The sequence below is a fragment of the Capsicum annuum genome, chromosome 6, assembly GCF_002878395.1.
Source record: "Capsicum annuum cultivar UCD-10X-F1 chromosome 6, UCD10Xv1.1, whole genome shotgun sequence".
NCBI lineage: Eukaryota > Viridiplantae > Streptophyta > Magnoliopsida > Solanales > Solanaceae > Capsicum > Capsicum annuum.
In genome coordinates this window covers 207,666,985-207,739,073 of record NC_061116.1, presented here as the reverse complement: position 1 = coordinate 207,739,073, position 72,089 = coordinate 207,666,985, and the positions used below count along the sequence as shown (strand labels likewise).

At 34.5% G+C, this 72,089-nt stretch overlaps 1 pseudogene; it reads right to left on the bottom strand.

The window, feature by feature from the left end:
• Window positions 1-50,883: 50,883 nt before the first annotated feature.
• On the bottom strand, window positions 50,884-51,783 carry LOC107855385 (annotated as a pseudogene).
• Window positions 51,784-72,089: the final 20,306 nt, after the last annotated feature.

Sequence of the window (72,089 nt, the reverse complement as noted above, 5' to 3'; positions counted from 1 at the left end):
ATAAAATTGATTTAAGAGCATAACCTTCAAATTGTGTAATCAAGACAATTCATGATGATGATTTTTTGACATTGAATGCCTCCGATAAATAGCTAAACCAATGCTAATAAGAAAAAAACTTCATGTGTTTTTCTGAAATATGATATTTTGCATATAATAGCACTTGTATGCATTACACCAATAGATTATGATTATTTCTTCCCTCTCAATGGTCATGAACCAAATATTTCATCCAAAAGTTTTTGATGTATAGTATACGATTAGTGAATATATATATCTTGATGCACAAAGATGGATTCCTCAAAGAAGTAGAGGATGTATGTTAGTTTTCCTAACATAAGGGGGAGATTATAAGTAGCTATGAAATATGTTAGAAATTATCATCAGATCTGCATTCAAAAGATAATTCAAGTCAAATGCCGGAAGCATCTGTTGACTCAAATTTAATCTCATATTTAAGCTGCAAGTGCTCCTATTTTGTGTCCCTGAAGGACAAAGTCTATGCATGCGTGAAGCGTGGTAGACCAATCGGTTTCAAATGATATAAACCTTAAAAAGAATGAAGAGCAAATAATCATAATAAGAAGACAATATACGCTTGAAGAGCCTATGGCATAATACTTCTTGAAAGCTTATAAGAGGTTCAGGTATCTGAAAATAATGAAGTGATGAGATCTCAAAATATTATGTCATATTGCAAATAGATACAAGATGAGAAATTGTCGACGATATCTTTGATATAATATTGATGCAATATTGAGAAAGATTATGAGGATTTGAATTCTACGTTTATTTAAGCATGATGACGTAGAAACATTTATCAAGTAACATGAAAGGATATATCTTGGTAAGCATGTGTAACACCTCAAAAATGGATCCCGAAGAGTCACACGGTGCTTAAGGCTGCAAGTATCCCCAAGCTAACCCTTTGAGCCATTTTCTACCATTCAACAATCATTTCAAAATCATTATAACCAAAACATCTGCGTAATATCATCATCAACCATGTCTCACAGTAATATAGGTAAACACGAGAAAATAACAAAATACGACAAGTCTATCAACTCCATCTCACTAGTCTATCAAAAACTTTTCTGACAAGCCTCTACTAATCGATAACCAGAGAGCCAATGGGACAGACCCCAACTGACTCGAACTCAAGAGTAAAATGTCAAAATCAAGATGAACTGAATGTCTGAAATAGCACGTCCTCGGATCATGAGGACTCACCACTGTAAAGGATGTAGATCAACGTGCTCGAAAATCACCGTTAAGTCTAGAATTGAGCACCTGAACCTACATTATAGGAAAATTTAGCCCACGTACGAATACGTGGGTCAGTATCTTTGAGTGGGTGTGTGTGCAAGTTTCAGAAATCAAATATCATAAGTATTCATAGAAAACATGCATGTTATAACAAGTGACTCACATAGCTCAAATAAAATCATCATAATCATAAGAGAGTACGATATATCAGGTAAAACATGTGAGTCATCATAATAAATCTCAATTCACTTTCATCTCGATTTCAAATCATCAAAGCAATCAAATCTCATAACAATTCTCTTTAAAATATGTTCTTTCAATCTTTCGAAAACCACAACTTTCTCAAAATCAGTTCTTCAAACGAATATATATTCATCTTAGATAGGATATTACACATGCACACATTGGGAGTCTCTCATAACCGACATAAAACATGTGAGCTACGTGGAGTCCAACGTTCTACCCACGTTGGGGAGAGTAGCACTATTCCTTGCCATCGGAGTAGGACCTTAAATCATCAATCCAACCAGTAGTGATCGCTGTATAAATCATCCTCAATTTTGGCTCCTACGGGGCACATAGTTCTAGGGAAGTACCAAATCCGTTGTACCTCCCACTCGGTGATAAAGACTACTCCCGAACTTAGCTCAGATCTTTTCAAAAGAAAATCTACCATAAAACAATTCAACAATTCACAATGGGAGTCATCATGCTACCCCTTTCATAATAAATCAATAAAAGTGGATTTCTTTTCTCATCTTGGGTTCAAAATCAACCCCTTTTTACGACCGAAAGGTCAAAGATTCTTTATCATTTCAAATCATTCAAATTCAAGGTGTTTATAACACATGATTTCTCAAAAACAACAATCTCAAATAGAGTTCAAAACCCATGTCTCAATATCACATCAAAACTTATCAAGATTCAAGCTTTACATCATAAACATATATGAATTCCTTCAAAATCTGGAAATTTTAGCTTTAAGCACAAAATATCATTTTTCTAATATAATTCCACATTCTAAAATATCAAAAATATCACCATCTCATTAGAATCAATATAGGATATAAACTCATGCTTCAAATTCATAATAAAACATATAAAATTCATAACTTCGTAAAAGAAAAACATTGTTGGGCACAAGAACGAAAGAGTGTTCTTATTGAAAAGCCCCACATACCAAAAACTTGAAGCTTTTGAATGACTTTCCGAATGATTTTATACTATTCATAAACTTTTGGGTGTCCCACGTAGCCTTCGTAATGGGGATTCCGAATGTGTAAAAATTATGGAATTCCCACGATTGAATCTCTAGTTATTGGGGTTTTTATGTTGAAACCCTTTGGGAGTTTCTTGAAGCTTTTTGATAAAAATAGGCTTATTTTGGTGTTATTGGGATGTAATCTCGTGTTAAAGAGGATGGGGGTATTAAATATTACCAAAAGCCATTAATTAAACGGATGAAATTGCTGAAATTTGGCAGGACGCGCTAGGCAGGGCAACGCCCTGCCTAGAGAGGAGGCAAGACCAGGGCAGCACCCTGCTTAGAGAGGGGGAAAGAGCTGGGCGGCGCCCTGCTTAGAGAGGGGGAAAGAACTGGGCGGCGCGGGCCTAGAGCCTTTAGCTACTGGAATTGCAACCCAAACACAGACTTAAGCTCGTCTAAAAATTCCGAAACTTACCCGAGATGTACTATGACCTTTCCCCATCGCAACGCAATAAAAATCTCAAGAAATGAATGTCGAGAAGGTCACAAAATAATTCAACAAAGATTAAGGTTCCAAAATAAAACTAAGTGTTGAATCATCTTATAGAAAATTCTAAGTTTTAAGCTTAACATGGCTCATTTCGGAGGCTTAAACGAGGATGAAACTTTACGAGGTATTACATTATCTCCCCCTTGAGAACATTCATCCTCGAATGTCGCTAGATGCATCTAATACAAAGGAAACGAAGGGCAAACAACTAAGGTGACTTACTACTCTTGTCTCTACCTCATTTTACCTTTTCGGATACAACAAAGAGTTCATAACTCATGATACAGTAGCTGAACAGTATAAAATGACAGCTGAATTATTGTAATTTTTAATATAAAAGGGATTATTTAGTAAAGAATGGTACCTTCGGCTTGATCGGAGCTTGCGGAAAACAAGTGCGGGTACTTGGATCGCATATCTGCCTCGGTTTCCAAAGTTACACCCTCAATAGATTGGTTTTGCCATAATACCTTGACCAAGGGATATTCTTTGTTCCTTAGTCTTCGAACTTGGAAATCAAGGATCTCAACAGGGGTCTCATCGAAGGAAAGACTACTTTGGACTTCAGCGCTCATAGAAGAATCCACTACCACAGAATCGCTAATATACTTTCTAAGCATGGAAACATGGAACACCAGATGAACAACAGACAATTCTGAAGGCAACTCAACCTCATAAGCTACCTTACCAACATGGCTAAAAACTCTGTAGGGGCCAACATAACGGGGACTAAGCTTTCCCTTCTTCCGGAATCTCTTCACCCCTTTCATGGGCAAAATCTTCAAACACACCAAGTCACCAACCTCGAACTCAAGGTCTTTTCTCCTTACATCCGCATATGACTTATGACGACTCTGAGCTATTTTCAACCTATCTCTAATCAACTTGACTTTTTCCATAGCCTCAAACATCGCATCAGGACCACTCACAATAGCTTCACCAACCTCAAACCAACCTATGAGTGATCTACATTTCCTCCCATACAAAGCTTCAAATGGAGCCATGCCAATGCTAGAGTGATAACTATTATTGTAAGCAAACTCAATCAACGGTAAATGCTCATCCCAACTCCTTTTAAAGTCAAGAGCATATGCTCTCAACATATCCTCTGAGGTCTGGATGGTCCTCTCAGCCTGACCATTTGTCTGCGGATGGAAAGCAGAACTCAAAATTACTTGGGTACCAAGACTCTTCTGAAAAGCTCTCCAGAACTGCAAAGTAATATGAGTACCCCTATCCAAAATGATAGACAAGGGAACTCCATGCAATCTGACCAACTCTCGGATGTATATTCTAGCATAATCCTTAGAAGCATAAGAAGTATGTACAGGCAAGAAGTGTGCAGACTTAGTCAATCTATTAACAACAACCCAAATGGAATCATGATGGCGTCGGGAAGGAGGTAAACCAGTCACGAAATCTATATTTATCTCTTTCTACTTCCAAACGGGAATACAAAACTCCTCCATCTTACCGTCAGGTCTTTGGTGTTCTACCTTAACCTGTTGGCATGTCGCACACTTAGCCACAAATGCTGCTATATCTTTCTTTATGCCACTCCACCAATAGATTTCCCACAAGTTATGGTACATCTTGGTGGCACCAGGATGAATAGAATATCGCGCTCCGTGCGCTTCAGCCATTATTCTTTGTCTCAGATCATCAATATTTGGAACACATAATCTACCTTGTAATCTCAACACACCATCTCCCCCTTGGGAGAAAACCTCCACCTTTTGGTCCTTGACTGATTTCTTCAGTCTGACCAAACTAGTATCTAAGTCTTGCTTCTCCTTCACTTCCGAAACTAAGGAGGATTCGGAACTACTCTGAACCCCAATACTGCCTTCAGCCGAGTCAAATAATCTAACCCCCAGCCTAGCCAAACAGTGCACATCACAAGCCAACTCTTTCTTACCCTCTTCAACATGCGAAACACTACCCATAGACACCCTGCTAAGGGCATCCGCCACTACATTGGCCTTGCCTGGATGGTACAACACACTTGTGTCATAATCTTTTAACAACTCTAACTACCTTCTCTGCCTAAGATTTAATTCCCTCTGGGTCAATACATACTGCAGACTCTTATAATCAGTAAATAAATCAACATGAACACCATACAAGTAGTGTCTCCTGATTTAAAGAAAATACAACAACAGCTAACTCTAAGTCATGGTTGGGTAATTCTTCCCATAGGGTTTCAACTTTCTAGAAGCGTAAGCTATCACCTTACTCTTCTACATCAATACACAATCCAAAACAATTCTAGAAGCATCATAATACACCACAAAACCATCAACATCATCAGGCAAAGTCAAAATAGGGGCTGAGGTGAGTCGAGTCTTCAACTCCTAAAAACTCTTCTCACAAGAATTTGACCACAAGAACTTCACTTTTTTTGGGTTAACCGAGTCATAGGAGATGCTATAGAGGAGAAATCTTCAACAAAGCGGCGGTAATAGCCAGCTAGACCCAAGAAACCCTGAATGTCAGATGGAGAGATAGGTCTAGGCTAGTTTCTAACAGCTTCTGTCTTTTGGGGATCGACCCTTATACCTTCGGAAGAAATAATATGACCTAGAAAAGCAACTGACCTTAAACAAAACTCACACTTTCTGAATTTGGCAAACAACTGATGGTTTCTAAGGGTTTGCAAAACAATTTGGAGATGGTTTGCATGGTCTGTTTCACTGCAGAAGTATACAAGAAAATCGTCTATAAATACAATGACAAACATATCAAGATATTGCCTGAACACTCGATTCATGAGGTCCATAAAAGCTGCTGGGGCATTAGTGAGCCCGAAGGCCATAACAAGAAACTCAAAATGACCATAGCGAGTTTGAAAGGCTATTTTGGGGATGTCACATTCCCTTACTTTGAGTTGGTGATAGCCGGATCTAAGGTCTATCTTGGAAAAATAACTTGCACCTTGTAACTGGTCAAACAAATCATCGATTCTCGGGAGGGGATACTTATTTTTGACAGTGACTTTATTTAGCTGGCGATAGTGAATACACATATGTAAAGAACTATCTTTCTTTCTCACAAATAAAACAGGAGCACCCCAAGGAGAAACACTGGGCCTTATGAAACCCTTATATAATATATCTTTGAGTTGATCCTTCAAATCCTTAAGTTCTGCATGTGCCATACTGTAAGGAGGAATAAAAATAGGTTGAGTATCGGGGAGAAGATCAATCTCGAATTCTATCTCTCTATCGGGAGGTACCCCTGGAAGAACTTCCAAAAAGACATCGGGAAACTCATTAACGACGCTAACTGACTAGATAGTTAGAGTCTCAAACTTAGAGTCCTTGACTCTAACTAAATGATAAATGCACCCTTTTGAAATAAGCTTTCTAGCTTTAAGATATGAAATAAAATGACTCTTGGGAGATACAGAACTCCTGGACCACTCAAAACAGATTCATCAGGAAACTGAAACTTGACTACTCGGGTACGGCAATCTGTAGAGGCATAATAAGAATGAAGCCAGTCCATACCTAGAATGACATCAAAGTCCACCATGTCTAACTTAATCAGATAAGCAAACATGACTCTATGAAGGACTGTAACAGGACACTTTCTTTACGCTCTCTGAGCAATAATCGACTCACCCACAGGGGTAGAAACTAAGATAGGCTCAGGAATATTTTTGGGACTCACTTCAAAATTCACAGCAACCAGAGGTGTAACATAAGAAAAACTAGACCCAGGGTCCAACAATGCATAAAAATCAAACTGAAATATACGGAGCATACCAGTAACCACATCGGGAGAGTCCTCCTGCTCCTGGCGAGATGGTAAAACATAAAACCAGTTTTGGTGCTGACCGCCAGTGGTGCTAGAAGAGGTGCCCTGAGCTGGGGTTGGACGAGGCACCTGAACTGGAGTACTAGCAGTCTAAGTCTGAGTCTGAGGGCGATTATCACGTCGCCCTTGCCTGGCATGTGGGCACTCCCTAAGCTTGTGAACCATGTCATTACACCTAAAACAACCTTTCTTCACTCCCCAAAACTCACTTGAATGGATCCTACCATACTGGGTACACAGAGGATAATTTGGCTTACTGCTAACACTGTGTTGAGTCCTGGACATATAAAAATTACCACTTTGCTCCTGTCTATCTCTAGAAACAGGAGCGCTAGCTGACGATTGTGCTGGTGCAGATGAACGGTTCTGAAACTGCGGGCGGTTTTCTCCCTGCGATCTAGTCTGGCCATATCCATACTGCTCGGACCTAGCTCTCTTATTCCCTCTCATTCTATCTCTCTTCTTGATCTTGTATTCTTAAATCTATTGGGCATTTGTCATCAGCCTGGAAAAATTCATCTCACTATTAAGCATAGCAGATCTACACTCCTTAACAACATAGCTCGATACTTCTATCACAAATTTACTCATACTGGCTCAGTTATCTGCTATTAAATCAGGAGCATATTTGGCCAACTGGTTGAACTTCAAGCAATATTCTTTAACAGTCATAGAGCCCTATCGTAAGTTCATAAACTCTTCCACCTTTCCCTCCCTCATCTCCAAAGGGAAGAACTTCTTCAGAAATATATCCTGGAACTCCTGCCAAGTCATAGGGGCGGCACCGTCACCTCTACCCTTCCTCCAAGCGACTACCCAATCATAAGAAAGGTATTTCAACCGGTACGATGCCAACTCCACACTATGCTCCTCAGAGACATGCATCACTTGTGTGATCTTTCTCACCTTTTCCAAGTATAACTGTGGGTCCTCATCTAGATTGGACCCATAAAACTCCGGCGGATTGATTCGCATAAAGTCATAAATCCTTCCAGCAGCTGAATCACCTCCCTGTTGCAGTGGAGCTATGGCCAAATTGTCCTGAATATTTGCAATAAAAGCTTAGGCCAGCACCTGAAAGGCTGCCCAAAATTTGGCTTGGGACACATTTTCATTCAGTGGTTCAGCAGGCTGAGGTTGCTGACCCACGTTATTTCTTCAAGCTCGATGAGGAGCCATATTTTGAAATATGAGAGCACGAATTAATAGTTAAGAGAGACACTATAAGCACGATGGACTTCTGAAAGAAAGAAATGATCTTTTTTCCTAAAACATCTTGTAGCCTCTTGCTCATAGATGTGGTGTGATACACATCGATGATCAAGACTCTAATTAACGCGGCTTGTTAGACTCCCTAGGACTCCTTAAACCTTAGGCTCTGATACCAAGTTTGTAACACCCCGAAAATGGGTCCCAAAGCATCACATGGTGCTTAAGGCTACAAGTAGCCCCAAGCTAACCCTTTAAGCCATTTTATACCATTCAACACTCATTTTAAAATCATTATAACAAAAATATTTGCTTAATATCATCATCAACCATGTCTCATAGTAATATGGGTAAACGCGAGAAAATAACAAAATACGAAAAGTCTATCAACTCCATCTCACTAGTCTATAAAAACCCTGTCTGACAAGCCTCTACTAATCAATAACCAGAGAGCCATTAGGACAAACCACAACTGACTCAAACTCAAGAGTAAAACAACAAAATCAAGATAAACTGAATATCTGAAATAACACATACTCGGATCATGAGGACTTACCACTGTAAGGTATGTAGATCAGCAAGCTCGAAAATCACTGTCAAGTTTAAAACTGAGCACCTGAACCTACATTATAGGAAAATGTAGCCCACGTACGAATACGTGGGTCAGTACCATGGAATATGGACCGAGTATATGCGTGTGTGTGCAAGTTTCTGAAATCAAATATCATAAGTATTCAAAGAAAACATGCATGATATAACAAGTGACTCACATAGCTCGAATAAAATCATCATAATTATAAGAGAGTACGATATATCAGGTAAAACATGCAAGTCATCATAATAAATCTCAATTCACTTTCATCTCGATTTCTAATCATCAAAGAAATCAAATCTCATAACAATTCTCTTTAAAATATGTTCTTTCAATCTTTCAAAAACCATAACTTTCTCAAAATCAGTTCTTTAAATGAATATATATTCATCTTAGATAGGAGATTACACACACACATTGGGAGTCTCTCATAACCGATATAAACCATGTGAGCTACATGGAGTCCACCGTTCTACCCACGTTGGGGAGAGTCGCACTATTCCTTGCCATCGGAGTAGAACCTTAAATCATCAATCCAACAACTAGTGATCACTATATAAATCATCCTCAATTTCGGATCCTATGGGGGCACGTAGTTCTAGGGAAGTACCAAACCCGCTATACCTCCCGCTCGATGCTAAAGACTACTGCCGGACTTAGCTTAAATATTTTCAAAAGAAAATCCACCATAAAATAATTCAACAATTCACAACGGGAACTATCATGCTACCCCTTTCATAATAAATCAATAAAAGTGGATTTCTTTTCTCATCTCGAGTTCAAAATCAACCCCTTTTTATGACCGAAAAGTCAAAGATTCTTTATCATTTCAAATCATTCAAATTCAAGGTGTTTATAACACATGATTTCTCAAAAACAACAATCTCAAATAGAGTTCAAAACCCATGTCTCAATATCACATCAAAACTTATCAAGATTCAAGCTTTACATCATAAACATATATGAATTTCTTCAAAATCTGGAAATTTCAGCTTTAAGCAGAAAATATCATTTTTCTAATATAATTTCACATTCTAAAATATCAAAAATATCACCATATCATTAGAATCAATATAGGATATAAACTCATGCTTCAAATTCTTAATAAAACATATAAAATCCATAACTTCATAAAAGAAAAACATTGTTGGGCACAAGAATGAAAGAGTGTTCTTGTTGAAAATCCCCACATACCAAAAACTTGAAGCTTTTGAATAACTTTATGAATGACGTAATGCTATTCATGACCTTTTGGGTATCCCACGTAGTCTTCGTAATGGGGATTCCGAATATGTAAAAATTATGGAATTCCCATAGTTGAATCTCTAGTTATTGGAGGTTTTATGTTGAAACCCTTGGGGAGTTTTTTGGAGATTTTTGATGAAAATAGGCTTAGTTTGGTGTTATTGGGATGTAATCCCGTGTTAAAGAAGATGAGGGTATTAAATATTACCAAAAAACCATTAATGAAACGGATGAAATTGCTAAAATTTGGCCGGGCATGCTAGGCAGGGCGGTGCATAGAGAAGGGACAAGACCAGGGCGGCACCCTGCTTAGAGAGGGGGCAAGAGATGGGCGGCGCCCAGCTGGGCAGCGCGGGCCTAGCGCCTTTAGCTACTGAAATTGCAACCCAAACACAGCCTTAAGCTCATCTAAAAATTTTGAAACTTACCCGAGACGTATTACGACCTTGCCCCATCGTTACAAAACAAAAATCTCAAGAAACAAACATCGGGAAGGTCATGAAATAATTCAACGAAGATTAAGGTTCCAAAATAAAACTAAGTGTTGAATCATCTTATAGAAAATTCTAAGTGTTAAGCTTAACATGGCTCTTTTCGGAGGCTTAAATGACGATGAAAATTTATAGGGTATTACAGTATGACACTTATTTGATTTGCAGTCCAGACACAAAAAAATTATATGAAAACTTTTAAGGATTCGAAATGTTTGAAGCATACAAAAATTTCTGGAAAACTTATTTATAATCGTTATATTGTATAAGCTTATAGTTTGAAAATTATTGAAACTCTTGGAGAGTTGTCAAAGCAATAGATTATTTGCTGACATGAGAAATATACCGAATTGAATTGGCTATGAAGTACCATATCATAGTACAATTGATGTACTAATGTATCTTACAAATACTACAAGGCCTGATATAGCCTTTTCGGTTAATTTGTTAGCAAGGTATAATTTTGATTTTACTAGGAGACATCGATATGGGATTAAACACATAATCTTATTCTAAAAATTGTAGTCTTGATTTTGTTGATTATGCTGATGCTAGGTATTTATTTCACCCACATAAATCTCGATCTCAAACATGCAATGTGTAACATGTGGGGATACATCCATATCTTGGAGATATACAAAGCAGTCTGTAGCAGCCACTTTATCGAACTATGCTGAGATAATAACTATTCATAAAGCAAGCCGAGAATGTGTATATGATTGAGGTCCATGATATATCTCATTAGAGAATATTGTGGTTTGAAATGTGACAATGTGTCCACAATTTTATACGGAGATAATGCAACATACATAACACATTTTAATGGAGGATTCATAAAAGTAGATAGAACGAAGCACACTTCATCAAAGCTTTTCTACATACATGAGTTATAAAAGAATGGTGATATTAATGTGCAATAAATTCGTTCAAGTGATATTGTGGATGATTTATTCACCAAGTCTTCTCCAATTGCAACTTCCAAGAAGATGGTGCACAAGATCGGGATGCAAAAGTTCATTGATGTTCTCATTAGGGGGAGCAAATACGCGTTGTACTCTTTTTTTCCTTTCAAGGTTTTGTCCCACTGGATTTTCCTTGTAAGATTTTTAATGAGGTAGCCTATATGTGTACTGTTAGAGGTGTGTACTCTTTTTCCTTCACTAGATTTTTTTCCCACTGGGTTTTCTCTAGTAAGGTTTTAACGAGACACATTATCCATCAATTAGACATTCAAGGGGAAGTGTTATGAATGTATTTACATTATAGTGAATGTCTATAAATAATATAGATAAGATCTATCAAGATCTAATAAGATCTATCAATATCTAGTTGATATCTATCAGGACTTGAAGTATCTATCTTTTAATCAGAAAGTAGGAGTAATTTACCCTATAAATAGAGGGGTTCCTTCATTGTAAATCATCCTCAAGGATCTCAAGAGAATACTTAAGAGAAATAAAGAATTACTCTCTCTTCTCTCTATTTATTCATGTTCTTGTTTTTATATTTCATAACAATGTTGATATTTCTTAAATGTGTACGAAGGTTTAATAGTTCATGTTAAACTACTTATTTTGTCCTAAATTCTATAAAATATTGATAATCCTATTTTTTGTTAAAAAAATCATCATAAAAAATATGAAAAAGAATTACTCTCATTTTTCATTATTTAGTATCATTAATATTTGGAGAATTAAATTATATGTTTTAAAAAATTAAATTTTCAATTTTTTTTAGCTATATATAAAATATAACTTTTTATTTAATAATTAAGCATGCACTAAGTTAGAAAGAGAATGTCAAGATACTTTAATTACGTGTCCATGATAAATTTGTTAGGAAAAATAAAAATTTGAAGTAAGATTAATAAATATTTCTACAAAATAGAAAGACAATAAATTCTTAGATCAATTTTGAGCTTGATAGCACAAATAATTTTTATGGTGTCACTATCATTTTTCAATGACTCATCACTTTTGTAGCATTTAGTAAGCCCATATCATTGTTCAAATTTATCAAAATAGATTTTTTTTTTTTGAATTAATAGGGGGTTTTATTAATCAATACCAAAAATTAAATAAGTTTACATTTATTGGGCCAACCCAATCAAAAATAATAAAAGAAAATTGGGCTTGTATCAGATCCATTAAGCTAGCCCATACCCGACCCTTCAGACATATATATGCAAAACATAGGGTTTCCTAAAGTTGGTTTTTTCCATTTTCGACGTTTGCTCTCATGTTCAGGTGAAATTTGATGACTGTTTCTCTTCTGAATCATCAATTTCTGAGGCTTTTGCTTTGGGTTATCAATTTCTTGCCCTTTACAAGTTACTCTGTCTTGCTTTACAACTCTCAAAAGTAAGTAACTCATTTTCGTATGCTTTGAACTTGCACTCTTCACCTCTATTTCAGTGTTACTTTGTTGATTTGAGTACCTTTTGTGACTTCAGCTGAGTTCTCTGGTGGATGGGATTCATGTTGCTTTTTGGTGCTGATTCGATAGGTCTAGACCCCTGGTCCAGCTTGCCAGACCAAGTGAGTATTGTATTCTTGTGCTTACTCTTCTCTTCTTTCTTCTTCTGTATTAACCACTTACCTGCCTTGTAGGTGTAGAAATAAGGGACATAAAGGAATGCTCGAACCCACAAATATTTGTATCTGAATATGTCTCTTAGTTGTACTCGTAACATAGATATCCACCGACCCTCCTCTATTTCTAAGAGTCCATTTTATCGGCTGAAGTTGTATAGATTAGGCAACAACTTCTTCTTTTTTGTCCCTTTATGAAATATAAATATTGGCTTTAATTCTTGCTTATTGATGGTATCACTTTCAGCCCCATTATTCCCTAACTTTCTTTCCTCAATGTAATTCGAATATAAGGACATTGTAACTTGTCACTATTTAAGATTCTCCTTGCTTTGCTGTCTAGCTATTGAAATAAAGTGCATTTGAAATTTCCTCCATCTAGTGCTAGATTTGCACAGTAGTCTACTAACTAATTACCTTCCCTCATTATATGCATGAATTTTACCTCCTTTGTTTGCAATAATGTGATGATTTGCTCTTTAATGTCTAGCAAATTTCATGGATATTGAAACTCATTAGTCAATACTTTTAACATAACCATCGAATCTGTCTGAATGATGATTTTGGTAAGATTTGTTTGAATATAATGAATTGCTACCTTAAGAATAACTTATGCCTCAACTTCACTGTTAGTTGTATCCTTCATATTTTCTCCTTCTGCTTATATTAGATCACCCTTTTCATCTCTTAGACAATATGCCCATGATCTAATCCCAGGATTGACCCTAGATGCTCCATCAGTGTTTATACTTTACCCATCCCTTATCTAGGAATATCCACTCCACCTTTGCGTACTTAATCTGCATTCTTCTTCTTTCCAATTCCCTCTGGATGTCTGGCCACTTAGAAGGGAATACTTGTTTAGGGTTCCTTTCTGTAAGTAGTAATCCAATATTTTTAGTGATATTCAAAATTACTTTGTGAGTAGACAAGTATTTCTCTTCATGTTTTGAGTTGTTCCTTATTTTCCATAACTTCCACAGTATCATGCTAGAAATGGCTTGATAGTATGCTTTAGCTCTTCCATGATCAATTGTACTCCACCATGTTAGGATTAAATCCCCTAGACTCTGTCCATTCAAAGTAATTGTAAGGCTCCGCAAAGTTTCCTCATAAATTGAGCCTTAGAGCATGTTGAATGAAGTGTAATTCCGGCCCTAAAAGATTGAGAAAATACTTCCCAAGTTTTTAGTGTTTTAATCTTGTTGAGTTCTCCTGAAAATGACTTCTTAAAGTGTGAAAAATTGAGTAATCTTTCCAACGATACCCTTTGTGTCAAAATCTGATGTCGGAGTAGAAAGTAGGCCCTTTTTCCAAAAAGCAGTGAAGTCGCCCAGGTGCGACGGAGGGTTCGACGAACCTTCAGATGGGCGATGGACCATCGAACCCCATCGTCGCAGAGAAGTAGAGAGTCGATCCACTGGCCAAGTGTGGCGGAGAGGGCCGATGGGTCATCGGGCCTCCGACAGACCATCACACTCCCCCATCGTAGGGAGCCAGTGGATGAGTTTTCTAGAAAGATACAATGATGAGGTCCGACGGACCATCGTACCCACCGTTGAAGTCTAGATAGAAACTCACTTTCTAGATGATGTTCGACGGTCAGGACTGACGGACCATCACACCCAGACGTCGTATGTCCTGCGCAAAATTTTTAACTCATTTTAAAATGGGCATTTCAATCTTTTCCATCTTTTTAAACCCTCATATATATTCTAGATGAAGCAGCTGGCTTCATTTCTCATCTATAACATAAGAAATCTAGGGTTTCTCTCTCAAGATCAATCTAAAACCCATCTTCAAGAAATTCAAGAGCTCACCATAGATTCTACAAATTTAGTTGAGAATCAAGTTCCCCAAGTCAAGTGTTGCAAGAACCCTCTCTCTCAAGGATAAGAAGAAGAGTCTAGATCAAGCTTATTCATCCAATTTCATAATCTAAGGTATGTAGGGTTTTGAACAAGGGTAACCCGTTCACCCTTGTGCTAAAAGGCTTATTTAAACTATGATTTTATACGATCTATGAGATTTTACGTGAATTTGAATTGGGGGTTTTCACCCATTATTATTGATTATAATATTTTGATGCTTCCCATGAATTGAGAGTCTAATGGCATGATTTTCACATATTTTCTTGAGAAATTGCAGCTGGGTCTATACCCTATGATTTTAATCCTTGAGAAGTTAATATTTAAAATGTTTAAAACATAGAAGTATATGAGCATGTTGAGATTTTGAGATAAATTGCTGAAATTTCCAGATTTCTACATGAGTTATGAATCTATATGCTATCTATTATGCTTTTGATGAGTTTTAACCTGAGATTGAATTATGGGTTACTAAGCCCTACTTGAGATTTGAGATTTTATGAACTATTGTGCTATAATCACATGATTTGATCATTCCGAGATTATTGAGAAATGTTTTGACCTAATGGTCATTGAGTTTTGAAATCCACTCTACAGCAAGTGATTACAGATTTGATTATTTGGTTCTTATTGAACCATGATATTATTTTAAAGTAGATTTTCATGAGATGAGCGAGATAATCTAAAGGGAGTAGTATTTAGCATTGAGTTGAGTAAGTTGCTACGGTTTCTTACCCCGAAACTACATGCCACCATAGGTTATGCATGAGGCCGAGATGATTATTAGGCCTAAGGCCGAGATATTAGGCCCGAGGCCGAGATAAGTGATCACTAATTTGAGGTTATACTCCCTGGTAAAGAGTATGATGCTCCTCCCCAATGTGGGGTCTCTTCCTTAGGAGGAAAAAACAATGGACTCTATATAGCTCGCATGGTTTATGTCGATTAAGAAAACCTCCCTTGATATGGGTTATTTTCCTTAAAACTAAAGCTTTGAGGTAAGTTGTTTCCTTAAAAACTAAAGTATTTTCCCTTGACATAAGAATTTTCCCTAAATCTTGAGATAAGATATTTCCCCCAAGTGAATGAAAAGCCTTCAAGTATGTTTCAAAGTTATGTCACTCCGAATTCCAAGTACTTGAGTTCAAAAGAGTTATGAGTTCTTGAGCTTTAAAGAAGTTTTACTCTCTATGAGAAATATGCATAAGTTGAAAGTATTACTTAAAGTTTCCTTTAGCCTTAAGTAATGTGAATATGAGAAGAGTACAGATTTCAAAGCTAAAGTATAATGACTCACTAGAATTGTGTTACATGTTCCATTCTACATGATTCATGAGTTTTACATTTTTATGCTTATTCAAGCCATGTGAGTCATTAATTGTTGCATGCATGATTTGATTAAAGAGTAATGATGTTGTTTTATATAAATTCATGCACCCCCACATACTCAGTACATTCTTAAGTGATGATATACATATAAGTCTATATGTTGCATTGTCTTATAATGTAGGTTCAGGTGCTCAGTCCTAGCCTCGTTAGTGATTTTCGAGTACCTCTATCTACATTTCTACAGTGGTGATTCTTCATGGGTCGAGGACCTGTATTCAGAAGTTTCAGTATTTAAGAAACTATGTTATTATTTTTAGTTCATTTTGATTTAGTTGGGGACCTATCCCGACGGCTCTCTAGTTCATGGATTAGTAGAGGCTTTGTCAGACTAGTTATCAGATTGTGGTTGTGTTGAGGTTTTCGATCACTGGACTGAGTATTTTCTATGTATTTTCTTTTACATGATATGATTATGCTAGTGTTAGAATTATTTCATCTTGAAGTGAGTGTTATTAGTAGAAACCGAGTCAAAGGGTTAGCTTAGGTCTACTTGTACCCTTAAGCACCGTGTGACATCCCGAGAGGTGATTTCGGGTCATTACAAACTTGGTATCAGGGCCTAAGGTTTCTAAGTTGTCCTATGGAGTCTGACAAGCCACGTTGAGTATAGTATTAATCATCGATGTGTAGCGTGCCACATATATGAGCAAGTGGCTACAAGACCTTCTTGGAAAAAATATTTCTTTCTTTTAGATTCTATCGTGCCTGCAGTTGTCCCTCCTATCTAATGATTTATGCTCTTCTATTTTCAAAAAATGCCTCTTCGAAGAGCGAATGCCTGCAGAAATGATGATGAGCAACACCTACCTGTTGACCCTTTGAATGGGATGGTGTCTCATGCTGAGTTTTGGGTAGCCTTTTAGGCCTTAGCCCAATCAGTCACCACTAATGTTAGGCCAATAACCAGGTCGCAGTTGCTAATTAGCAGGGAGGTAATGTAGTCGTAGCTAAGATTTATGATTTTATACAGATGAATCAGCCTGAGTTCTATAGGTCTAAGGAAGATGAGGACCCACAGTTGTACTTGGAGGAGGTGAGAAAGATCACAGAAGTGATGAATGTTTCTAAAGAAAAAAGTGTTGAGTTGGCTTCCTACAGGCTGAAGGACATTACTTATGATTGCGTTGTATCGTGGAAGAAGGGTAGAGGTGAGAATGCCGCTCGTATGACTTGGCAAGTATTCCAAGATATATTCTTGGACAAGTTCTTTTCACTTGAGATGAGGGAGGCAAAGATTGAAGAGTTCATGAACTTAATGCAAGGCTCCATAACTGTTAAGGTGTACTGCTTGAAGTTCAACCAGTTGGCCAAGTATGCTCCTGATTTGATTTAAGTCACCGGGGCTAGTATGAGCCTGTTCGTGATCGGTGTTTCTAGTCTGGTGCTGAAGGAGTGTAGGACTGCGATGCTGCATAGGGATATGGATCTGGCTAAGTTGATGACACATGCCCAGTAAATAGAGGTAGATAAGATTATAGAGAGAGATAGAGTGAGGGGTAACAAGAGGGCTAAATCTGAGTAGCACGAGTATAGCCAGCCTAGGTTCTATGGAGGGAACCGCCCTCAGTTTCAGAGATGTCCATCTATGCCAGTGCCTTCATCAGCTAGTGCTCCCATTCCTAGATTCAAGCAGGAGTAAGGGGACAGGTCTTTTATGTCTAGGTCACAAAATAGTATTGGTAACAGGCCCCGCTATCCTTCCTGTGCTAAGTGTGGTAGGGATCATCCTAGTGAGTGCTTCATAGATCTGAGGGGTTATTTTGGTTGTGGCAAGTAGGGCCATATACTTAGAGATTATCCTCATCCTAGACAGGGGAATAGAGATGCACGACCTCAGGCATAGGATGCTAGTGCACCAGCTCATATTCCTCATCCCGCCCCTGCTCAGGGGGCTTCTTCTAGTATAAGTTCTATGCCTTACCATCCCTCTAGGAGTAGGAGGACTCTCCTGATATTGTTACTGGTATACTCCATGTCTTTTGCTTTGATGTCTATGTGTTGTTGGACCCCGGGTCATTTCTCTCTTATATGACCCCACTTGTAGCTGTGAATTTCAAGATGAGTCTCAAAAATATTTCTGAGCCCTTCCTAGTTTCTACACCAGTGGGGGAGTCTGTTGTTGCTCAACAAGTGTATAGAGATTGTCCTATTACTATTCTTCATAGAGTCATACTTGCGAATTTGATAAAGTTAGACATGGTGGATTTTGACCTTATTTTGGGTATGGATTGGCTTCATTCTTGTTATGCATCTATAGACTATCGTACCCATGTGGTCAGGTTCCAGTTCCCTGATGAACCAGTGTTTGAGTGGTTCAGGAGTTCAGTATCTCCCAAGAGTCATTTTATCTCCTATTTCAAAGCCAAAAATCTAGTACCCAAAGGTTGAATCTATCACCTAGTTAGAGTCAATGACACTAAGTCCAAGTCTCCAACTATTCAGTCAGTCGATATTGTTAATGAGTTCCCAGATGTTTTTCCAAAAGATCTCCCAGGGGTACCTCTGGATAGAGAGATAGAATTTAAAATTGACCTTCTTCCCGACACTCGGCCTATTTCTATCCTACCATACTGTATGGCACCTTTATAGCTTAAGGAGTTGAAAGAGCAACTCAAGAATCTTTTAGACAAAGGTTTCATAAGGCCCAGTATATCTCCTTGGGGTGCACCTATTCGATTCGTGCAAAAGAAAGATAGTTCTTTACGTATGTGCATTGACTATCGTCAGCTTAACAAGGTTACAGTAAAAAATAAGTATCCTCTTTCGAGAATTATTGACCTATTTGATCAGTTGCAAGGTACAAGTTATTCCTCCAAGATAGACCTTAGATCCGGCTATTATCAGCTTAAAGTGAAGGAATGTGACATCCCAAAGATAGACTTCTAAACTCGCTATGGTAACTTTGAGTTTCTAGTCATGTCTTTCAGGCTAACCAATGCTCCAACAGCCTTCATGGACCTTATGAATCGAGTGTTCAAGCAATATCTTGATATGTTTGTTATTGATTTCATAGATGATATCCTTGTGTACTCCTATAATGAGAATGACCATGCAGACCGTCTTAAAATTATCTTGCAAAATCTTAGAGATCACCAGTTGTTCACCAAATTTAGTAAGTGTGAATTTTGGCTAAGGTATGTATCCTTTCTAGGTCATATCATTTCAATCGAAGGTATTAGATTTGATCCCTAAAAGACAGAAGTGGTGAAAAATTAGCCTAGACCTATCTCTCCGTCTGATATTAGAAGTTTCTTAGGTCTAGCAGGTCATTATCGTCGTTTTATTGTGGGTTTCTCTTCTATTGCATCTCCCATGACCCGGTTGACCCAAAAGAAAGTTAAGTTCCAGTGGTCAGATTCCTATGAGAAGAGTTTTCAGGAGTTGAATACTCAACTTACTTCAGCCCCTGTGTTGACTTTGTTAGATGGTACCGATGGTTTTGTGGTGTATTATAATGCCTCCAGAGTTGATTTGGGTTGTGTGTTGATGCAAAAAGGTAAGGTTATAGCCTACGCCTCTAGACAATTGAAGTCGCATGAAAAGAACTACCCGACCCATGATCTTGAATTAGCTGCTGTGGTCTTTGCTTTGAAAATTTGGAGACACTATCTTTATGGTATCCATGTTGATGTGTCTACTGATCATAAAAGCCTGCAATATGTGTTTACTCAGAGGGAGTTTAATCTTTGGCATAAGAGGTAGTTAGAGTTGTTAAAAGACTATGATATGAGCGTGTTGTATCACCCAGGCAAGGTCAATGTAGTGGCGGATGCCCTTAGCAGATTGTCTATGGGTAGTATTGTTCATATAGAGGAAGGTAAGAATGAGTTAGCTCACGATGTGTATTGTCTGGCTAGACTGGGTGTTAGGTTGCTTGATTCAGCTGGGGGGAGTATGCTGGTGCAGAGTAGTTCCGAATCCTCTTTAGTTTCGAAAGTGAAGGAGAAGCAAGATAAGGATCCTAGTTTGGTTAGACTGAAGGAGTCAGTTAAGGACCAAAGAGTAGAGGTTTTCTCCCAAGGGGAAGATGATGTGTTGAGATTGCAAGGTAGATTGTGTGTTTCGTGTATTGGTTCTGAGGCAAAGGATTATGGCTGAAGCGCATGGTGCGCGGAATTCTATTCATCTCGGCACTACCAAGATGTATCATGACTTACAGGAAATATATTGGTGGAATGGTATGAAGAGGGATATAGCTGGGTTTGTAACAAAGTGTACAACGTGCCAACAGGTTAAGGTAGAGCACCAAAGACCTGGAGGTGTGATGCAAGAGTTTGGTATACCCACTTGGAAGTAGAAGGTGGTGAATATGGATTTCGTGACTGGGTTACCTCTTTCGCATCGTCATTATGATTCTATTTGGGTTGTTGTAGATAGGCTGAATAAGTTTGCGCATTTCTTGCCCGTGCATACATCTTATACAACTGAGGATTATGCTAGATTGTATATCCGGGAGTTAGTAAGGCTGCACAGTGTTCCTCGTCTATTATTTCGGATAGGGTCACTCAATTTACTTCTCAGTTTTGGAGGGCGTTTCAGCAGGGTATTAGTACCCAAGTTTTTTTGAGTTCTATTTTTCATCCGCAGACAGATGGTCAGGCTGAGAGGACTATTTAGACCCTGGAAGATATGTTGAGGGCATGTACTCTTAATTTCCAAGGTAGTTGGGATAAGAATTGGCCATTAATAGAATTTGCCTATAACAATAGCTACCATGCTAACATCGGGATGGCACCATTTGAGGCCTTTTATGGTAGGAGGATTAGATCAACCATAGGTTGTTTTGAAGTGGGTGAAGCTGTTGTGGTTGGGCCTGATGAAAACCGCTCAGAGTCATCAAAAGTCTTATGCCTATATGAGGAGAAGAGATCTTGAGTTTAAGGTGAGTGATTTGGTATACTTGAAGATTTCACCCATGAAAGGGGTGAAAAGATTTGGTAAGAAGGGAAAGTTAAGTCCCCGTTATGTTGGCCTGTATAGAGTCTTGAATCGTGTTGGTAAGGTAGCCTATTAGATTGAGTTGCCCGCAGAGTTGTCAACTATTCGTCCTATTTTTCATGTCTCTATGCTTAAAAATCATATTGGTGATTCCATTGTAGCAGATCCTTCAGAGAATGCCGATGTTCAGAATAATATTTCTTTCGATGAGATTCCTATTGAGATCCTAGATTTTCAAATCCATAGATTAAGGAACAAAGAAGTTTCCTTGGTCATAGTTTTATGGTGGAACCATTCTGTTGAGGGTGCTACTTGTAAGGCAGAAGCAGACATGCGAGCCAAGTACCCGCACATCTTTTTCGCGAGTTCAAATCCGAAGGTACTATTCTTCCTTAATTTAGCCCTTTTTATCTAAAGTTCAGCTATGCATCTATCTTTGTATGAGTTCTTACAATATCTGGAGTATTCAAGAGTTTAGAAAGATCTTGAGCCGCTTAGCAATTGTTTTAGCTATATGTTCTCTATTTTTCCTGTATGTCTAGCTTAACTAGCGACATTCGAGGACAAATGTTTCCAAGGGGGAGATATTGTAAGGCCCCACAAATTTTCCTCATAGTTTGAACCTTAGAGCGTGTTGAATGAAGTGTAATTCCGGCCCTAAAAGATTGAGAAGAGCCTTCCCAAGTGTTTAGTATTTTAATCTTATTGAGTTTTCCTGAAAATGACTTCCTATAGTGTGGGAAATTGAGTTATCTTTCCAATGATACCCTTTGTGTCAAAATCTGATGTCGGAGTAGAAAGATAGGGCCTTTTTCCAGAAAGTAGTGAAGTCGCCCAGGTGCGACAGAGGGTTCCGATGGATCGTCGGACGGGCGACAAACCATTGAACCCTACCATCGCAAAGAGGCAGAGAGTCGATCCACTGGTCAAGTGCGACAGAGAGGGTCGATGGGTCATCCGGCCTCCGATGGACCATCGCACTCCACCGTCGCAGGGAGACAGTGGATGAGTTCACTAGAAAGATACGACAATGAGGTCCGACGGACCATCGCACCCACCATCGAAGTTGAGACAAAAACTCAATTTCTGGATGATGTTCAATGGTCAGGATCGACGGACTGTCGCACCCCACCGTCGCATATCCTATGCAGAATTTTTAACTCATTTTAAAATGGGCATTTTAGTCTATTCCACCCTTTTAAACCCTCATATATATTCTAGACGAAGCAGATAACTTTATTTCTCATCTCTAACATAAGAAAGCTAGGGTTTCTCTCTCAAGATCAATCTAAAACCCTTCTTCGAGAAATTCAAGATCTCACCATAGATTCTACAAATTTAGTTAAGAATCAAGTTCCCCAAGTCAAGTGTTGCAAGAACACTCTCTCTCAAGGATAAGAAGAAGAGTCTAGAGCAAACTTATTCATCCAATTTCATAATCTAATGTATGTGGGGTTTTGAACAAGGGTAACCCTTTCACCCTTGTGCTCAAAGTCTTATTTAAACTATGATTTTCTGCAATCTATGAGATTTTACATGAATTTGAATTGGGGGTTTTCACCCATTATTATTGATTACAATATTTATGCTTCCCATGAATTTAGAGTCTAATGGCATGATTTTCACATGTTTTCTTGAGAAATTGCAGCTGAGTCTATACCCCATGATTTTAATCCTTGAGAAGATAATATTTGAAATGTTTAAAACATTGAAGTATATGAGCATTTTGAGATTTTGAGATAAATTGCTGAAATTTCCAGATTTCTACATGAGTTATGAATCTATATGCTATCTATTATGCTTTTGATGAGTTTAAACTTGAGATTGAATTATGGGTTATTAAGCCTACTTGAGACTTTAGATTTTATGAACTATTGTTCTATAAGAACCCATGATTTGATCATTCCGAGATTATTGATAAATGTTTTGACCTAATGGTCATTGAGTTAGAAATCCACTCTACTACATGCGATTACAGATTTGATTATTTGGTTCTTATTGAACCATGAGATTATTCTAAAGTAGATTTTCATGAGATGAGCAATATAATCTAAAGAGATTAGTATTTAGCATCGAGTTGGGTAAGTTGCTACAATTTCTTACCCTAGAATTCCATGCCACCATAGGTTGGACCTGAGGCCATAATGATTATTGGGCCTAAGGCCGATATATTGGGCCCAAGGCTGAGATAAATGATCACTGATTTGAGGTTATACTCCCTGGCAAAAAGTATGACGCTCCTCCCAAACGTGGGGTCTCTTCCTTAGGAGGACAAAACGTTGGACTCCATGTAGCTCGCATGGTTTATGTTGAACCACCCTTCATATGAGTTATTTTCCTTAAAATAGAGCTTTGAGGTAAGTTGTTTCCTTAAAAACTAAAGTATTTTCCCTTTACATAAGTATTTTCCCTAAAGTCTGAGATGAGATATTTCCCCAAAGTGAATGAAAAGCCTTCAAGTATGTTTCAAAGTTATGTGACTCCGAATTCCAAGTAATTGAGTTGAAAAGAGTTATGAGTTCTTAAGATTTAAAGAAGTTTTACCCTCCATGAGACATATGCATGAGTTGAAAGTATTTCTTAAAGTTTCCTTTAGCCTTGAGAAATGAGAATAAGAGATGAGTGCAGATTTCAAAGCTAAAGTATAATAACTCACTAGAATTGTGTTACATGTTCCATTCTACATGATTCATGAGTTTTACATTTTTATGCTTATTCAATCCATGTGAGTCATTAACTATTGCATGCATGATTTGATTAAAGAGTAATGATGTTGTTTTTTATAAATGCATGCACCCCCACATACTCAATACATTCTCAAGTGCTGAACTACATATACGTCTATGTGATGTATTGTCTTATAATATAGGTTCAGGTACTCAGTCCTAGCCTCATCAGTGATTTCCAAGTACCTCTATCTATATTCCTACAGTGGTGAGTCCTCATGGTTCGGGGGCCTGTATTCAGACGTTTCAGTATTTGAGAGACTATGTTATTATTTTGAGTTTATTTTGAGTCAGTTGGGGACTTATCCCAATGTCTCTCTAGTTCATGGATTAGTAGAGGCTTTGTCATAATGGTTATCAGATTGTGGTTTTGTTGAGGTTTTCGGTCATTGGACCGAGTATTTTCTATGTATTTTCTTTTACATGATATGACTATGCTAGTGTTGGAATTATTTCATCTTGAAGTGAGTGTTATTAGTAGAAACCGTCTCAAAGGGTTAACTTGGGGCTACTTGTAGCCTTAAGCGCCGTGTGACGTCTCGGGAGGTAATTTCGGGTCGTTACATTAATACCTGCAAAATAAGAAATATAGGACCAAGTCCTGTTATCAGTAATTGATCTTCTAAACACATGTGAAAGTGTTTCTTGATTTATTATAGTGAAACACCAACATCTTACAGGGCCCTCTATACCCCATCTTCTCATGTTTTTCCTTCATTGCAATCTTTCCTTTCCACATCCTCCACATCAGAAAGGCCATCTTGAAAGGAAAGCCTTTAACCCATATATTCTTGTATATACCATTTACTTTTTCCCTTTGTCTTATATAATTCCATGCTGATCTCACTGTAAAGTTACCAGTTGACTCCAGTTTCCATATAGGAATGTTTTGTTCCTCAGTTTGAAAGGGTATTTTGATAGTCTGAATAACATGGTCTACCACTTCCTTTGGAAAGAGATGAGTGATAACATGCTTCGTCCATTGTCCCTCATGAATTAGATCCTACACTTGCTGATACTCCTTTTTCCCACACTCCAGGACTTTCCAGCATATTATACAAATCCCCTTCCTTGATCCAACTATCAAACCAAATATTGGAATTACCTTTTCCAATCCTCCAACAAATTTGATGCTCCACCAAGTCCCTTGCTTGTAGCATTTTCTTCTAAACCTATGAGCCTATTCCCGGTTCCATACCACTTTATTAGGATGTAATCTCTTACAGTATCTGTTCTATATATATATATACTCTAAATTGTGTGATTAGTTCTAAAATTCCACCAGAGTTTCCAAAACAATGCCATGGAGACATCCTGAATCTTTCTAAATCCCAACCCTCTTTCTTCCTCTTGCAAACACAGTTTATTCCATTTCACCCAATGTCTATTTTTACCTCTAATATGACTACTCCAAAGAAATTGTGCAAACATTTCTTTGAATTGTAGTCATAACATTCTGAGGAGGGTTCATCACTGATAAACAATGAATTGGAATGCGTTGTAAAACATGCTTTATTAGAACAACTCTTCCTCCATAAGACAGTAGCTTACCTTTCCATCCTTGCAATTTTCCACTAATTCTGCTTATCATTGTCTGATAATAATCTTTCTTTTTCTTCATATGGAATATGGGACACCCCAAACAAGTAAAAATTTGTAGAGTAATTAAAATTTAAATCAGGGATAAAATTGCCAAAAAATTGATATTGCTGTGAGGACCACCAAAATCACACATTCTTTCTTATATATAGTAGTAATCTATATATATGTATATATATACTAGATGTCGAGTGTCCGTGCTAGTACGAGCCCAATATATGTTATTTTTTAGTCTCAATTTATGTGACATAAATAAAATTTAGATAATCAATAACCAATTATATTTTAAAAATAATTTAATTTTTTAATTATTGAGATTTATAGTACCTTTTTATCTATTTCAATTTAAATGGCAATGATATAATTTCTAGAGTCAGTTATAATTTTTTAAGTTATTAATTATTGTGATTTATAGTACTCTTTTAAGTATTTTTTTTTAAAATATATAAAAATTATTTTTTTAGATGCTTTAAGATGTCAACTATTGATCTATAATCTTTTTATGTGATTTTTAAATAATACATGTTACTCTCCTTTTTTAACTTTTGTGGCATTCATATTCAATTATACTTTTAAATGTTCTAATTAAATTGACATTGGTATAATTCTTAGAGTCAATCAAATATTTTACATCTTTTAAATTTTTTAAGTTGTTAATTATTATGATCAGTAATATTTTGTACGTATTTTTTAGAATATATAATAGATTATTTTTTTAAAGATATTTTAAGCTGCTAAATATTGTAATTTATAAAATATTTTATGTAAATTTCAAATGATATATGTTATTTTTTTGTTTAAAATTTTGTGGCATTGATAGTCAATTATATTTTAAAAATAATTTAAGTTTTTAATTACTGTGATTTATAATACTTTTTCTTTTATTTCAATTTAAGTGACACAATGCTTAGATGACCATAATAATTAATTAGGAGTGATATAGTAAAATCACGATTAAAGCAGCGAAGTAGACATGTCTTGAATAAATTATAACTAATTATAAATGATATAACAAAATTATTATAAAAAAAATACTTGTGCAAAAAATTTAAGTTGATCTCATATAAGACGTCAAGTTAATTTAACATTAAGTATTATTAATTTTCTAATACTTACATGACTTTATAATAAATTTTTAATATTAATTTTTAATACTTAGATGAGTTATAATAATTAATTAGGAGTAATATAGTAAAATAATGTTCAAACCAGCTGAAGCAGATATGTCAGAATGTCTGCTTTTTATTAAATATTGTTAATTTTCTAACACATAAATGATTTATAATAATTAATTAGAGGTGATACATTAAAATAACGACTGAAGCAACTGAAAAAAAATCCTCAAATAATAATAAGTGAAATTTTGAGGAGCTTAGCAGTCATTTTAAAAACTATCTTTTTATTAATTATTATTAATATTATAAGATTTAGATGATTTATAATAATTAATTAGGGGAGGTATAGTAAAATTAAGCTTGGAGCAGCTGGACGATTTCAAACTACTTAACATTCACTCTTTGTATATAGTAATATTTGAAAAGTGATAACACATTCAAATATATATATATATATATATACTAGTTTAGGTGTATGCGCTTTGCGCGTGTACCTATTTAATGAGTATATGATTAATATAAAATGTGCGTGTACCTATTCAATGAGTATATGATTAATATAAAATGTTAATTTTGTAGAATTTATACAATATTTATAAATTTGCTAGAGCCATTAAAAGTTTATGAAAATAAGCATCTAATGAGTAATAAAACATAAACAAGCTATGTCTATTCAAGAACCTGCAAGACTGCAGCTTTACAAAACAAATTTCATATCACGTCAATCAGATACAAACTAAAATAAAAAAGAAAAATAATAAAGCAAACTCAATAACAAGAAATCAATACCCGAAGATAAATAATAGATTGCATATCCAAAATTGCGAATGATGAATTCTTTTGACATCTTTAAAATCTCAGATACCTTCAACTGTTCACAATATGAAAACACTCCTCAATTAGTCATTTATTTATGGAAAAATATTCCAAAGTCATTCAATAAAAGAAGTAATTAGAGAAGTAAAATAAACAACAAATAATAATAAAAACAATAGATGATAATAGAATAAAAACTACAACAAAACAATATGTTCGACATCTTTAAAATCTCAAATACTCTCAATTGCTCACAATATGAAAACACTCATTAATTAGTTATGTTTTCACACTTCAACTTGATGAAGGTCCTCGGCTCAAAGAAAAATAATTCAAAATTCTCAAAGTCATTCATCTACCACATATATCAAGCAAAACAGAGTATTAGAATCAAATTGTATCAAGCAAAATAAGACATTACAAACACATCAAATCACAGTACCAATCAACACAAAAATAATACAAAACATATAAAACAAAAGCATAAAAGAATATTAGTTGAACAACGTCTAGTAATTTAACCTTAACAACATAAATAATATCCATATGCATTAGAAATAAAGTTCAGTACAAACATTAAAATTTGTTTGAAATGGACATAATGTCTCGATCACATTCTCCATATGACTCTTTCTTCACCTACACAAGAATATAGAAGAATCAATCAATAACTATTTATACCATTTATTGATTAAAGAACGTCTAACAATATAAAATTTTTTCTCATTGTTGATTTTTTTTTCTTGATTGAAATTACTATGAAACTTTTTTTTCCATCACCCTTTATATAGTATCAATATAAACCCTTTCCCTATTTGATTAGGGAGACAATTTATTTGGGTAAATTTTATTTCTCAAAATAAATAGAAAAAACAATTTTTCATAGAAAAAATTGGATTAAAAAAGCGTGAGCATCCTCCTATATATGAGATGTTCCAATTTTAATTAGGTAAATAAAATAATGCTTCTTCAATATTATTTTATTCCTATTTGGAATATCTTTATGGAAATATTCTTTTATCAAGTGACATTAATTCTCCTTAGCTAATTAAACTTTCCATATATATGGTTCTCCTAATATTTCTTACCATATATTTATTATTACTATATATTTTAGGAGTGTTTAATTTAATTAAATAATAATTAGAGAAAAAAATGAAAAAGACGATTTTATCTATTACAAAGTATTTTAATGAAGGGCAAAAAGTTCAAATCACTTTTCTAAGGATCTTCACACTTTTAATTTTATATATATATATATATTTGAAAAGTGATAATCAAAGGATTTGGAGGATAATTTTGTCATTTTATGACTTTATCCCAAGGTAATTAATATATGTTGGGATTATTTATATCACCCAAAAGGTGGGATAACCTATCCTGGTATTATTTGTTAACTCTGAGATAAGTTATCCCGAACTTGACAACCAAACAAGGAACCAAAATTTTTATCTTTGGATTATATGCTTTAATACCTTACACCAAACGATCCCTTACTTTATAGAACTTTAATGAACTCCTTTTACTGTCATTTAACCATCTCTTTTACTGGTGAGGAATGCCAGAGTTGAACGCTATGCAATTTTATGCTAAATGCCTTTGCTTGTGTTTAGCAATAATGAACACCTTTTACTGTCATTTAGACAGCTCTTTTGCTAGTGAGGAATGTCAGCATTGATAGAACGCTATGCAATGTAATGAGGTCTATTTTGGAGAACCAGTTTGGATTTATGCTTGGTCGTTCAACGACAGAAGTAATCCATTTGGTGAGGAGATTGGTGGAGCAGTATGGAGAAAGGAAGAGAGATATACACTTGGTGTTCATCGACCTAGAAAAGGCGTATGATAAAGCCCCGAAGGAGGTTCTTTGGAGGTGATAGGGGTCCCGATGATGTACACTAGAGTTATTAAGGACATGTACGGTGGAGGGAAGACCAGGGTGATTACGACGGAAGGAGACTCAGACTATTTTTTGGTCGAGATAGGGTTGCATCAGAGATCGACTCTTAGTTCGTTCCTATTTGCATTGGTGATGGATGATTGACGTAGAGTATTCAAGGCGAGTTTCCTTGGTGTATGCTATTTGTGATGATGTAGTGCTGATTGATGAGACGCGGAAGGGCATGAATGACTAGTTGGAGGTTTGGAGGCAAACTCTTGAGTCGAAGGGGTTCAGGTTGAGTAGGTCCAAGACGGAGTATTTGGAATTCAAGTTTAGTGACTTGAGGCAGGAGGACGATGTGGTGGTGAGGTTGGACTCCCAAGATATTTGTAAGAGGGATAGTTTTAAGTATCTTGGGTCTTTGATCCATGGCAATGGTGAGAATGATAAGGATGTCACTATCGTATTGGAGCAGGTTGGATGAAGTAGAGGCTCACCTCGGGGGTGCTGTGTGATAAGAAAGTGCCCCTTAAGCTTAAAGGCAAGTTCTATAGAGTGGCAGTCTATCCGGCCATGTTGTATGGCACAGAGTGTTGGTCAGTTAAGTATTCCCACATCCAAAAAGTAAGGGTGGCGGAAATAAAGATGTTGCGTTGGATGTGTGGGCTTACTATAGGGGACAGGATTAGGAATGAGATTATTCGGGAGAAGATAGGAGTGGTTTCGATGAAGGACAAGATGCGGGAAGGAAGCTGAGATGGTTTGGACATGTGATGAGGAGGGACGCGGATGCCCCAGTGCATAGGTATGAGAGACTAGCGTTGGATGGCTTCAAAAGGAGTATAGGTAGGCCGAAGAAATACTGGAGGGAGGTGATCAGACATGACATAGAGCAGCTGCAACTTACTAAGGACATGACCCTAGATAGAAAGGTGTGAAGGTCGCGGATAAGGATAGAAGGCTAGTGGGAGGGTGTGGGTTGTAGCAAGCCACCAGAAGAGTTCTTGTGCAGCAGGGTTAGTAACCTTAGGTCTGTGTCTATAGGTTTCATGGGCCGCGAGTATGTGTTACTTATACATGAGGGTCCCATTCATATTTTCTCAGTTGCTATTTGCTTACTTCGTGTTGCCGTTTCTCTCGTATTTTCGTATTGCTCTGATTTAACTTTTATTATTCCTTACGCCTTTTCTGTTATGTATTCCATCTCCTTGTCAGTTATTCTTTATCTTGAGATGAGGGTTTATCGGAAACAACCTCTCTACTTTTTCGAAGGTAGCGGTATGAACTGTGTCATCTTACCCTCTCTAGACCCCACTTTGTGGGAACACACTGGGTTTGTTGTTGTTGTTGTTGTTGTTGTCTTTCTTATTTTTACTTTTTTTCTTTTTTTATGTTTTTTTTATTTTCTTTTTTTCCTTTTCATTTTTCTCTTTTTTTTGTATTTTTTCTCTATTTTCTATTACTCTCCTTTTTTTTTGTATTTTTTCTCCTTTTTTTTCCTCTCATTTTTTCTCCATCTTTTTTTTTCTTTTCATTTTTTCTCCTTCTTTTCATTTGTGCGAATTAGGAAAAATAATACAAATTCGAACTATAACATACAAATACAAATGGATTCTATGCATGCAAATAATTTGTTGAATAGCTTGACACCTTCTTGCTTGAATCCATCAATAGTAAGCCACACCTTTCCTACATCAGTACTGGTGTCCTTTTCTAACTGTAATAGTCTGGTAGTCAACTCCTAACGAAGCATCAACCCTTCCTTGATTTCCTTGAGCCTATCCTTGCACTCCTCCAATTCATTGCCGTGAGATTCCTTCAATTGAGAGATATTGACTATTCGACTGGGCACAACTGAATGATTTTTTTAAGGCTGCAAACTTCTCCCTTTGTGAGTAAGTCCAAAATTTATGCATGTCCTCTGGTGGAAGAGATACTAGAAGGGCCAAACAAGATTTCTTGATAGACAAATTTGGGCTCAGGGCAGAGCATTTTTTAGGAGCAAATGAGTCCAAGGAATGCAAAAAGGATTCCTCAGAAGATCTAGATATAAGAACAAGATCTTGATTTTTAGAGTGGAAATCTAGAGGCATTTTAGTGAGATTAGCCATTGATTGAGTTCTAGTCATTTGTGAGTAAAAGGCTTGGATAAGCTTTAAAAAGATGGAGAGGGAGATGAAAGGATAGAAATATAAAAAAAAAGGTAAGGTGAACTAGGGGGTAGCTGAAAGCGGTGAAGTGAATGGAGGCAACTGGTAAAGTAAAAAGACGATAGACTTGTTGGAAAAAAGGGGTAAAGAGGCTGTAATTAAAGAGATAGAGAAAAAAAGGCGTGAAAGGATGGTTAAAAAGAGATGATGATGCTGAGTCAGAAAAGAAATTTACCAAAAATAAAAATAATTAAAAATTATACAATCAAATGTCATTAATGCAAGTAATACCAAGGCTTTTTCTTAAGGAAAAAAATCTTTCTTCTATCAAGGGTTTTGTAAAAATATCAGCCAACTGATTTTTTTAATCAACAAATTTAGAGCAAATCTCCATTTTCTACATGATCTTGAATAAAATCATTCTTAATGTCAATATGCTTAGCTCTAGAATTAAAATCACACATTATAGGCACAGATTCAAAAGACAAATTAAAATCAAGTAATTAATGCATAGTCTATAAAATTTGAGTACCGCAACTTCAAATGGCTATGTATTCAGCTTCAATAGTTGATAGGTCAACTGAAGTGTGTTTCTTGCTATGCCATAAAATTAGGGCATCACCAAGAATTTGGTATGTTTTATTAGTGCTTTTTCTATTATTCTTATCACCTGCAAAATCAACATCTGAATATCCAACTAAATCAAAATATGAGGAACGAGAGTACCATAGTCTAATATTTGGTGTCCCGATGAGATATTGAATAATTCTTTTGACTGCAGTCAGATGGGACTCTTTGGGAACAGGCTGGAACCTTGCATACTTTCACACACTGAATATAATATCTGGTCGACTTGCGGTCAAGTAGAGGAGCAATCCAATTATCCTACTGTATATATTTTCATCAACATCTTTTCTAGATGTGCCCGAGTCAAGTTTTGTGGAGGGACTCATTGGAGTTCCATAAGCCTTTCAATTTTCCATACCAAACTTTTTGATGAGTTTCTTGGTATATTTGGATTGACTGATAAATGCACCTTTGGGAGTTTGCTTGATTTGTAATCCTAATAAGAATATGAGTTCTCCCATGAAACTCATTTCAAATTCTCCTTTCATCAAATTTGCAAAATTCTCACACAAAAAAATGTTAAGGCTACCAAAGATAATATCATCAACATAATTTTGCACAGTGAAAAGATTATAGTCCAACTTCTGAGTGAGAATAATAGTACCTATTTTACCTCTTTGAAAATTATTGTTTAACAAGAAAGTACTCAGCCACTCGTACCAAGCTATTGGAGCTTCTTTAAGAGCGTAGAGTATTTTTGATAGATTGAAAAAATGCTTTGGATAGGATGGATTTTTGAAACTGGGAGGTTGTTTTACATAAAATTCCTCATGAATAAACCCATTTAGAAAAGCACTCTTAACACCCATTTGATATAACTTAAAGCATCTGAAGGCAACAAAAGCTAACAAAATTCGTATCGATTTTAACCTCATTACATGAGCAAAGGTTTCATCATAATCAATACTTTCCTAATTGGGAGTAGCTTTTAGCTAAAAGTCTAACTTTATTCCTGATAACCTTACCTTCTTCATTCAATTTATTCCCACAAACCTATCTAGTTCCAATAACTAAATAGTTTTTGGGTCTTTCAACTAGGTTTCTAACTTGATTTCGATCAAACTTTTCTAATTCTTCCTTCATGGCCTCAACCAAAGACTCATCTTTGAGGGCCTCATAAACCTTCTTGGGCTCAATTTGAGACACAAGAGCAACAAACACCTATTTCCTTATTGAAGCTCTTGTCTATAGCTTGTCATCTGAGTTTTCATTGATAAATTCATTGAAAATATTGTATTGTGTCTTTATTCTTTTGGAATATTTATTGTTATTATTTTATCAGTGGGAGCCGACTCTGGAGGGATTGTATTCGACTCAACAATTGATACAAGAACTAACTTAGAACTTGAACAAAAATCTGATAACAAACTAAGAATCCAAAAATCAGAAGAGAAAATGAAGAAGAGAAACACAGATTTAAACAAAACAAAAGGGAAAATTGCATTAAAGTAAATGGATAGTTAGTGAGACATACACCTATACCAATGAATAGCACCAACACATTTATCAAACACCAAGACACACAACACTAACAGAGGATAACCCCACACTCTTAGGTGGACACAAAGGGATCAACTCCTCAAGCACCTACCTTTCTTGCCAAAATATCAACTCAAGTGAATCCACACTCAAGCTAACCCTTTCAATATCTTTTCCAAGACCTACACTACAATAGATTTTCCAAGACCTACTCTAAAGAAAGAAAATACAATTTGAGTATCACTCAACAATTCATCAAAGCTTAAGGAAAATAGAAGTCTAATTGTCTATTTATACTTATTAAAAAAAAGACAAAAATACCCTTAATGAAGGGTGCTCCTTTGGAGTATAAAAGAGGAGTCTCAAAATACAATAACACCCCTAAGTTGAGGCACCATTGGAGTGTATCCAAGGCTGTGTTGGAGTATATTCAAGGTCCCTCTTCACATATTAGCAAGTACACTCCCTTGGATGAATTCCACATACTCTCACGAGCCTCCATCTTCATAAATGGTGCCTTGTGTGTTTGGACTTGATGAATGGAGCCCCTTTCATGAGATTAAAACCAAGGATGGTTCATTCTTCAAGTCTTATGGTCCTCGGGTTAGCAAGTCTTATGGTCCTCGGGTTAGCAAGTCTTATGGTCCTCGGGTTAGCATCAAGGAAAATATCCAAGCAACCTTCCATACTCGGGATTGCTTTATGTCTTTCTCAAAATGGGCCTTCCTTGCATATTCTTGTGCCCTCAGGGTGACCAAGTATTGAGCCTTTAAGTGTTGGCCTCCAAAGAAGTCATCAAAATCTAAGGTGACCATTTTACTTGTATCATCCCCCCCTTCTTGAAAAGGATTCAACCTCGAATTCAAACATTGAAAAACCTAAGAGAGGACAAACAAATACAAACTCCTCATGGCATGTGGGTTAGGGTTAGCATAACAAATCATCTCAACATGCCAAGGTGGAATATACTTGCAGTATAATTAAGAATCTATAACGCCCTAAAATTGGGTCCCGAGACGTCACATGGTGCTTAGGATCATAAGTGACCCAAAGCTAACCCTTCTACTGGTATAACTCTTAGAATAAATCAAAAGACTAGGAAGACCTATTATATAAATTTCAGTAGATAACCTAACTAAATGGTTAAAACTCGTGTATAAATAAGAATATGTACAAAGATAGAGACGAACACGATAACAATTTTTTATTTCAAGCCACTTCACTTTACATAAAGTGGCAACTTTTAGTCGGGCGAAAGTTGAATTTTTACAATGCAACAGATTATCTATCTGTTGTAACAGATATAATACCTGTTGTGACAGATTGATTATATGTTGGAATAAGTTGATCATCTCTTGCATTATACAGATGTTTCCCAGTCTGTCTGTTATAACAGATATAAAATCTGTTGCAACATATAATCTATTTGTTGCAACTGATAGGCAATCTGTTGGAACCAATCAAAAAAGTAGGAAAACCTATTATATAATTTCCAGCAGATGACCTACATGTTGCAACATATGTATAAATCTGTTTGATAAGATATGTCATCTATTACAACAGATATATTATCTATTCTATTTCAATTAACATGTTCAAAACTAAGGATTAAACTATATTTATAAACAGCATAAAATAAACCAAAACCTTCGAAAATTACATGGAATAACTCAACAAATAAATGAAATATAAAAAAATTATTATGGGTACAAATAATCTACTCTATAAATAAATCAACAAGTTAAATTAAGGAGGATAGGTTATTACATTGACAGACTCAAGCTATAAAGATCTACTCAAAATGGACAAGTTGCTCTTCATCTGGTGCTACGGAATTCGGCTTTGTCGTCGTGGATATTTAATGTTGCCTGCATACGACTTCTGAGCTTTCACTTCTTAGTATTTTCATAAAAGAGCAGCATATCTTTTGTAGAGTAATCCGACATCAAGTCCATCATTTGGTACTTGTAATCCATCGCTCAGATACTCGGCGTAAGCGGCAATAAAAAGACCTCAATCCCTGCGTTTTGAAAAAATTGATAATCCATATCTTGCAGTTCATGTAAGCATTGTAAAATTTATGAAATGAAACTAAATCATAATACTTATACTTACAGGCTACCAATGGTTTGTTGAGAAATTCTTTCAACATATTGTACATTGTAACGCCCCGATTAGCTGAACCAGAATGCTACACGGTGCTCATAACCCCGAGGGACCACAAGCTAATTCATGACTGATATTTGTACCTGTATACTACAAATCATGACATAGTAATGTGGAATACGTAAAACTGTAAGGCCGTACGGTTCAACTGAAATGTCTATATCAAAACAACATCCGTGGGGTAATAATACCAAAAACAAAACTAAAATAAATGTCTGACATGATGTAGTCTAAAGGCCTCTAAACTGTCTGAATAAGGAGTTGAAGGAACGTATCTCCAACTAACTCCATAAGACTGAACTGAATAAATAGATGAATAAATCAAATAATATTATCCTCGAATGAATGAGGACTCACTGTATCTCTACGACTGGAATGCTACTGCTACTGCTGGTCTGGAGCTCGTGTCTCAGAACCTATGATGTAACATAAAAGAAAGCACCATAGCGCAAATGCATCAGTACAACTGGAGTACTGAGTATACGAGGAAGGTAGGCTGAACAAAAAGGGTTTCATGCATGAACAATACTAACTGACTAATATGAACGTGAGAGTGCAAACATACATATATAGAAATTGGAATGCGTGACATACTGATAACTGATCATGACAAATACTGGAATTTTGATAACATGGGTGACCGTAATTGACAGCCCTGAATCTGGTGGAACTATCTGAGTTTTTTACTGTAAATCAGTTTGACTGTATCTGACAGTCTTGGTATACTAAAATCTGAAGAACTATCTGAGTTCTTTTACTGAGACTAATACTGAGATTATGGGAGGTAGTAGTTTAACCGACATGCCCCATGTATGCCATTATGCCTAAGCTGAGGTCCAATCTCTGCCCCGATTGGAGGGGTGTCAATACCGCGCCACTGGTAAGGATAGCTTGTGAGTGACCCTAATATGGCAAGTACTCAAATGAGAATGGTGGGAACCCTAACTGACAGGTTAAGCCACCTCATCAACCATAATTTGACAGGTTAAGATGTCTCAACCTACGCTGGCTATGTAGTTCTGGAACGCAAAGATGACTACTAAGAATCACACCTTGAACTGGCAGGTGAGTTCTCATCCTTGGGTTCACTCGGTGCTAACCTCTACTCCCATCTGGAGAGACTGAACATGAATAACTGACTGCACATGAACTTGAACTTACTGAATTCCATTGACTGACGGAATATTACCGATATCTCACAACTGACTGAGATCATGAGGTTTTCCTGAGTCACATGACTGACTGAAGTCTATGGAATCATAGCTTGAGTTTGAATATCATGAAACATGACATGGCTCTAGGAACTCAACTATAGTTTTCGGGTACAAATACCCCCAGGACTCGATAGAAGAAAACTAACTCACATTACATGACTTGATTATAAGAGTTGAGTCCACAATTCACATTATCATAAATAGGGGATAGCATGCTTCACGGGTTTATTCAATATATCAACATGGTAGGAAAACATGGATATAATTCGCATACACAAGTCATATCTTCATAATCATACATGCTTCATGATGCCACCATATAATACATAAATAGCATGGAAATTCATATTGTAGAGTATAGCTAACATGGACTTGTTATTTTGATATCATGGAATTATGCACATAGGGGTTTTCTAGCATACTAGGCATTTTATCAAACACATTGTATGCATTCTTTAGAGCATAGGTGGATTTTATACATGCATTACCTTTAACCACCTAAAGTTCATGTTTTTCAACTAACAATCACTTATAATCCATGAAAACACTTATAGATATTGTCTTGAAACTTAAACATCAGTCAACAACATGTACATGCCAATATCACCACAAAAAATTTACAAAACATCATTTAAAATCATGGTACTTGAGCTCTATGAACGAATTGAGTCCATAGATGAACACTACGCATACCTTAGAGTAGTAATCCGTGAAAATTTTGGTGGAAACGGTTTGAATTCAGAAACTCCCAATTAATCCCTAAGTTGTTCTTATTTGTTCTTGAGAGAAAATCCACAAAACATATATAATTTGGTGAATTATAAGATGAATCCCATGTTTAAAAGTATTTATAGGGTAGGGAAAATGTCCAAAATACCCTCCAAGGTGCGGAGGTTGAATGCTGAAACTGGGTGGAGCACCGAAGTATAGCAGGCGTCACCTGCCTTAGTCCACCGAGATAGACCAGGCGGTGACTGCCTTATTGCAGTACACTATCCCGGGCGGCACCTGCAAATCGCCCGGGGCTACTGTTTCGAAATCCAAACAAACCCTAAACGGAGTTCAAAAATTTTGAAATTACTCGGGATGTACTACAACCTTGCCCCACGCAACGCAACTTGAAAATCATAAAATAAATGTCGTGAAGGTCGTCAAATAAATCCCCGAAGTTTGGAGGTCTAAAATGAGACTAAGTGTTGAACACTTATGAAATTTTGTTAGGTCTTAAGGCTTGTAAAGCCAAATGAGTTGAACTTCTATGCAATGATTTTGCGGGGTCTTACAATATCTCTCCCTTAGGAACATTCGTCCTCGAATGAGAATCAACTGAGAGGGGATACAAGACAAGGTGAACATGGACTAAACATGAAGGACTGAAACATGATCTCATGACTGATATGCTAAACATACTAAACTCATGCATATCTGATGCATGGACAACTGATACATAAATACATAACTGAGTAATCTGATAAACTGAGTTTCTCAAGATGAGAATGCATATCTGATGCATGACCTTATAACTGAATTGACACATGAATGCATGAATGGTTATGCAATGGTGATAAATACCAAGCTTACACTGGAAACATGAACATGAAACTGAATAAGCTTAAGGAGAACTGTTACCTTGAGTTTGATCTGAATTGGCGGGGAAGAGGTGAGGATACTTGGTACGCATATCTGACTCTGTTTCCCAAGTAGTTCCTTCATGAGACTGATTTCGCCAAAGAACCTTGACTAGAGGAACCTATTTGTTTCTCAATCTACGTGTCTGATAGTCTAAGATTTTGACTAAAATCTCTTCATAAGAGAGGTTGTTCTGAATGTCGATGCTTTGAATAGGGACAACAACTGCTGGGTCACCTATGCACTTCTTGAGCAAAGAGACATGTAAGACTGGATGGACTGAGGCTAGATTAAAGGCAACTCAAGCTCATAAGCTACCTTGTCGAAGCGACTGAGAATCCTGAAGGGACCGACATATCGGGGACTGAGTTTCCCTTTCTTGCTGAACCTCTTCACTCCCTTCATGGGAGAGTTATTAATATAGACATAGTCATTGACCTTGAACTCGAGATCCTTTCTATAAACATCTGCATAAGACTTCTGTCGGCTCTGATCAGCCCGAAGTATCTCTCTGATCAACTGAACTTTCTCTAAGGCGTCGAATACTAAGTCAGGACCTATAAATGAGGCCTCACTAACTTTAAACCAACCAATCGGAGATCTATATATCCTACCATAGAGAGCTTCAAATGGAGACATCTGAATACTAGAGTGATAGCTATTGTTGTGTGCAAACTCAATCAAAGGCAAATGGTCATCCCAACTTTCCTTAAAATTAATTACACACGCCCTTAGCATATCTTCAAGATTCTGAATGGTCCTCTCTGCTTGGCCATCTGTTTGAGGATGAAACACTGTGCTGAGATAGACTTGGGTACTAAGACCCTTTTGGAATGCTTTCCAAAAGTGAGAGGTGAATTGGGTACCTCTGTCTGAGATGATAGATAAGGGAACACCATGTAATCAGACTAACTTCCTGATATAGAGTTTAGCATAGTCTTTGGCTGAATAAGAAGTACGAACAGAAAGGAAATGAGCCGACTTGGTCATTCTGTCTACAATGACCCAGACTGAATCATGCTGATGACGAGTTCTAGAAAAACCCATCACAAAGTTCATGTACACTTCTTCCCACTTCCAAGTAGGAATGGCGAACTCCTGCATGGAACCACTAGGTTTCTGATGCTCTATCTTAACCTGCTGACATGTAGAGCACTTAGCCACAAACTCTGCAATATCTTTCTTCATCCCACTTCACCAATAGATCTCCCACAAATCCCAGTACATCTTAGTGGCCCCTGTATGAATTGCACCATGCGCTTCTGCAAGAATTTGCTGCCTTAATTCATCAACACCTTGAACACACAAACGACCCTGACAACGAAGAACACTATCTCCCCCTTGGGAGAAAACCTTAACTTTCTGATCCTGAACTGACTCTTTGAGCTTGACTAGGCTACGATCCCTGTCTTACTTCTCTTTTACCTTGGAAACTAGATATGACTCTAAACTACTGTGAACACATACACCACCCTCTGAAGAGTCGACTAAGCGAACGCCTAGTCTGGCAAGCTAATGGATCTCCTGAGCTATCTCTTTCTTGAGATCCTCAATGTGAGAAACACTACCCATAGAGATTCTACTGAGATCATTGGCCAGAATATTGGCCTTTCCTGGATGGTAGAGAACACTCATGTTGTAAACCTTCAAGAGATCTAACCACCTTCTCTGACAAAGATTGAGTTCTTTCTGGGAAAAGACCTATTAGAGGCTCTTATGGTCTGTGAAGACATCTACATGAAATCCGTAAAAATAATGCCTCCAAATCTTTAAGGAAAAAACTACGACTGCTAACTCAAGATCATGAGTAGGATAATTCTTCTCATGTGGCTTTAACTGTCTGGAGGCGTAGGCTATGACCTTACCATGCTGCATGAGGACACAACCCAAACCCACTCTGGATGTATCACAATAGACTACAAAACCGTCTGAACCATCTGGAAGAGCTAGAATTGGAGCTGAAGAGAGTCGAGTCTTCAACTTCTGAAAACTCTTCTCACATAAATCTGACCACTGAAACTTAATCCTCTTCTTAGTCAATTGGACATGGGAGATGCAATAAAAGAAAATCCCTTGATAAACCGTCTATAATAGCCAGCCAAACCCAAGAAGCTCCTGATATCTGATGGAGATACGGGTCTGGGTCAGTTTCTTACTGCCTCAGTTTTCTGAGAATCTACCCTAATGCTATCGCCGGAAACAATATGGCCAAGGAATGCTACTGATCTTAGCTAAAATTTGCACTTACTAAATTTAGCGAATAACTGATGATCCTTGAGAGTCTGAAGAACAACTCTGAGATAGTCTAAATGATCACGCTCTGTGCAAGAATAGACCAGAATTTCATCTTTAAAGACTATGACAAATATGTCCAAGTACTGCTTGAACACCTGGTTCATCAAGTCCATGAAGGCTGCAGGGCATTAGTTAGACCAAATGACATGACGAGAAATTCCAAGTGACCATACCGAGTATGGAAAGTTGTCTTTGGAATGTAACATTCTCTAACTCTGAGCTGATGGTAGCCTGATCTGAGTTCTATCTTGGAGAAGTAACTGGCATCCTGAAGTTGGTCAAATAGATCATCAATCTTGGGAAGAGGATATCTGTTCTTGATTATGACCTTGTTGAGCTGACGATAATCAATATACATTCTGAGAGAACCATCTTTCTTGCCACGAATAATACTGGCGCACCCCATAGGGATACACTGGGCCTGATAAATCCCTTATCTAAGAGATCCTTTAACTGATCTTTTAGTTCCTTGAGTTCTGCTGGTGCCATTCTGTATGGCAGAATAGAAATAGGCTGGGTATTCGGAAGAAAGTCTATGTCGAAGTCTATTTCCCTTTCAGGAGGAATGCCTGGAATATCTTTGGGAAAGACATTTGAATATTCATGAACAACTGGGACCATTTCGAGACTGGGAGATTCAGAATTAGAATCTTTAACATGCACGAAATGATAAACACACCCCTTAGAAATTATTTTCCTTGCTCGAAGGTAGGAAACAAGCCGACCCCTGAATGCTGAAGTACTGCCCTTTCACTCTAGGACGGGCTCATTCGGGAACTGAAATTGAACTATCCTGTTTCTGCAGTCGATTATGGCATAGCAGGAATGAAGCCAATCTATGCCAAGAATGATATCAAAATCAGTCATCTATAACTCGACTAAATCTGCTGACGTGGATTTCTAAAATATCATAATCGGACAGTTCCTGTATACCCGCCGGGCTATGATGGTTTTACTTGCTGGGGTAGAGACTGAATAAGGCTCTGCTAGAATTTTGGGACTGATTCTAAAATTGCCTACTATGTATTCAGTAACAAAAGACAAGGATGCTCCTGGGTCTAGCAAAGCATAAATATGAATATGGAAAATCTGTAAAGTACCAGTAACAACATCAGGAGAGTTTTTCTGATCTTGCTGGGTCTAAAGAGCATAGAGTCTATTTGGGCGTTGCCCATTGGTGGCACTGAAAGCGGCGCCCTGCTGGTTCATGTGATCGGACTGAGCTGTGGAACGATCTTGCTGACCCTGAAGACCTGACTGCGGACACTCTCTAATCCTGTGGCCTGGATTGCCACAACCAAAACAGACATCACTACCGGCTCTGCAAATGCCCTTGTGGTTCTTACCACAAGTCTTACAAAGGGGATTTGTTTGGGCACTACTAACACTACCCTAAGTTGTAGAGCCTGGCGCTTTGTCTTTGTTGCTGTCTCTGAACTTTGGCACTGGAGCACTGGTACAGGAAGGGGCTAGAACGGCTGACTTGGAGCGAAACTGTGAACGGTTTCCTCCATCTGACTTGGGGTGAGCAAAGTTTAAGTTACCTGACCTTGCTCTCTTGTTTTGTCTTTCACTAGTCTTAACCTTCTACTCTTCTACTTGCTGGGCATGGGTCATGAGTCTGGTTAAGGTCATATCACCGATCATCATCGCAGACCTACACTCATTTACCACACTATCATTGAATCCTGGCACGAACTTGCTCATCTTAGCCCTATTTTCTGCAACCACATGATTGGCATACCTGGCTAACAGAGTAAATCTGAGAGAATACTCCCTAACCGTCATATTCCCCTGCCTGAGGTTGATGAATTCAAGAACTTTGGCCTCCCTCAGCTCTTGGGGAAAGAATCTTTTTAAGAAAGTCGTGAAAAATTCCTCCCACTCAATAGGACCAGCATCATCTACCCTTTCAGACGTCCACTATTTGTACCAAGCATGAGCCACATCTTACAACTGATATGCGGCTAACTCAGCACTCTCAATAGAAGTAACACCCATGATGTCAATGACCTTCTGGACTTAGTCAATAAACTCCTGAGGGTCCTCATCAGACTTAGACCCATGCAAAGATAGAGGGTTCATCTAGGTGAAATCCCAAACCCTAGAGGCGGCTGAGTTGACCACTGGATTGGTCGGAATAACTGGTGGCCTTTCATTTTGGGAAGCCATGGACTGAGCAAGTGTGGTGAATGCAGCTCCAAACACTGCATGGAAAACATGTTCGCCCAAAGGATCTTCGGGCTGAGGAGCTAGATAGTTTCTTCTTTTTGGGGCCATGGTCTGAAACAAGAGAAGAACGGATTAAAGTGAGAGTTTAACTTGTGATTATTCTCACTAGCACGACATGACTGAAAGAAGGGAAACTATTCCTAAAACACCTCATAGCCTCCTGCACATAAATGTGGCACGTAACACACCCATGCACAAGACTCTACTAGATGCGGTTTTCAAACTTCCTAGGACTCTATTGAACCTTAGGCTCTGATACCAAGTTTGTAATGCCCCTATTAGCTGAACCAGAATGCTACATGGTGCTCATGACCTCGAGGGACCACAAGCTAACCCATGACTAATATCTGTACCTGTATACTATAAATCATGACATAGTAATACGGAATACATAAAACTGTAAGGTCATAAGGTTCAACTAAAACGTCTATATCAAAAAAACATCCGTGGGGTAATAATACCCAAAACAAAACTGAAATAACTGTCTGACATGATGTACTCTAAAAGCCTCTAAACTGTCTGAATAAGGAGTTGAAGAAATATGTCTCCAACTAACTCCATAAGACTAAACTGAATAAATCAAATCATATTGTCCTCGAATAAATGAGGACTCACTATATCTCTGCGATTGGAATGCTACCGCTACTGCTGGTATGAAGCTCGTTTCTCAGAACCTATGGTGTAATATAAAAGAAAGCACCATAGCATAAATGCGTCAGTACAACTGGAGTACCGAGTATACGAGGAAGGTAGGCTAAACATAAAAGGGTTTCATGCATGAACAATACTAACTTACTAATATGAACGTGGGAGTACAAACATACATATATAGAAACTGGGATCATGAATGCGTGACATACTGATAACTAATCATGACAAATACTAGAATTTTGATAACATGGGTGACTGTAACTGATAGCCTTGAATCTGGTGGAACTATCTGAGTTTTATACTGTAACTGAGTTTGACTGTATCTGACAGTCCTGGTATACTGAAATCTGAAGAACTGTCTGAGTTCTTTTACTGAGACTGATACTGAGACTGTGGGAGGTATTAGTTTAACCTACATTCCCCATGTATGTCATTATGGCTAAGCTGGGCTCCAATCTCTACCCCGACTGAAGGGGTGTCAATATCGCGCCACTGGTAAGGATAGCTTATGAGTGACCCTAATCTGGCAGGTACTCAAATGAGAATGGTGGGAACCCTAACTGACAGGTTAAGCCACCTCATCAACCCTAATCTGATAGTTTAAGATGTCTCAACCTACGCTGGCTACATAGTTCTGGAACGCGAGGATAACTACTAAGAATCACACGCTAAACTGGCAGGTGAGTTCCCATCCTTGGGTTCACTCGGTGCTAACCTCTACTCCCATCTAGAGAGACTAAACATCAATAACTGACTGTATATTAACTTGAACTTACTGAATTCTATTGACTGATGGAATATTACTGATATCTCACAACTGACTGAGATCATAAGGTTTTTCTGAGTCACATGACTGACTAAAGTCTATGGAATCATAGCTTGAGTTCGAATATTGTGAAACATGACATGGCTCTAGGCACACAGCTATAGTTTTTGGGTACAAATACCCCCAGGACTCGATAGAAGGAAACTGACTCACATGACATGACTTGATCACAAGGGTTGAGTCCACAATTCACATTATCATAAATAGGGGATAGCATGCTTCATGGGTTTATTCATTATATCAACATAGTAGGAAAACATGGATATAATTCACATACACAAGTCATATCTTCATAATCATACATGCTTCATGATGCCACCATATAATACATAAATAGCATGGAAATTCATATTGTAGTGTATAGCTAACATGGACTTGTTATTTTGATATCATGGAATCATGCACATAGGGGTTTTCTAGCATACTAGGCATTTTATCAAACACCTTGCATGCATTCTTTAGAGCATAGGGGGATTTTATACATGCATTACCTTTAACCACCTAAAGTTCATGTTTTTCAACTAACAATCACTTATAATCCATGAAAACACTTATAGATATTGTCTTGAAACTTAAACATCAATCAAAAACATGTACATGCCAATATCACCACAAAAAATTTACAAAACATCATTTAAAATCATGGTACTTGAGCTCTATTAACGAATTGAGTCCATAGATAAACACTACGCATACCTTAGAGTAGTAATCCGTGAAAATTTTGGTGGAAACGGTTTGAATTCAGAAACTCCCAATTAAGTCCTAAGTTGTTCTTGTTTGTTCTTGAGAGGAAATCCACAAAACACATATAATTTGGTGAATTATGAGCTGAATCCCGTGTTTAGAAGTATTTATAGGGTAGGGAAAATGTCCAAAATACCCTCCAAGGCGCAGAGGTTGAATGCTGAAACTGGGTGGAGTACCGAAGTATAGCAGGCGTCGCCTTCCTTAGTCCACCGATATAGACCAGGCGGCGCCTACCTTATTGCAGTGCACTATCCCGGGTGGCGCCTGCAGATCGCCCGGGGCTACTATTTTGAAATCCAAACTAGCCCTAAACAGAGTCCAAAAATTCCAAAACTTACCCGGGATGTACTACAACCTTGCCCCATCACAACGCAACTTGAAAATCGTAAAACGAATGTCGGGAAGGTCGTCAAATAAATCCCCAAAGTTTGGAGATCTAAAATGAGACTGAGTGTTGAACACTTATGAAATTTTTGTAAGTCTTAAGGCTTGTAAAGCCAAATGAGCTGAACTTCTACACAAAGATTTTGTGGGGTCTTACATATATCAAATGGACTATCCATTTTATCCTGGTATGCTTCAATCGTTGATCAATCGGTATGAACCTTTTGGTCCAAAAAGCCACTCATATCCAGGTAAGTTGGCAATATTTTGGTTAGCTTTTGTATCTCAGACGACGGCCCAAAATGTCTCTTTTGTAACATCGAATGAAATTCATCCAACACCCAATGAAATTCATCACCTCAATTGATTGGGATGTATACTTCGTCGACCAAATGCCAAGGTAAGCCAACTGGAATGTTAAAATCTTTGATAATGTTGATTAAGTATTCCTCATTTCGAAAAACCTCTGGTTGTTGTTGACAATACCTATCGTAGGATTATTGATGTAAACTTTGTACAAACAATTGCCTGTCGTGTATCTGTATTGTTCTTGTGTTTGAAACTTGGCCTTCTTTCGAAGGTAGTAAAAAATGACATCGATGTGCTGCACATATTATCAAATATTTTGGATTACGTGATAAAAAATTAAGATGCAGATGCAATTAAATAAAGTATTAATTAATATTAAAATGTATGGCATTTAAACCTCATCATTCTAATAAGTTTGGATTGTGACATCAAATAGAATCAATTCTTCATTTCGGAATGTACAACAACAAAGTCGAACATATCAAAACCAAGACTTGATTCATTCACTTTGTAGTGTTCGTCATTTTTTTTCTATATAGTGATTTATATGTGTTAATGTTATGTTCTTACAACAAGAATTGTATAAATCAATATCTTTAAAATTAATTTATGTACTTGTAGGCATAGTGCTTTAACAACCTATCAGCAATCCATTTTGAATAGTCATTGATCAAGTTTGTAATTTTTTGGAGCCTCATCCAAAACGTTAAACCCTTCAAACGGGTAATTCTTCCATTCTCCTGAACTAACAGGCTCCACTTTTTATTCTTCTTTGGAAGCAGTTGATAGATTATCAACTGTGATATTATGCTCTTCATCGATAGCTTCTACTGTGACATCCACCTAGAAAGCTAGAATTGTCAATGCTAATTACAAATATACAACAGATTGTCCATCTGCTGCAACAGATGAGTCTTATGTTGCAACAAATGGATCATCTGTTTGGACAAATTCTAATAGGTGACCTATCTGTTGCAACATAAGGCTCATCTATTGGTAGAAATTAAAATAGTACAAAAGCATATTTGATTTGCTCAAACAGACGGAGATATATTGCAACAGATAACGCATTTGATGCAACAGGTTAGACAACAGCTGCAACAGATGTATATATCTATTTGATAATTTTTAGCAGATGTATCATCTGTTGAAATAGATATGTGCTTATTTTTTTTATTGAAACAGATGATATACATTCACATTCTTCAGCTCATGCTGCTTTTTGTGACCCTTGTACATTGAACAGCGGTGCAAGAAAAATACAAAGGCGTTGCAATTTTGTTTTTTCGATAATTGTTGATTCTTTGGTAATATATTTTCCTTCTTTTCTTAACAACCTTAATCTCTAGTAGAGTGTATGGATATGAAATCCTCTTTGATAGAATGATACCTCTCTTAAATGTTATTTTTTTACAGAAGCAGTTAGTGCATTAATCTCTCCATCATGTTTTGCCTTGCAGTCTTGACATTTGCATGAAGAATATTTACTAGATATGGCAAAATCTGGAGAAAAATCTGTATAACCAGTATAATCATAATCATAATGGATTGTTGTTTCAAAAACTGTACGAGGAGCATCAGTAGCCCCAACAGCAGCACCACTACTACTACCACTACCACTACTATCATCAACAACAAGAAGCCTACCCTTCAAAATTATTTTTCTTGTGATGGTTGTTGCTCTAAGTAATTTCTTTTTTATTCTATCAACGACCTTAGGGTACGATAAAATTTTCACAAATCGTAAAGTAAGAAAAATGGCATCTTCAACTCTCTATTGGTCGGAACAAGCCACAGATGGACAATCTAAAATAAATTAGTATATATATATTAGAATGATGATGAAATCATTTAAAATAATCATTAATTAAAACAGAAACTTGATTAGAATTAGACTTACTGCTTCCTTCGATGGATTGAAAAGATAAAAAAAAATTATATTTTTATCAGTTTTGGTCGACAATCATCTCAAAATTCTTGGACAGAAACTTCTTCCTGGTAGTTCACTTGTTGTGTCAAATAAGGAATGACTTCAAATACCGAAGCCTATAACATAACGTCAATAAATCAAAATCATTATTGAATAAAAAAAGAATTATATCATAATTAAAGAAATATTTGTCATGAAAGCCCATGAAAAGTCATATAAGTTGATTGTCTTTGGCGTTAACGGAGTCAACAAATATTTGACAGTTATTTTGAAGCTTTCATAACCCCAAGGATAACTGTTAAATGCCTCAAGGATCCTCAGAGAGATTTATTAAATTGAGGCTTATGTTGTTGTTAACGTCTCTCACCCAAAGAATATTATGTACAAACCAAACCAAGCATAGTGATTGCTTATTCTTCTTTGAAAGTCATTTTCCTTTTAACGCTTCTATCAAAATTTAATTTTTGAAGCTTGGGCCAACAATGGACACCAGGTCATCGCGATCACTCAACTTGTCTTTGCCTTTTTAGGTGTGTGGGGTGCTTTTTTTTTTGGATCAGAGTAGGTATAACTTGAGAAGGAGAAGGAGGATAGCATTTTAATCCAGTAACTATGAAAAACTCCTTCCAACCAAAACAAACAGGCATGCCATAATAATTTTTCTACACCTCATCCATCTTATCTTTGTTATCATATATAAACCTACGCTTGATAAGATCATATACCATTTTTATCTAGAAACGAGCATTGTTGTGCTCCGGCAAATCAAGATATTGCCCAAAGCAGCATTCCCTGAAATAAAAATCCAATTTTTATTCTCTAAGTGTTTTTCTGAAGGCGTTGAAAGATTTTTCCATGGCTGACTTAACCATGAAATCACCCTTTAAATCTGTGGTACCATCACACTGTATTCTCACAGGATAACGATTAATGCTGAAGGTTTTAACCAACTCTTTGCTGGAAGGGTTATTAGTATTTGGATCATCTCTTTTGAAATATTCCTCCTTCCCATATTCATTATCTTCTGATCCTGATTGAGATAATGTTTGTAAAGCAAGCTTATAGAATGGTGGATGTAGCCTAGCTGCTTTACTTGTTCCTTTACTTGGACTTGATTCGACTTTTTTATTATTTGGAGCCATATTATCTTAAATTAACAGGAGCATAAAATATATTATAATTGGTTAATGCATCGTTAAAAGGGGATAACAGTAAATCTAACATGCACAACAGTAAAATAATAGTTCCAACAGACCACACATCTGTTGCACCAGGTATGTTATATGTTGCAATATATAACCGACCTACTGCAATGGATGAGTAAACCATTGAAAATAATAAAAAAAAAATCACTAATCTGTTGCATCGGGTAGTTTAGCTGTTGCAACATATAACCAGCCTGTTGCAATGAATGAGTAATTCATTGAAAATAGTAAAACAGATCACTCATCTGCTGCACCAAGAAGGTTATCTGTTGTAATATATAACCAATGTGTTGCAATGGATGAGTAATCCATTGGAAACGGTAAAAATAGATCATTGATCTGTTGCACCAGAAAGGTTATCTGTTGCAATATATAACCAATCTGTTGCAATGGATGAGCAATCTGTTGAAAATAATAAAAACAGATCACTCATTTGTTGCACCGGGTAGGATATCTGTTGCAGCATATAACTAACTTGTTGCAGCGGATGAGTAATTCGTTAAAAACCATAAAAATAGATCACTCATTTATTGAAAAATAAGTTATCTGTTGCAAAAAGAGTTATCTGTTAGATTTTTTCCAAACAGAAGAGTTTTCTGTTGCAACAGATGAATGATCTGTTAGATTATTCATCTGTTACATCAAATTTTCACTGTGCATCAGATTTATATCTGTTACATAAGATGGTTCATCTATTGCAACAAGTTTTTTATAAAAAAAAAAATAAATCAACCCAACAACACCAACACAATACACACACACTAATAATATCAACGGTGACCAAAAATCACCAACAAATTGAATCAACAGTTCGACAACAGAAAAAATTCCAGAAATTAGAATTTATTTAGTCCGCATTTCACATTTAAGCATGAAATATTGAAATTGTTAACTAATACTAGAAGAGAAATTTGCTCAAGTTCCTTTGTTTCTTCATAACTAAAAAGACATAACTTTTTACCCTTGAAAGAAAAAATGGAACGACGAACAACTCGAAGTTGTTATCGCCGAAGAAGTCTTCACGTCGATTGACGGTTGAAAGTCGAAAAGGAACTCGCCCGACTATTTGTCGCCGGAAGTTAAAGTCGCCGGAGATTGAATGGAGAAATTTTACAGAGCTGTTGGTTGGGAGAGAGGTCAGAGAAGTTGTCCAGAGAGAAAGGAAAGAGACTAGTTAATTTGGATTGAATAGGGGTATAGATTGAGTTGATTTGTATTTTTGAAAAGATTAGAAAGTTTTAAAAATATTAATTAAATCCATAATTAATTTAATCAAATTTCCTAATTATATTTGACCCTTTAAGTTGATCAATATCACCAATACTTTATTCAAGAATAAAAACTAAAAAGACACCTTTCCTTCCATTTTCTCAAGTAACTCTTCTCCCTGAAATCTATATTCCATTTTTATTTTTTGAAAACTCCTATTTTAATTTTCTTCCTTTCCTCCGTTTCAATTTGTATTACTCTCTTCTTTCTTTCCTTTCTAAAATCTGGAAAACATTTTTATTCCCAACTATCCTGCGCTTTAACTTTTTAATGCCTCTTTTCTTTTTCTGAAACTTCTTTTTTTTCTAACTTTTCGTATGATATAACTTTTCTTTTAACATGATATATTTATAATATATTTAAAATTATAAAATTAAATAATATTTTAATATATTTATATTTTTAATTTAAAATTAAAAATTTAAAAATTTATTTTAATTTTTTAAATTTTGTGTCAAATTAAAATCAAATGTAAAAGGAGGGAGTATACATTAAAACTCGAATAAATTTTAATTTCGTCCAATACAACCACGTACCAATAAACCTAGGAGCAACTAGCTAGGTAGTAGTAAGAAACTAAAAAGTTGATAAAATTTCGAAGGTGTTCTCATTAATTGATCAAAAGACCATATTATAGTACTATCAAACAAATCATTACGCAACACTACGTCACGATGATCATACCCAAACTCCGAATTATTTCTAAAAAACACGGTCTTCGCAGCTGGTCTACGGTGACTATCCTCGGCAGCAGGAGCTGCGGATTCACCAACTCTTCGAGCGTGTCTCGATGCATCCACTTGAATTTGTGAAGGTGACAACAACTGATCATCATCACATGGAATGAGCAGTGGGTCGTCAGTGAAGTTGATAATCGCTGACTGCCCACGTAAACAAACTACTGCCGCATCGTAAGCGCTCACCGCTTCCTTTGTGGTGTCATAAGAGCCTAACCATATTCTTTCATGGCTCTTGGGTTGCCGCACTTCCGCTACTCATTTACCCCATTTCCTCATACGTATAACCTTGTAACGATCCTCCATTTTTTTCTCTCTATCTATACTTGCTTTAGGCCTCACCATTGTAGCTAATTATAGTAATAATCTCTAGAGAGTTAATTAAGGGATAAGAGAATGATTAATGATGATTCTCTACATAGGTGGCGAAACATGTGTCAATCGTGGCGTTTGGTTTTCAAAGGATAAGAGAATGATTAAGACTAGGGATAAGAGAATGATTAGTATTAAGGTTTGATTATTTAAGACTAGTGTTTGTTGGACAGAAACATGTGTCAATCGTGCCAATTGGTTTTCAAAAGATGGTCGATACGTGGGGATGAGCTGCTAAATTTCGGCTCTATAATCAATGGTTAAATTATTAACTATTTTGCGTTGGAGCGTCAATCTATTTTCCTTACTCCAAATTGTTTCATTAAGAGTGTATTTGGTACGGAGAAAAGTATTTTCTGAAAAAAAAATTTAAATTTTTTATATTTAACTAGTGTAAGTAATTTGAAAAATATTTTTTAAATTAATTTATTTTTATTTATGGAAAATGACTTTTCTTTAAAAAGCAGAAAAAATATTTTTCAAATTCTTTCAACTTCACTCTCAAGTTGAAATATTTGTACAACTCTCAAAATTACCATCCTTTGTCCAACCTTGAATTCCCTATCATTTTCATCCAAAATAGATATTTAATTTTAAAAAATATATTTAAAATTTTTTTTTGCCCCATCCCCTGTCCCTACCTCCACCAGTCAACAATAACAACAAATTCAGTATATTCCCATCTAGTGGGGTGATAAAAGCAGGAACACGAAGATCGGCGTGTGAAAGTGTATTGAACCCGAGATTTGAAGTGTGCAAGTAAAATGCAAAGGAGGACCTAAAACACACTCCAAAACTGAACCTACACTACACACCATGGGCGGCTTTTTGGCACTCTTCATTAAAGGGGCCTTTTCGTCATTTTGTATTCTATTTTGTAACCTACTATATAGAGAACAATGTAGGGTTTCATTAGTTAGTTGTTCAATGATATTGTAAGTGAGAAACACTTGAAATATTTCCTCTCTAAGGGGAGAAGACCACCAAAACTGAAACAGGCAACATTGAGTGTGGATTCACTCTTGTTGGATTCATGGCTTGGAACGTTGGGTTCTTGATAGGATGAGGTCCCTCTTGTGTCCACCAAAGAGTGTAGGTGTTCATATTACATGTTTTAAGGGTCTTGGTATATATATACACGTTGGTTCTTAGTGTATGTAATATTGTATGCCATACTATCTATCCATTTCTTTATTGTAATCTTGTATTCGTGTAGTTCTTATTTTCTTGTAAACTCAAGCCATGTTTCTTGTTGTTGTTATCATATTGTTGTTGTTCATCATCTTGTATTATTGTAACTTAGTTTGGCTGGCTGATTTGGTGTCATTTACACCTTGTTACCTTGTCAAACTCGTGTTGTATTGTTGGTCAAGAAGTGTATTTGTGTTGCTCTTAGGTTTGTCTTGAAAGTGTGGACTATTTTGAGTTATTTTTTATACGTACCAAGTTTGTATTGTATCATGGGGTCTAGAGAAGGTAAAGTATACGCAGTCCATATGACTACCTCCAAGAAAGTAGAGAGGTTATTTCCGATAGACCTCCAGCTCAAGGCAAAGGATCATAAACAAAGTCGATACAACATGCAACAAGATGGATAGAATATCGAAGATAAGACACCCACAGAGTAATACCATACACTCACAAACCAAAGACACCCACCACACCCAAACTCTCCTAACGACTTGCTATTACTCACCCACACACTAGTTTTCTAACCTAATTCGCGTCTTCTAAACCTTCCTATCTAGGGTCATGTCCTCAGTAAGTTGTAATTTCTCCATGTCACATCTAATCACCCCCCTCCAGTATTTCTTCGGCCTACCTCTACCCCTTTTGAAACCATCCAAAGCAAGCCTCTTACACCTATGAACTGGGGCATCCGTGCCCCTCCTCATCACATGTCCAAACCATCTTAGTCTCATCTCCCGCATCTTGTCCTCCACCTAAGTCACTCCCACTTTTTCCAATATAGTCTCATTCCTAACTCTATCTCCCATAGTAAGTCCACATATCCAACACAATATTCTCATTTCCACCACCTTTAATCTTTGGATGTGGGAGTTCTTGACTGACCTACACTCCATTCCATACAGCATGGCTGGACAGACTGCCACTTTGTAGAATTTGCCTTTTAAGCTTGGGAGACACCTTCTTATCATACAATACTCCTGAGGCGAACCTCTACTTCATCCAAACTTCCCTAATATGGTGAGAGACATCCTCGTCAATCTCTCAATTCCCCTGTATCATAGACCCAAGATACTTAAAACTATTCCTCTTACAAACATCCTGAGAGTCCAACCTCACTACTACCTCATCCTCTTACTTTAGGTTATTAAATTTTCATTCCATATATTCCATCTTGGTCCTACTCAACTTGAACCCTTTTGATTCAAGGGTTTGTCTCCAAACCTCTAATTTTTCATTCATACCCCCCCCCCCCTTCTCATTAATCAGAACTACATTATCCCTAAATAGCATATACTAAGGCACTTTTCCTTGAATACTCTGCGTTAACACATCCATCACTAATGCAAATAAGAACGAACTAAGAATCAATCCCTGGTGCAACCCTATCAAGACAGGAAAATGGTCTGAATCTCCTCTTGACATCCTCACATGAGTCTTTGCTCCATCATACATGTCCTTAATAGATCTGATGTATGCTACCAGAACCCAGCTCACCTTCAAGAATCTCTAAAGAACCTTCCTAGGGACTTTGTCACACGTCTTCTCCAGGTTGATGAACACCATGTGTAAGTCCCTCTTTCTTTTTTGATATTGCTCCACTAATCTTCGCACCAGGTGAATTGATTTGTTGTTGAGCGATCGGGCATAAATCCAAACTGTTTCTCCAAAATAGACACGATCCTCCTCAACCTCCACTCGACTACCCTTTCCAAAATCATCATAGTGTGACTCAACAACTTAATACCCCTATAGTTTTTACAACTCTGAATATCACCCTTGTTCTTATATAACGGGATCATAGTACTCCATCTCCAAGACTCAAGTATTTTTGCAGTCTTAAAAATATCACTAAATAAATTAGTCAACCACCTTAAACCTGCCTGCCAGTATACTTTCAAAAATCCATCGAAATCTCGTCAGGACCTATCGGCCTACGCCTGCACATCCTGTGGATAGCCTTTCTGACCTCAACACTAAAACGTCTATAGTAACTGAAATCACAGCACTTCTCAGAGTGTTCCAGCTCTCCTAACTCAATGTCTATGCCCTCCTCATTGTTCAAGAGTCGATAAAATACGTCTGCCATCTCCTCTTAATTTGAACGTCCTCCACCAATACTCTACCATCCTCTTTCTTGATGCACTTTACTTGATCGAGATCACGACCTTTTCGCTTTCTAGCCTTAGTATACAACCTCTTTTCCCCGTTTCTCTCCTCTAACCCCATATATAGGCTCTCAAACACTATTGTCTTAGCAGCCGTCACTGCTAACTTAGCCTCCTTCCTAGAAAACTTATACTCCTCCTTATTCACCCACTTCTCATCTTCATCCTTACTCCCAACCAACTCAGCATATGCCCCCTTCTTACTCTTCACTTTCTTCTTAACTTCTTCATTCCACTACTACTCCCCCCGATGTTGTTCAGTTTGGCCCCTCAAAACACCCAACACCTCTATAGAAAACTCCTTGATTACCATCCACGACCTTTACATTTCCACACCCCTATTCCAGTCACCTTCTCCCCTATCTCTAATGCACTAACCAGCGTCAAGCCACCCCACTTAATTCTGGGTCGACCCTTTCGGTCCATTCTCTTCTTTCCATTCTTGATAACCAAGTCCATCACCCAAATCCTGTGCTGGGTCGAAAGATTCTCACTCGGAATGACCTTACAGTCCTTATAAAATGCTCTATCCCCCTTCCTAAGCAGCAAAAAGTCAATCTGAGCCTTGGCTACCATGCTTCGGAAAGTAATCAGATGCTTCTCCTTCTTGAAAAACTTGAATTCACAACCACCAGCCTAAAGGCCCTCGCAAACTCCAACAGGGTAGCTCCCTCTCCATCCCTATCCGTAAAACCAAAACCTTCATTCACATTGTCATAGCCTCCCAACAATACCCCAATGTGCCCATTGGAATTCCCTGTTATGAAAATATTCTCAGAGCTAGGCACACTTATCATCACCTCATCCAAAGCCTCCCAAAAAATCATTTTCTCCTCCTCACTCAAGCCCACATGCGACGCATAAACATGACACATATTCAAAGTAAACTCACCAATGACCAACTTAACTGACCCTCTTAACCTTCACTACCTGCCCTCTAAGCTTCTCATCTACTAGGATGCCTACTTCTTTCCTACGCCTCTCACTTCCTGAGTACCAATCCATATCCCTAGCCTTAGACCCTACCCACTTAGTCTCCCGAACACACACAATATTGATCTCCCTCTTCCTAAAAATCTTTACAAGCTCCATGGACTTACCCTGAAGGGCCCCTTTATTCCAAGACCCTACCCTCAACCTATCCTATCTTGCCTAACACCTACCTCTACCACCCCTCCCCCTAACCTAAACCAGCCCTAACCCCAGACCTTGACCCTACCCCAACCCTTCCCTCCCCTCTTCCCCCACCCCCAAAATAGCCCCCAACCTCCTCGAACATGACCCTATCCTACCATCGACCCCCAAAGCCACTACTAAAAAAAACACAAACAAAAAAATAATAATAAAACAACAGTTTATTGAAAAAATTATTTAGTTTTTAATTAAAAAATTCAAACTTTTTTCATTCGTTCCTCTATCCGCCCCCTATCCTATCAACCCCCCTTCCCCATCAAAAGAATTTTTTTAAAAAACAGTTTCAATATTTTTCTTACCCCATCTTCAATTTCCTACCCCAAACCCTACCTTACTAGCTGTACCCCCTCTGCCTCCAATTATTTTTATTTTCAAAGAAAGATTCAAATTTTTTCTTGCCCAACTCCTACCACCTATTCTGATAGGTCCCCCTCCCCCCAACCTCCAGCCCTCTCCTAAAAAAAGTTGTTATTTTAGTTTATTTTAAAAAAAACAGTTTCAAAACTTTTTTCTTACCTCACCCTTCTTACCCTATTTGTTTTCATTATTTTTGTTAAGTATTTACAAATACTTTTAGAAAAATAATTTCTACTTGCATAATGAACACAAAAATACAAGTAAGAAACAATTAATTTTCCTAAAAAATATTTTTCTCCTCCATATTGAACACACCCTAAAAAGTATCTTTTAGGATCAAAAATTAATTTTCTAAAATGTATTTTCTATTCTTTAGATAAACATTAAAATATATTTTTTAAAAAATATTTTTTCATTTACCAATCAGACATTAGAAAATATTTTTTGAAAAATATTTTTTACTTACCAACCAAACACAAAAAAGATAAATAAGAAGTCAACTTATTTTGCATGAAAACAATTTCCTTCGTACCAAACACACCCTTAAAGTTACACATTTTCTTTAAGCGGTGTTTCTTGGACGGAATCACAGAAACATAAACAATCACAACTCCATATATCATTATATATACATATATATATACACACACAAAAGATACTGAACGACCCGTGCTGTATTCTTTTTTAATATCAATTTATGCGACATAAATAAAATTTAAATAATTAATTATATTTTAATATATTTTTAGATATTTTAAGTTGTTAATTATTGTAATTTATAATACTTTTTTGACATTATGATTTACTATTTTATGTTGTTAGGTATTGTAATGAATAATACACTCCTTGTCCAATTTTTTTTGGCATTGATAGTCAATTATATTTTAAAAATAATTTAAATTTTTAATTATTATGATTTATAATTTTTTTTCTATTTCAATTTAAGTGACACATATAATTTCAACAGTCAACTAAATATCATGGTTGAAGTAGCAAAACAAACATGTCTTAAATTACTCATAATAACTTATTAGAAGTGATATAGCAAAATTACTATAAAAATAGTTGTGAAAAAAAGTTTAAGTGAGTCTCATATAAGATGTCAAGTTAATTTAAAACACCAATAGTTAATTTATCATTTTTTATTTATTTTAATAATTTAAATAATTAATTAGGGGTGAATTAGTAAAATTAAGATTGAAGCAACGGAAGTAGACATGTCATAAATGTCTATATTATTTTTTTAATAAATATTATTAATTTTTTAATACGTAAATGACATAATAATTAATTAGAAATTATATAGTAAAATCACGTTGGAAGCGGGTGAAAGGGGATTAATTATATTTTCAATATGTTTTTAGATATTTTAAGTTGTTAATTATTATAATTTATAATACTTTTTAGGCACTGTTATTTACTATTTTAAGTTGTTAGCTAATGTAATTAATAATACTCCCCTTATCCAATTTTTTGTGATATAGATAGTCAATTATATTTTTTAAATAAATTAAATTTTTAATTATTATGATTTATAATATTTTTTATTCTATTTCAATTTAAGTGACACATATAATTTCAACAGTCAACCAAATATCACGGTTGAAGTAACAAAACAAACATGTCTTAAATTATTCATAATAACTTATTAGAAGTGATATAGCAAAATTACTATAAAAATAATTGGGAAAATTTTTTAAGTGAAATTCATATAAGATGTCAAGTTAATTTAAAACATCAATAGTTAATTTATCACTTTTATTTATTTTAACGATTTAAATAATTAATTAGGGATGAGACAGTAAAATTACAATTGAAGCAACGGAAGCAGACATATCATAAATGTGTACATTAATTTTTGATAAACATTATTAATTTTTTAATATTTAAATGATATATAATAATTAATTAAGAATGATATAGTAAAATTACGGAGGAAGCAAATGAAAGGTGGCACCTGGCAGGATGACACTGACCAGCTTACCTTTACTCTTCTAATACTTTTTTGGCACCGTGATCTACTATTTTAAATTGTTAGCTATTGTAATTAATAATACTCCCCTTTATTTAAATTTTTGTGGCATTTATAGTCAATTATATTTTAAAAATAATTTAATTTTTTAATTACTATGATTTATAATATTTTTCTTCTATTTCAATTTAAGTGACACATATAATTTCAATAGTCCACTAAATATCACGGTTGAAGTAACAAAACAAACATGTCTTAAACTACTCATAATAACTTATTAGAAGTGATATAACAAAATTACTATAAAAATAATTAAAAAAAATTTAAGTGGGTCTCATATAATATTTCAAGTTAATTAAAAAATCAATAGTTAATTTATCATTTTTTATTTATTTTAATAATTTAAATAATTAATCATGGGAGAAATTATAAAATTATGGTTGAAGCAGTAGAAGCAGACATGTCATAAATGGTTATTTTTTAATAAATATTATTTATTTTTTAACACTTAAATGACATATAATAATTAATTATAGATAATATAATAAAATTACGGAGGAAGCAGATAAAAGGCGGTAAGCTGGCAGGACGACCCTGACCAACTTACCTTTATATTATTAGAGATTTTAAGTTGTTAGCTATTGTAATTTATAATAACTTTTGACATTGTTCTTTTCTATTTTAAACTGTTAGCCATTGTAATTTATAATACTCTCCATGTCCATATTTTTGTGGCTTTGATAGTCAATTATATTTTAAAAATAATTTAAATTTTTAATTATTGTGATTTATAATATTTTTTATTCTATTCCAATTTGAGTGACACATACAATTTTGACAGTCTATCAAATATCACAATTGAAGTAGCAAAACATATGTCTTAAATTACTCATAATAACTTATTAGAAGTGATATATCAAATTCACTATAAAAAATAATTGTGAAAAAACTTTAAGTGGGTCTCATATAAGATATCTAATTAATTTAAAATATCAATAGTTAATTTATTATTTTTTATTTATTTTACTATTTTAATTAAATATTATTAATTTCTTAATACTTAAAAGACTTAAATAATTAATTAGGGGTTAGTAAAATTATGATTGAAGTTGCTGAAGTAGATATGTCATAAATATCTATTTTATTTTTTTATTAAATATCATTCATTATTTATACGTAAATAATATATAATAATTAATTAAAAGTCATATAGTAAAATCACGAATAAAGCAGATATGTTGATGAAGAGATTTTCGCTTGATCACACCTCTATATAGTACTAATAGTATATGCTATTTTCTTCTCGTAATATTGTCTAAAGCTAAAATACCGGCATGAAAGAGAGATAGGTAATGTACCTTCACGGTATAGATCAAAAAATTGTAAGGATATATTTTCCAGTAGGTGCAGATTTGGGAGGGGGGATTAGAAATTGTAGTGGGTGTCAATTTTATTTAATTTTTGACTAAGGAACTGTTGCAGTGTTGGGGGAAAAAGGGAAGATAGATGATATCTATAATTTATATCTATAATATTAGTATTATTTATTTTGTGCTAAGTCCGAGTCTAAACTATAATAACATTTATATTTATATTTTTTTGTTTTCTGCTACTCTTGTTTTTTGTTTGAGTTTGCAATATTATAGTATTAGTTGAAAATAGTTCAATAATCTCTCACTATTTTTAAATTGTTAAATCATATATCTGTTTTAATTTTTTGTGTCCGGTTTCATTTTTAGTTTGTTTAAAAAAGAGTATCTCTTTCCTTTTCTTTTCAAACTCTTTTAATATATCTCTTTTCATATGATATTTTTAAGACCACAGGATTAAAGAATATTTTGATTCATTCCACATATATCTTTAGTTTAGGATCACAAAATTTCAAAATCTTCATCACGCGTTTAAACTTCGGACTAAGTCAAAATCAGATAAACAAGTTAAAATGAAAGAAGTAAAAATTTTTGCAAGTTAAAAAATAACATTTTTTAAAAATATACTTTTTAAAAAATTTTAAACAAATACACGCACTAAAACTGTTCTACTTTTTATTTTACTGATTTTTTTTTAAATTAAAGGTTTTAACAATCTAAAATGATTGTTGGTTTATGTTGAATTACCTTCATTATCTTTTTCTCAATTAACTTATTGATTAACCCATTTTACTTTTAAGAATACAACATTTAAGTAATATAAAAAATATTTGATGCTACAAATTATTGTATGATTACGTCAATACATTTAATTTATAAATAACGATAACATTTACATTAAATAGTTAAAAATCTGATTTAGCAAAATACTTTTGTAGATGTTTTTTCAATGGATGAAATCTCACAAGATTATGAAAACTTCAATTAGGGATAAAATAGATTTTAAAAAGTTGGGTGTTATCTCTTATCAGTTTTTATATAAAAGAAATTGTCTAAAAAATTTAATTAATTTTTATTCTAGTTGAATAAGTAGATCTTTTATGGTGTCACTATCACTTTTCCATGATTCATTACTTTTTGTATAGAATTTAAATGTCAATATAATTATTTAAATTTACAAAAATAGGTGAGATCTTGCAAGTTTTTTAAAATATAATTTAGGATAAAATTGACATAATAAATTCATATGAAGCCTGAAAAAAAGGGGTGTTCTCAATTATATATAGTAGTAACGTAATGTGAATCATTATATATTTTAGGATTATTATTTATTGACAAAAAATTTAAAATAAAATAAATATAAGTAGCATATACTTTTTTATTAATCAAAATTGGCGACTTAACATCATTATATGTATATATATAATGTAAAAGAAAAAGAGGTAGATGTGTGTGTTGGGTTGGGGAGAGGGGGAAGAGAAAATCAAATTAAGGTATTGTAAAATATCTTAAAAATATTTTTTTTAGTTATTATATAATGGCAAGTGAAATAATATTGAACTAAATTAAGGATAATATTAATAAGGAGAAAAAACAAATTAATATGAAATAATAAGTTAAAAACACATGTCAAAGGAAAAAATTTAAAAGAAGAAAAAACCTTTTAAAGTAATTGATAAGCATTAGTTGTAATCTAACTAAAGATGACAAAATATTTGGATAAATATTAGTTGAACTCCAACTAAGTACTACTAAATCTTTGGATTCTCCCTTATTACATATACTAGCCCTTGCAGCGGACGGGCGATTATATGATGTTAAAGAAAGCAATAAAACCAATAGGTTTAAGCTTAAACCTACTGTATTGTGCCTTCCACAAACTTGTATACAAACTAGAATAATTTGAAGACATCAGTGGTATCTCACTGTCGTAGACCACAAACAGGTAACGTCTATGAAGAAAACAACCATGAGATATCCACAATCCAAACCTGAGTCACTCGACAAAAATGACATCCTAAATACATTCTAGTAAGCAAATTATTAGTTTCATTACATTTTCCATAAAACTTACAGTTCCCGTTGATGTCTTACCATGAAAACGATAGCGTCAGTGCATCCTAACTTGCATTTTACACCAACCACTGCAACTTTATAAGGCTGACTCGTGTTTGCACGTGAAAACACTGAGCAGAAAACTAAAGGGAGTTGCTTTTCTAGATTACTTCAGAGAGGAATATGACAACTATGGATTTACACAGACACAAGTCAATAACCTTTAAATAGAAACTATATGCTAACATTCACAAAACAAACTTCATATCCATACATGGCATTATACAAGGCCATCTCTAGCAGCAACCCTTCTTAATCTCCAATATTTCAGCAAAAGAATCTTACAAAAAAAGAAAAATGACAAAGTTAACAATCTCACGTCAGCCATAAGAGGAAAATGGTGGTACGTTTTCATAAACCCAGCAATCAGATTGCGGAACCATCTACTTCTAAATAGTGATTCATATGGGAAAACAAAATTCTCCTTAAGCACGTTAACACGATAAGCTAGGAAAGGGATCCTCTCGTCTACTACAGCATCATCTTCAAATGATAAATCCAGAGAACTACTGATATCGTGGAATCCATTTTTTATGAACTCAAATATCTTTTTGACTTGTCAGTTCAGATGAATCAGTTTTACGGGCCTTTGCAGTTCTCTTTAATATATCCTCAAACAATTATCAGATTTGAACATACGTACGCTCTTTAAGAATTACCTGATATGGCTGACCAAGTTGACAGTTGTACACAAATAAAACATGAGAGATATGAACACCAACTTTACCATAGGCCTATGCCGTTCGAGCACGGATAGGCTGATCTCCGACAAGTCCCATGAAAAATTCAACTGATGTATGATGCTTTTTTCAATTTCAACTAAAGATGATATATCCGTGTCAGCTGCCTGCATTGACCTACTGTTTAGAAGCATAGTTTGTCGTAACTGTTATCTCAATTAAATAGAATGCATCCACCTGAAGAATTTCAGTTTGCCAAAGCTTGTTAACGCGAAGACCACGACGCTCGAATCATTGTTTGTAAACAGCTTGCTCTGGACGGCCTCCCATGTTGGAAATCACAATACCTGATGGTTTTATACAGAAATACCTGCTTCAACTGCCCTTGCAATAAGCCTTAAGCCAAACTGATCTTCAACAAAGCCCTAGATATGATTATATAAAATTAAGAATTATATTTTCAGTTTGGAAAGAAGCAAGGTAATTTTATATCAATCAATGAGTTGTTAACCATTTTATTATCCAACCTGAAGCGCCCAATAATTGCTTAATGAATGCAGAATAAACCTACTATGGTTGCATCCGTGCCAAGTCCTAATAAGTGCATATTCTCTCGCAGGTCAGTCTCTTTGATCAGAAAATAAAGACATTCAAGATTCAAGAATACCTATACCGACATACAACATCTAGCAACACCCTACCGTTGCTGCCGTGTCTTGCTATGAAGCTAGCACATGAATATTCAACCAATTCCAACACCTGTCTTCAGCTACCATCAAGAACTTATCCTGCCTTAATTCAGTCATAATTTCTTTCAGCCTTGCCTCTGGCAATATTGATGTTGCTTCTGTTATTGCTTATCACTTCTAAAGAACTCCTTGCACCTAGAGAAGGACATAGTAACAGACAGAAAAACACATTCACCAATGCAAGTTTTTCTTCACATTTTTTTGACTCTTTCAATCATTAAGGTTAAATGGCTTCCCCATTTTGATTAGTTCAAAAAGGGGATGGTTCGGACTATGGAATCAATGGAGAAATACCAAACGGCAAGCACACAGTTCGGTGTGTAATTCACTGATTAACCACATAAGGATGCATTTTTCAAAAATCCTAATTCCTGCACCTAAAGTTGGCCGCACATGTTTCACCTCGTTATTCGTTAGAAAAGAGGAGCAAGCATGAGAAGTCAGATAACAGTTGTAAATTGCGGCTAATACGATCCATAAAAATGTTATTTTCTTAGTATGTATACATAGAATAATATATCCGACCTGCAGATAAAATAAGAACGCAAAATGATGTTGGGCTATGGGCTACCTAAACCTTAAATATATGTGGTTCATATTTCACGCAGCATAAAGAAGACACCATTGAGATCACACAGAAAACCTTCATAATACAATTTTATGGTCAGTTAAGATAGTTCTCACAAATATATTAACTAAAGTATGAGGAGACCTACAAGTGACCTCCTTGTTAATCAAACACATAATGTACAAAGAGAAGACCTTTGCCATAAGAGCTGAAACAACACTATTGACCTAGACAGTAATCGATTGAGCAAAGGATGACTGAGGATTCTTATTGTGATTGTAAGAGTCCTAATTTTAAGAGAGTCGGTGGAAAGGATAAAGGTAAGGTGTATGTTTAAATACCTTTATTTCGTGACTTCAGCTTTCTTAACTCCTGTAACCCGCTTGATGTGCAGCTACCACTGAAAGACTTAAAAAAGTTCTATCCCCATCACAAACTGCTAATATAGAAGAGAGATTCAACATAAGTAGTACATAGTAATAAGTGAAGAAGAAAAAGTTGACAAACTTACCAGAAGACAACTCGAAGCAATGTAAGAGAGATTTTACAGAGGTTGATTCAAAGTAGCTGTATCATTAGCTTATTCCTTCCATTTTTGACCATTTTTGCATTGTAGTGCAAAATGGATGGTGATATATCTATAGATATGAGAAGACAAAATCATAAATAGTAGGTTGCATTATTCAATACATCATAAAAATATTAGGATAATATATTATTTGTAAGAGGTATAAAAGCACTCAACTGTGCTATTGCGAGGTAGTTGATCAGAGGTAACAATTACAATCAATTATGATCGATGCAATATGTAGAATATATAGAAAATGCGCCTCTTAAAGCACATTCTGGCTTGTCCTTTTTCCTCTTGAATATTGCTATAGAACCTTGATCATAATAAAACACTTGATCAAACTAAAAGCACCTACAATCTAAAAAGTCATAAATTAGGGTGACCAATTATGACTGTTGGTTGATATTAGCTTGTAAGCACTTGGGTTTATATGAGGAAAGAGAGTAGAAAAACACTTTACTTGAATATTTTCACAGGGGTTGATGTGATAAAGAGACATGGAAATCATATTGGAATATGAAGCATGAAATGCACAAGGAATCCATTCAGTTGTTGTTGTCCCTTGTCCGCGGGAAAACTATTGAGAGACCATGATCTTAATACAACAGGTAAAACGTAAATAAGCTAGCCCTTGAATGTGCTAAATATTTTTGTTCAAGTACAAGCGATGCAATTAGCACCAAAGCAAAATTAAGCCAAAAAAAAAAAACTGTTAAAACGACAATATATGCAAAATAAAAAACCCAGTGAAAAAGAAGCATAAAATAAGATAAACTCTTGAAATTATTGACATGCATTTACAAATTCAGCCAAAAATTAGCGGAAAAGCTGAAGATGCAATTTTTATTTTGAAATAGGCCAAACTACATTAATATTTATATTTATAAAATTTTTCTATTTTTTGTTATTCTATTTTTTTTTTTTATAATATTATATTAGTTAAAAATAGTTCAATAATTTCTCAATATTTCTAGAATATTAAATCACATATTTATTATAATTGTTTGTTCTATTTTCTTTAGTTCGTTTCGTTTCATAAAGAATGTTTATTTTTTTCTTAGAAACTGCTCAAAAAAATGTTTATTTTCTTTCTTAGAAACCACTCAAGATTAAAGATAGTTTGGTCCTTTCTACATATCTTTAGTTTAAAACCACAAAATTAAAAAATATTTGTTACTTTTTAAAATTTCATGTTAAGTCAAAATCAGACAAATAAATTAAAATAAAGGGATAAAAGTTTTTGTAAGTTAAAGAATAACTTATTCAAACAAATGCATGCATTAAAACTCTTCTCTTTTTTAATTTACTGAATTTTTTTGAATTAAAGTCTTTAACAATTGAAATTGAGTTTGCCTTATGTTGAATTAACTTTTTTTTCAATTAAATTCACATTGGCTAACATACTTTTTTTAATAAAAAAGTATAAAATATTTGATGCTACAAATTACTGAATGTTCACAACAATAAAGTTAATTTATAAATAAATATCGCATCAAATTAAATAATTATAAATCTAATCCGATACAATACTTTTGTAGATATTTCTTCAATTGATAAAGCTTATAAAGTCATTGAAGCTTCAATTAGGGGTAGAAAGGCAAAATAGAGTTCCTTGTGAGGATTTAAAAATTAGGTATTCTCCTTATTATTATTTCTATATAAAAGAACACTACAAAATTTTGAATAGCTCTTAACTTTTGACTTGGTTGAATAGATATATCTTTTGTGGTGTCACTATCACCTTTTTTTAATTTAAAAAATATACAAATATACAACTTATGTTTTCAATATTACAAAAAATCCTAACTTCCTAAACATATTACAAAAATTCCAACATATACACAGAATGCTAGGTATATATCGGCTATATTATATATATTAATAGGGAGAGAGAGTAAAGTAATTGAAAAAGTGGGAGAGAATGTAATTACTTTCAAAAGGGTTGGTATGTATGTTATTTATACTTTTTTTATAACTCATCCCTTAAAAGCCCATATAGTTAACTAAATTACCAAAATAATTGAGAATTTGCAAAGTAATTAAACCTTCATTTAAAGATAAAATGAAAAAAAAAATCAATTGAGGACTACCAAAATTGGAGATCCTCTTTTATATATATATATATATATATATATATATATATTAAAAGTGTGAAGACCTTTAGAAAAGTAATTTAAACCTTTTGACCTTCATTAAAACACCCCGCAATAGAGAAAATCATCTTTTCACTAATATTTAATAATTTAAAAATTAACTGCATAATAAAGGTCCTAACATTTATTACCAAATATATTGCACCAAAAAAAAGAACCAATTTAAATCAATAAAAAGATGTACTTTTTCTAACCAATTTAAAAAGGGATAATTACATAACTTAGAATATTGACTTCTAATTACCTTATTTAGCCTAGTTACAATTAATTACAATTCATAGTTTTCTTTTTTCTTTTCCTTTTTATTTTTTTTCCTTTTTTTTTTTTTGTTTTTATCTCTATTTTCTATTACTTTCCCTTTTTTTGTATCTTTTCTCCTTTTCCTCACACTTTTTCTCTTTTTTTCTTTTTTCTTTTTTTATTTTTCTCCTTCTTTTCATTTGTGCGAACTAGTAAACACCAATACAAGTGTGAACAGTTGTTCAATTTTTTATTTTTCATTTTATTTTTTCTCCTTTTTTTTTGTCTATTTTCTATTACTCTTATTTTTTCTTTTCCTTTTTTGTTTTCTCTTTCTTATTTCTTTTTTCAATTTTTTCTTTTTCGTTGTCTTTTTTCATTTTGTCTTTTTTTCTTTTTCTTCTTTTTCTTTTTATTTTTTCTTATTTTTTTTTATTTTTTTCTCTATTTTCTATTACTCTCCGTCTTTTTGTGTATTTTTTCTCCTTTTACCCATTTTTTTTCTCCTTTTTTTCTTTTTATTTTTTTCCTTTTCATTTGTGCGAACTAGCAAGCTCAAATACAAGTGTGAACTATAAAATATAAATACAAAGGCAAATTATAACATACAAATACAAGTGGAAACTATAAAATACAAATACAAATGCGAACTATAACATATAGATACAAGTGTGATCTATCATTTGTATTTTTTAATTATTTAAAAGGAAGGATTGAATTTCTTTTTACGAATACTTGTTTGTATTTATTTATACGAGTTGTTTTTATTGATACAAATAAATACAATTTTTTTTTTATAAAAATACAATATATATATATATATATATATATATAAATACAATATGTATTTGTATTTTTAAAATCATTGGTTTCATTTGTTTGTAATTATATTTGTATCAAGTGATATTTATTTATTAACAAATACAAATAATAATTTTGACATATAAATACAAAATGGTACATTTGTATCAAATGATACATTGCATATTTATATATTTTAGAATCAAGAAAATACAATTAATGCATTTACTTGTTTGTATACACATACAAATAATAAATTATACATAATCACGGCTAAATACAATATGCAATCAACTTACAAACACAAATACAAAATAATTCTTTAAAAATAAAAAGACATCAACGAAAATAGAATACAAATATAATCTAAATATATAAACACAATAAAATCATAATACAAATATAATCCAATATAATATACAGTCAATTATAAAATACAAATGCAAAACAGTTCTTTAAAATATGAGTGCAAATTATATAAAATATAAATGATGGTGCGAACTAACAAATATAAATACAAGTGCGAACTATAACATACAAATATAAACACGAACTACAAAATACAAATACAAGCGCGAACTTTAAAATATAAATACAAATAAAAATACAGTTATATCAATGAATACAAAAATATAAATGATGGCGTGACTACAAATAGATAAACAATTATGGTATTTACGTTATCATCAATGACTTGTGCTCGAGTAGTTATATTTTTTAAAAATACAAAAAATATAAAATAGAACAAAAAATGATAAAGAAAATAAGTACAAAAAAGAAAAGAAAAAGAAAAAAAAGTGAGCTAGAAGAGAGAAAAAATATATAAAAAATGAAAAAAAATAAAATAGGAAAAATTAGAAAAAAGAAGAGAAAACGAGGAAAACATGAAAAAGAAAAAAATAAAAAAAATAAAAAAGAAAAAAAATGGTAGTATTTTTGGCAAGATTAAATATGTAGTGTATTTATGTTTTTATGAATACAAATCACTGAGTAAAAGTGAATACAACGGCTCTGAATCGAATACAACAACTAAATGATACTATATTTATATTTTATATGAATACAGACTATTGATAAAATCAAATACAGCGAGTGTAAATTGAATACAACAACTATAAATGGTAATTATGTAAAATATGGCTGTGAAAGGTGAGTTTTTTTAGCAAAATATGATTATTTTTAAAAGATTCCCATTTAAAAAACTAAGACCGAGAAAAAGGGGATCCAAGTTTAGTAAAGTTAGTTTTCTTCTATTTATAAATTATGTTTACATATAGTACGGGTTTGGGGCTTCTTAGGTTCTCTCTTTACCAAAATTGCATCCCTACTTAAATCTTAATGTTGGATCAATTACGAAAACAAAATTTCTGATTTGTTTTTCCTCTTTTCCTTAAGACTGCTTATGTAAAATTTGTTTATACTTATTGTCTGTTTCTTAATTTTCTCTAAAATTCAATTGAATTCTCTTTCCTTAAACTTGTTTATATAAAATTTATTATATTTATTGCATGTTCCTTAATTTTCTATAGAATTCAATTTAATTGTCATGATTTGTTGGGTTTATGAATTTTGGTGGCAGACTCTCTCTCTCTATATATAGAGAGAAGAAGAATGTCTGGTTGGACTTTGATAAATTTTTTGTCTAAAGGTTAAGTTTAATCATAATGTTCTAATATCTATTTGTTGTAGTTTATCTTTTGTTACTATTTGTTGTTTTCTCTACTTAATACAGGTGGTAGATGAATGTTCGATTGGAGTTTGAGAAATTATTCCGTGAAGGTTGGATCTAATGATATCTTTATTATCGTATTTTTTTTCGTAGTTTACAAGTAGTAGACGAACACTCAATTGGGTGTTGAGTAATTTTGTAGAGAAGTTAGTTTTAATCGTATTGTTCTGATATTTTGATTATCGTATTGTTTTGATGAATGTTTGGTTGGACTTTGATGAATTATTGTATAAAGGGTTAGGTTTAATGATATCTCTATTATTGTATTATTTTCTTGTAGTTTACAGATAGTAGATGAACATTTAGTTGGGCTTTGAGTAATTTTTATATAAAGGTTAGGCTTAATCGTATTGTATTTTGAGTAATTTTTGTATAGAGGTTAGGTTTAATCATATGATTCTAGTGTTTATTATCATATTATTTTGTTGTATTTTGTATTCGGGTGTTTTCAACTGTTTTTGTTATTATGCTTTGTATTTATACTTTCGTTACATTTTTTAGTTTGATTCTTTTATAAGCACAACTTTTAGTAGGGTTTTAATTATTGTTTATCTTGATCTTTGCTTGTAGGCTGCAGGTAATGAATGATAGAGACCAAAAATTCTGGAGGTAAGCTTAAATTTATTTATTTTTTAAAGTTTGATGCAGGATTTTGTGTTACATATTTGTAGAATATATATATATATATATATATATATATATATATATATATATATATATATATATATATATATATATATATATATTAAAAGTTTTCATAATAGATAAAATCATCATTTCACTTATGTTATATTTAAGGATAATTTTTTATTCTTATTATATAGAGGGAAGTAAAGGTTAAGTAAAAAATAAAAGCATAAAACATGAAAGGTTAATTAGAAAAAGAATTAGAAAAGGTTAATTAGAAAAAGAAAAGCATAAAAACGTGTGGGAAAAAAACAAACGCAAAAACATCTAGAAAAAGGAAAGAAAGTCCAAAATCCTAATGAAAAACTTGAAAGTGGACAAAAAATAAAAAAGAATCACTAAACAACCATGAAAAAAACTTAAGGCAAAAAGTCTAATTTATAGGAGAGAATTAAATGTCTATTTCTAATATTAGGAAAATAATTAATTTTTTGTAAGTGCAGAATCTTTTAAATTTAAATTTATTTTGAACTATTACTTTATATTATATAGAATTTTACTTTTTTAACTATAAAATAAATTCTCTTTTTCAATAGAAATCAAATTCTAATTACACGATGTTTATAATGTCAAATATCATATATAATATATATATTCTCAAGCTTATAACATTGTCTTTCATGTCTTATTTTTGTCTCCTTTTACTGGAGTAGTATTTTTTAATATTTTAATCTTTGTTTACATATATGGGGAATTAACATTGATATCTTCATTGCAGTGATTTTTTGAAGTAGAGTAAAGAATTATTTTATTGTTAGGAATTCTCATAAATCCTCAACCACATTGTTGCCTAGATTTTTCAAGCACAGTAGTTTCTTCAATTTCATTCACCAACTTGAAACATATGTAAGTATCTTTTTACTTCTAATCCATATCTAATAATGCAATCCCGGTCTAGATTAAGAATATCAATTGAAAACAATTTATCTACTGTACAGAGGTAGTGATTAAATATGTATTCTATCCTCCGTAGACTTCATATATGAGATTATATTGAAAATTATTTTGAGATTGAAGACATAACTATTGAATCCTAATTTTGTAAGTTAGTCGAGGGTCTATCGAAAATAGTCTCTCTTTTATGAAGAGACTTGTAACATTTATCACGTTTATTTTTATCACTTAAATGAATCTTTGCTATATAAGTTCATATAATTTGTTATTTTCGTAAAATATTTATTCATATAATTTAAATAGATATAACATTTATGTTAACATCTTTATAAACTTTTTTAATAAGTTTTTTTATATATATAATTTTATTGATTGACGCGTTAACATCTATTTGTATTTTTTTAATAAGTTTTTTTTATATAATTTTATTTATTGACGTGTTAACATCTATTTGTATTTTTTTAATAAGTTTTTTTTTGTATATAATTTTATTGCTTGACGCAAGACACACGTGCAAAGCACGTAAACTAAACTAGTGTTAATAAATTTATTTATTTATTTTTTATTTCTTAATGTGTAATTTATATAGGGATAGTTAATGTGCAAATTAGTTTATATATATATATATATATATATACACATATATTTTATTTTTTAATAATAGTGTTTAATGTTTAATATTTAATTATTATTTTTTAATTAGGATTTTTCTAATGTTGACACTTGTCACTTTTGCCTCTCCTATAATATATAGATAGATAATCTATAATCTATATCTATAATTTATTAAAAGTGTGAAGACCCTTAGAAAAGTGTTTTGAACTTTTTACCCTTCATTAAAAAAATTTTCTTTAGACAAAACTGTCTTTTCATTATTTTTTAATTTATTATTTAATTATTTTTTTAGTATATTAACTAAACTTCCTAAAATATATGGGACTCCTAAAATGTATGGTAGGAGAATTAATTAATATTTTCCTTTCTACTAGACTTCCTAAAATATATGGGACTACTAAAATATATGGTAGAATAATTAATTAATATTTTTATTTCTATTGTTCAATTAGAAAAATACTCTGAAAATAAGACTCTATTAAGAAAATATTTCTATAAATATTGAGATGTACG